This window comes from Podarcis bocagei, assembly GCF_964188305.1.
Source record: "Podarcis bocagei genome assembly, chromosome: W".
In the NCBI taxonomy this organism is placed as follows: Eukaryota; Metazoa; Chordata; class Lepidosauria; order Squamata; family Lacertidae; genus Podarcis; species Podarcis bocagei.
Genome location: NC_138131.1, coordinates 74,221,279 through 74,277,433, shown reverse-complemented (window position 1 = coordinate 74,277,433; position 56,155 = coordinate 74,221,279). Strand labels below are relative to the sequence as shown.

Genomic DNA, 56,155 nt, shown 5'->3' with positions numbered 1-56,155 from the left:
TATGAATTCATGAGGATCCGTCCCACGGATCCATGTTTTTATGGTACTGCAGCGTGGCAAAGTGTTGGATCCACGTTTTTTATAGTCCAGTTTGTAGGCGTGCCTTCTAGGTGTGATTTGACACTGCATTTGTTGGAATTATTTTTTAAAAAGTGGAGGATCCATGAGGATCCGTATAGATCCGCCTTTTATGCAGACCCTTTTTTTATCTTATAGTTTGGAAATGTACATCCAGTTATTTCCCCTTTAAATTTTTTGGGGGGCCCCAAAAGAGTGGGACCCTAAACTATAGCTTGTTTAGCTTATACGTAAATCCGGCACTGTTCACAGCACAGGCCTGGCTAACTTGGTGGTGAGAGCTGCGAATAGGTCGTTTCCCCTCGCATTAGACCACTGTTTTGTGGGGAACGGGGCATCTCCACAAGACTAGTCGCGAGGTATGTTTGAAAAGCGCGCCTTTCTCGCCTTTCCGGAGCGCGCTGCATCCACAGAGGATCTCTCTTATGGAAAATCGGGTTCCAGCAAAACGCTGCAGGGTGGCTTTGCACAGAATAAATATTCGTAGTCGGACTACAACTCCCATCAGCCTCAGCCAGCATAGTCTGGCATGATGGGATTTGTAGAACAGTTTGGGGAGGGGGCACTTCGTTGGCTACATCTGATTTACCTTGTTTGATTATATCTTTTGGGAACAATTGCATAACTGAGTTGGCAATCCCAGCACACCTGACTTTTCAATGTCTTTGTTGCTTATTCTTCTGAAACTTTTTTGCTTCATGTAATTCTGTTGAGACCATTTTAAATTAAATGAGCTTTCTACAGAACACGGTATTTCTACTTTTAAAAAGGTGCCACCTGCCTCTTTGCTGTGGTACTGTATAAAAATATTGTAACTATGTTGGTATCCATACCACACATTAATGTATCTACAGTTACCATCCTAAAGTTTCTGGGGTTTTTTAAAAACGAAAATGTTTCTGAAGGAAATGTACTTGTTAGTAAACCAATCACATGAGGTGGAAACATGGAACAAAATAGTTGCAAAGCCAGACTATTATTCCAGTTGTGTATGCAGATGAAGCTGTTTCACAAAAAGCAGGCTGTCTCATTGTAAGTACAACTGTTTGTGTGAAAGTGTAGTTGCTGATTTGTACAGCTCCTCTATTATGTACCGTATTTTTCGCACCATAGGGCGCACCGGACCATAGGGCGCACCCAGTTTTTAGGGGGGGAATTCAAGAAAAAAAATCTTTTTTTCCCCCCGCAGCCCCAAAGAGCAGCGTACAGGCTGCACACAACCTCTCCCTGCCCGAGGGGTTGCGTGCAGCTATGGATCAAGCCAAGGCAGCGAGCGGGATGGATCCCGCTTGCTGTTTTGGCTTCCCCTAGCCCCGTGCAGCCTCTCCCTCCCGGGAGAGGCTGCGTGGGGCTAAAGAATCCATAGCCCCGTGCAGCCTCTCCTTGGCAGAGGGGTTGCGCGCAGCTATGGAGGAAGCCAAGGCAGCGAGCGGGATGGATCCCGCTCGCTGTTTTGGCTTCCCCTTTAGCCCTGTGCAGCCTCTCCTTGGCGGAGGGGCTGCACAGCGCTTTCCTGGCTTTACTGGGAGGCGGGGGGATTCCCCCACCTCCCGCAAAACCGGCAGAAGCCGCGCGCCTTTTAAAAGGGCTGCACGGCTTCTCCTGGCTTTCCTGGGATGCGGGGGGATTCCCCCACCTCCCGCAAAACCGGCAGAAGCCGCGCGCCTTTTAAAAGGGCTGCACGGCTTCTCCTGGCTTTCCTGGGAGGCGGGGGGATTCCCCCGCCTCCCGCAAAACCAGGCTCCCCCCCCGCCAGCCTTCTAGCCAAGTTGGGGGGCAGCGGGAAGGGCGCGCTGCGCCCCTGCCGCTGTCTCCCGAGTTTGCGGGGCTGGCGACGGGGAGGAGCAGGCTTCTCCCCCCGCCAGCCTTCTAGCCAAGTTGGGGGACAGCGGCAAAGGCGCGCTGCGCCTCTCCCGCTGTCCCCCGAGTTTGCGGGGCTGGCGACGGGGAGGAGCAGGCTTCTCCCCCCGCCAGCCTTCTAGACAAGTCGGGGGACAGCGGCAAAGGCGCGCTGCGCCCCTGCCGCTGTCTCCCGAGTTTGCGGGGCTGGCGACGGGGAGGAGCAGGCTTCTCCCCCCGCCAGCCTTCTAGACAAGTCGGGGGACAGCGGCAAAGGCGCGCTGCGCCTCTCCCGCTGTCCCCCGAGTTTGCGGGGCTGGCGACGGGGAGGAGCAGGCTCCCCCCCCGCCAGCCTTCTAACCAAGTCGGGGGACAGCGGGAAGGGCGCGCTGCGCCTCTCCCGCTGTCCCCCGAGTTTGCGGGGCTGGCGACGGGGAGGAGCAGGCTCCCCCCCGCCAGCCTTCTAACCAAGTCGGGGGACAGCGGGAAGGGCGCGCTGCGCCTCTCCCTCTGTCCCCCGAGCTTGTGGGGCTGGCGGTGGGGCTCTCCTGAAGCCTGGAGAGCGAGAGGGGTCGGTGCGCACCGACCCCTCTCGCTCTCCAGGCTTCAGCGAAAGCCTGCATTCGCACCATAGGACGCACACACATTTCCCCTTCATTTTTGGAGGGGGAAAAGTGCGTCCTATAGTGCGAAAAATACGGTATACAGATTGTAAACGTTATTGCTTTGACAGTACTGTATGGGGTAGACAGTAAAATAGATGCATTTATATATCTGTATAGTACAGTACCTGGAAATCAATTAGTGATTCACATGAGGAGGAGACATGTGGTTTCAGTGTCCTATGGATTCAAGTTAAACTGCTCATGTACATGACAGACTTTCACTGACAAATTATTGGAATTGATTAAGAGGACTAGAATAACTTTATATGTAGAATGATTAAGAGCATTGTTAGTGGATTATTGCATACATACTACAAATAGGCCAGTTGCTATGCAGAAGAATAAATTTAATCTCATCAGAAATTACAATATTAAAAAACTGTTGGGGGGCAATTCCAGTCTCCCAGGACATTGTAAATGATAACAAACTGGCCATCCTGTAATAAGGATACTTTATTCAGACTTGCAATGTGAAACTATATATCAAGAGTTTCCTTTTTTCACTTGTGGGCTGAAGTAAGGCAAATATGTTTTTTAATTAATTTAAATGAAGTTGCTAAGATGGTATACAATTTGTGTTAGAAATTCGGATATATATTTTTGGCAAGACAGCTCTAAAGTTTTATTTTTCAAACAATGGGCTGTGATCAGTTAAACATCTGGATAGTTCAAATGACAACCTGGAGCTTTGAGAACTTGAAGAAGAAAAGTCCACATGTGTATTGGCTTATTCCAACTTCTTTTTATTAATGGTAACTGCTCCTGCTCAGGCTGCAGTCTGAGAAGCATTTTGTTTCCAGAAATTCATTCCCAATTGTGTAGATAAAATATAACCAATAGAATTCTACAGGATGGAGTGTTACTGTATGAAAACAGTCTAGATCCAAGGATCCCCAGACATGCACTTCCAGATGGTGGAAATGCCTAGTGCCTGGTTAATTTTGAGCACTGTATACAATTCATAATAAAAAACGGTAGAACATCCATCATTAAACTACCAATATAACACCTCTTATAACTCAGCAACAGTAGGAGCAGTTGACCTCCAAATGCCAAGCAGAGTAAATGACATAAAGACACCAGCAAAGAGGACCAACGTATTTCTAGTGGAAGGCAATTCTGTAATCGGGGAGCCATAACACAGAAGCCATAACATGAGTCCTTTCCAGAAGCAGGATGTTGGAAACCACAGAATGGGATGGTGCTGTTGTTCTCAAGTCCATTTTGTGGGTTTCCCACAGGCATCTGGGTGGCCACTGTGATAACAGGATGCTAGATTAGGTTGTCAATAGGCCTGAAGGCCTGATCCAGCAGGCTCTTCTTACCGTCTTGTTGTTTGCGTCTTGGTTTTAAATAGAACTATAAGAAGGACCTTTCTGTCAGATCTCAAAGCACAGGCTGGCATATAATGGGGAAAGGTGCTCTTTTAAGTATCCAGGCCATGCAGGACAATACACTAAAGTGAGCACCTTAAATTGGGCAAACACGTAACCAGCACAACTGTTTCAAGAGTGCTGTCACAATATTGTATCCAGTTTTGATACTGAATAGTGAGGTGGGAGCATTTTTGCACCAATTGGAACTTCTGAACTAGCTTCAAGGGCAGCTCTATGTAAACATATTGTAGTACTAAATGAAATGTTAACAAAACATACAAGTTAATTGGCATACAAATGCCAGGATATCTATTATTCACAACTGATTCTGTGAACTATCATTGTTATTTATGTAATTTTCACTGTCTCTATTTTCCCTGCATTCTTTCTGGCCACATTATTCCCATCCACCCCAACAGCACCCATGTGTGCAATATTTTGACAGTTGAGGATCTCACTCTGTGCATCTGATGAAGTGCACTGTATTCCATGAAAGCTAATGCCATAATACATTCATTAATTTTAAAGATGTCTTGTTCAAATTACTTGTACGTCTATGACTTTGATCATGTTACTGAGAAATGACTTGAATTTTTTTTAGCAGCTAGTGTTAATGAGCAGCAAAACAGTATACGTGTACAAATAGTACACTTGTATGTGTCTCCTGTATTATATAATGTAATTTGCATTATATGTTGTAGCTATAGACCTGATAAGAGGCTTTTACATAGTTTCATGATAATCTGGGTTTAAGAAAAGTGTAAGAAAATTGTAATTCTCTTGGTGTATTGTCTTAATAGAAAGGTGCTCATCATATATTCTAATTAGGTAAAGTTTTATTGAGTTCTCAATGTTCAATCCTTACAGGTAGGAATTACAGATGAGAAAATGCCACTTTTTGGGAAAATTGTTGTCATTAAAAAGAATGGGAGTGATGGAACTCATTTTCCGCTGACTAAAAACTCTTGTTTGTTTGGAAGGTAAGACTTATTTATTGGAAGGTATTTTGAATGTTGGAATTTAATTGTCTGAACTGTTCTTTTCACAAAGGGAAACAGTAAAATCTTTGCTACAGGAAACTCCCATTTACATGGAGGTTACGTTCCAAGGCACCACATATTTAAGTGAAATTACATATATTGGGGCACCATTGAAAAAGCCTGCAACCACCTGTTAAACTTCTAGAAACGCTTGAAAAAAAGCCAGAAATCCACCCAGCTCCACAATCACTCTCCAAATCTACTTTCTTAAACTCTCAACTCTCCATAGGCGTAAAAGGCTCCTGGGACTGCACTTGCAAAGGCTAGACTCCATTTTTGCTGTTTTCACTCTTTTAGGGCCGTATTTGCTCCTTTTTGTGCCCCTTTTGGGGATTTGCGCGTACCTGCTTGCACTTTAAAACAGCAAAACTTAAGATGTCAATTAAATTGTCAATATGCCTAAGCACTGCATCAATGTGCACATTTTAGGTTTGCACACTGGTGTAAATTTGACCTTTTTGAGAGCTAGTAGATAGGAATTTGTCTTTACTTTTGGGTTTAAATTTAATTTTTCTTCACAGTTTTGAAACTCTCAAGTGAAGCTATAATATTTTTGTGGGCAAAAATTGTTAATAGCATGCTTTCAGTGGGTCAAATGAAAGGAGCAACATTCACTTGCTATTGGAGATATAAGCATCTTTGCTGTTCTCGAATTAATGTCTCGGGATTGTCTGCTTCAAGTTCACCATACATAAAAGTCAATAGAGAGAGCTCTTTTTCAACTTTAGAGAAATTTTTGAATTGTACAACCTGCTCTGAAAGGTTGAACTTTACTAACTCCAATAGTTATTCAACCTTTCTGTTTTACATAAGCAAGTGATATCGGCAACATCTGTGTTTATCATTTCATATCTTTGGAGGGTTTTATTGGATGCAGGTGTTGCTCTGGTTTAGAGTATCTTTTCTCCAAGTATCTACGTGAATAGGTACCAGTGGCCAAGTGCATATTTAATGAAGGCAGGGGAAAGTTTATGGCAGAGGTAGCCAACCTATAGCCTGTGAGCCATATATAGTTCCCCAGGAAGTTTTTTGTGTCCTCCCTTTGCAACCTTCCAATTTGTCCATTAAAAAAATACTATTTCTTCATCGACCAGTTCTACAGGTCCCCTGTTCTGATCCATAAAATGTATTCTTTCCTATGTATATATTTATATTTTACAGAATTTAATAAATAATAATAGATTATCAAAAAAGGCTTTTAAATAGTATTGATAGAATATAAAAGCTTTTTGAAGGCAGCTTGCGAACTGCAATTCTAGCCATGGACACATTTACACTTTGGGCATGCTTGCTTTGGCATGCAGATATCATGGTTCACCCTGGACCAGTGTGGCTCTAGACCCTGAATTGATTAGCCATCTCTGGTTTATGGCATGCCAACAGTAAACATTAGTGTTTTTTTCCAGTTAAAACAAGTTCAGTTTTCATAATACTACATAGTTTGTCTTTATAATTTTTCTAATATTTGAATAGTAGCATTATGGCATTTTTTATATTAAAAACCCCTTTATCTCTGTGTAATATACAAATGTTAATCTGAAAACTGCATGATTATATTTAAAGGAAAAGAGAGTGTGACATCAGAATTCAGCTGCCTCAGGTTTCCAAAGAACATTGTAAAATCGAAGTCAATGAAAATAAGGAGGTATGCATTCTTATTTTTATTTTTTTGTATTGATTTGTTGTGTGTCTCTTGGACCTTTCTTAATTGACTGAGCTGAATATTTTTAAATCTATTTTTAGGCAACTTTGTTTAACTTAAGTCCTGCAAACCCAACAGAACTCAATGGAAATATTTTTCAGCAGCCTACGTACTTAAAGCATGGAGATGTATTCACTATTATTGATCGTTCTTTCAGGTAGGTAACAATGCTATACACAGCTATGGATCTACTTAAATAAAATTACTCTTGTCACGTTGCCTAGGTTGGGTCAAGTCACTGGAATTTTTAATGAGTTTATTTTATGTTCAGGCAACTCCTTTGTGCAGGGGTTGCATTTTGAGTCATATTGTGTGTAAGCCCATTCCATCCCCTTCTGGGTCAGAAAATGGCATGCATGGAAGGCCACACATCAATTGGACGCATGCAAAATGGTCACCACCTGTATTTCACAACTTTTATATACTGCTTGATTGTAGTAAAGCCTCTAAGCAGTTATAAAAAAGAATACGTTAAAATTATCAGTACAAGACAGTTAAAAACAGGTATTTAAAAGCATTAAAAAGATAATTAAAATCAGTAAACAAAGGGAGATTAAAATGCATTGCATCATTCAACTTGTCTGCGTAGGCTAGCCTAAACATGTTTTAAGCAGGCATTGAAAATATTACAGTCAATACTCCTATCTGATATTAGTAGGTAGAGAGTTACAAAGTATAGGTGCTGCAACACCAAAAAATTGTGGTTTTGTAACTGCGGAATGAGTGTTATGTACGTTGTGCTGTGTCAGTTCTGCCGATAGAAGTGGTTGATGGGGAGTATATGGGGTAAAGTGATGCCACAGGTAAAGTGGTCCAAAACTGTTATGGGTTTGTATACTAATAGTGACACCATGAACTTAGCCTGGTAACAAACTGGCAGCCAGTGTAGATATCTGAGCAGAGGTGTTATATGTTGATAGGATCCCAATCATTTCAGCAACTGTATTGCAGCATTCTGCATTAACTGCAGTTTCTGGGTCAGTAAAAGTGAAACTTACTTACAGTGCATTGCAGTAATCCAGCTTTGAAATCATTAATCCATGAACTACTGAGGTTACCTGGGCTTCCATTGACAAAGCTGGATCCAAAAGCACCCCCAAATTGCATACCAGCTAATTCAGCTGAAGTGTGACCCCATCCATGGCACGTAATTGATCAGTTTATTGCACATGGGATCCAGACACCTATAGTGCCTCCACCTTGGCAGGATTCAACCTCAGCTTACTTTCCCTCATCTGTCCCACCACTGTGTCCGGGCACAGGTCCAGGCTCCATGTGGCTTCTGGTGGCTTTGTATAGATTTTAAATAGCACTGGGGGATACAATTGTACCCAGGGGTACTCCATAACATAACTGTCAGAGATTCATAAAGCACTCTTCTGGTGCTGTTCTCAGGACTGCAGTAATGGAAGCCCAGTAACACAGTGATACCAGTGTCCATTCCACTGAGTCATTTCAGGAGGATACTACGGGAAATGGTATTGAAAGCTGCACAAGAGTCAAGAAGCAAGAGCAATGTCACAGTCCCCTTGTCCTGCTCTCTGTAAAGGTCAGGTCTCAGGCAGCCAAAACTGACTCTGTCTCATAGCCAAGCCTGATCCCAGAACTCATCTCCTTTATTCACCTCCCTGACTACTCAATTTGTTGCTACTTACACTTCTTGTTTGGCTCTATGACTGTTAAGGCTGGTGCTTTCTTTGCATTATCCAGCCCAAAGAGTTTTCAACAACTGGTATGCAGCCAGGGTATTTAGCTCATCAGTGGGATAAACAAATCAATATTAAGCCTACCTAATACCTTTAAACAGGTTTGAATATCCACCTTCATTACTTCCACGGAAGAGGAGTTCCAGGTCTCAAGAGAATGAAACATTACAGGTAACTCCATGAATACAAGGAAATGCACCTTTGCATTTTGCTGGACTGAATGAAATATGTAGCTATAGGTTTCCATATTCCCAATCTCCTTAAGTGGGTTTTTTACCTGCAGATGTAGGGTCTCCCTTTTTTATGTGTGGATGGCAACTGTATTCACAGAAACGTTTTAATGTCAGCACTCTTCTCTCCAAAGTAATATATTACTGAGAATGTATGCTTTTAATAGATGTTTTGGAAGCATTCTTTTAACAGCACATTTTCATATCATATTTTTTTAATGATTATGCAAGAACAACTGTATTCAAAGATGATAGATTATTTTCAAGATAGCTGTTACTCCTAGTTTAGGGGGTGAAGATAAATAAACAGCTGAAGCTTTTTCTTAAGAATAAATGGAACTAGGCTAGAGGTGGTGGGTTCTAGTGAAATCTACTCAGTTAAATTATTCGATACCATATAAATATTTACTTCAAAAATAAACCAATTACCGTATTTTTCGCCCCATAAGACGCACTTTTTCCCCTCCAAAAATGAAGGGGAAATGTGCCTGCGTCTTATGGGGCGAATGCAGGCTTTCGCTGAAGCCTGGAGAGCGAGGGGGGTCGGTGCGCACCGACCCCTCTCGCTCTCCAGGCTTCAGGAAGCTCTGCGCAACCCTCGGGAGACCGGCTCAGCTCTGCCCGGGAGCCGGGGGCGAAGCTCCGCCCCGCTCCCGGTGGCTGTGCAGAGCTGCCTGCGGTCCTGGGACCAGCGCAGCTCTGCGCTGCCATCCGGAGCGGGGCGCTAAGTTCCGCCCCGCTCCCGGTGGCCGGGCAGAGCTGCCTGCGGTCCTGGGACCAGCACAGCTCTGCCCGGCCACCGGGAGCCGGGGGAGAAGCTCCGCCCCGCTCCCGGTGGCCGTGCAGAGCTGCCTGCAGTCCTGGGACCAGCGCAGCTCTGCGCCGCCATCCCGAGCGGCACACTGCAGGCAGGTCTGCACCGGCACCCGGAGCGGGGCGCCAAGTCCTGCCCCGCTCGGGATGGCGGCACACAGCTGCCTGCCGTCCCGGAACTGCAGGCAGGTCTGCACCGGCATCCGGAGCGGGGCGCCAAGTCCCGCCCCGCTCGGGATGGCGGCACACAGCTGCCTGCCGTCCCGGGACTGCAGGCAGGTCTGCACCGGCATCCGGAGCGGGGCGCCAAGTCCCGCCCCGCTCGGGATGGCGGCACACAGCTGCCTGCCGTCCCGGGACTGCAGGCAGGTCTGCACCGGCATCCGGAGCGGGGCGCCAAGTCCCGCCCCGCTCGGGATGGCGGCACACAGCTGCCTGCCGTCCCGGGACTGCAGGCAGGTCTGCACCGGCATCCGGAGCGGGGCGCCAAGTCCCGCCCCGCTCGGGATGGCGGCACAGAGCTGCCTCCCGTCCCGGGACTGCAGGCAGGTCTGCGCCGCCATCCCGAGCGGGGCGCTAAGTCCTGCCCCGCTCGGGATGGCGGCGCAGAGCTGCCTGCCCTCCCGGGACTGGTGCACTTCTCCCCATCGCCAGCCCCACAAGCTCGGGGGACAACGGGGAGGCAGAGCGTGCCTTCCCACTGTTCCCCGACCTGGTTCTTCCAGCCCCGCACCTGGGGGGGGGAAATAAAATTTTTTTTCTTTATTTCCCCCCCAAAAAACTAGGTGTGTCTTATGGGCCGGAGCGTCTTATGGGGCGCAAAATACGGTAATACTTTCCATAGGCACAATTTTGTGAACTTCTAAAACAAATAAAACATTCATTGATCTGATACATTGTGTACAAATTTACAGGTTCTTCATATTCTGCAGGAAGAACAGGAGGAGTTGTTGCACTGTCGGAATTCAGAATCTAAAAGTCCTCAGATTTCTGGTTGGTAGTTATTTTAGCTTATTTACCACTGTTAGGCCTTGAATGGTAAGAAAATGTAAAGCTACATAAACAGATACGTAGTAGTTGAAATCAAAGCATTTACTGGGATTCTGCTGTAGGAGGGAACAGATGAAGCAAGATTTGGTGAATTAGTTTCTCCTGTAGGGATGAATGTGATCCTTGATATGGGTTGTCTCCACCCATCTCTCCAGTAACAGGAAGCAAAATATTTTAGAGAATACACCTTGTGGGCTGAGAAAACCCCTTCCAGTTCTATTTCCTGCCAGTTCCACTGCAGGTTGTATTGTCAGCTGATCCAGGCATGGCAAAAGAGAAGAAGCGGGAACTGATATTCAGACAGCCACTTTTTTTGTTTGCTCTGGATTATGATTAGAGTTCACAAGTAGATAAATCTTAATTTTATATTACAGATTATGCTGATGTTTGTCAGTGTACACACACACACACACAGAGAGAGAGAGAGAGAGAGAGAGAGAGAGAGAGAGAGAGAGAGTCTATTGCATACACGGATAAGTTTTAAGAATCCATTCACTATGGGCATGCTATTCTCAGTATCGGTTGCAAAGTAGCTTCATATGAGTGCATTTGTGAATGTCTGAGCTGTATGTTGAGGACTTTTATGTTAAATCTTATTTTATATGTAGAAGCAGGTGTTGTTGATTTTACTTAATTCCTCAAAAATATATTTGCCCTATGATCAGAACCTTAACTGACTGTAGAATTTGGTAACACTGTTTCATCTAACTTAAGCATTATACCAAAAATAGAAATACTTTTAAAGAACACATTGTTTAAAAATGTATTCTTTTAAAAATCTCTTCTTAGAAAAGAAACTTGACTGGGAAAATCGGAATACTAATGAAAGTGACAAGACAAAAATTCAAGAATTTATTACTGGACAGTATGGCACACCCCAATCTACATACAAAACCTTCAGTTCAGAAAGGAAAAACGAAATGTCTCCCTTTAGCGAACTTTATGAATTAGTGAAGCACGAACCTGATACAAAAATAGCAGAGAAAGATGTTAGCAATGAAACATTTCTGCAGTCAAAAGAAGAACACTTAGCCAGAAAAGATGGTAATGATACCTTGGAAGAAGCTGCATCTCAGATACCACGCAGGATATCTGAAACTGGTCAAACTAAGAAGACTGAAGGTGTAATTTGGAATGAATTTGAACATTCTCGTTATATTAAAAGTCAAGAAATAAACAGTGTGATATCAAATCCAAGATCTCTTGAAAGGAACAGATCCAAAAGATCATCTTTGGGTCTTCAAGGTTATGCTGCAGAACGGAAGCAAGAAAGTGAAGGCACCAATCAGTTAAATTTCAAGAAAGCAGAAGAGAATGAACTAGATGGAACTGAAGGAATTAAAAATGCAAGTAATGATACAGATTTAACAGCAAGTAGACAAAGTGCAAAGTATTTCCATGAATCATGTTCCATAGTATCATTGGAACCTGCAGATAGAGCAGGGCGCCCTGAAAAGTCAGAAGAAGAGCCAACAAAGACAGCTGGTGTGGAAATCAAAGCTAACTTAACAGATACTTGCAGATCATTTGTAAGCATTTTGTCCATACCAAAGTCTAATAAGGAGAGTTTTCAAACTTATTCTAGTCCACGTAAGTTTTTTAAAATAAAAGGCAAGAATGAAGTGCTGGCCATAGAACCAATGCATACTCTGAAAGCAACAAATGAGATTGGTATGAACAACACACAAAAAGATAGAAACTCTGGAATCATTGCCTATTCATTTCGCTGTCGTAACAGTAAAAGCCCCCGGAGGAGCATTAAGCAAAATGAAGACTTTTTAAATGGGCGTTTTTCTACAGAGCAGATGCATATCAATTCAGAGGAGTCATTAGAAGTTCCTGTAGATACTTCTGGAACAGGTTGCATGTGCACACCTAACCAGCCACCTGAAAAAGAGGGAAACTGGCTCCAGGAGGAGGAGGAGGATGATAAAATAAAAGAACCAACAATGAAGGCCCACAACCAGAGTTTTGATAATAAACACTATATACCAGGTCATGAAAATAATGTACCAGTGCCAGCAGAGGGTGAGACTGCTTCAGAACTGAATGTGACAAGCGCATTTATTATAAAAAGAAAGTCAGGTAAATACTTGCAGTACAAGCCTAAGACTATCATTTTGAGATTGTTTCAGAAATTTGTCATGACTTTTTCTTGAACTTGTAATTTTGCTCTCTTTATGTAGTTTTATTCAAAGTCTGTTGGTTATTCTATTTATAAAACTTGTATGAATACCAAAGGAATTTGGTTACTACGATTAAGAGAAGTACAGTGCACTAAAAATAACCCCAACAGATTTTTCTCAATTTTTATCTCTTACTAGTTCTGTTTTTAAAATCTTACTTTAACAGAAAGTATCCTTACTATTTTGATACTGAAGTGTCATCATACACTCATTTTCTGACTATCAGTCTTGTATTTAGGTCCAAGAGACCTCTTTAAGGGCATACTGGGGGGGGGGGATGATTTACTTCAAAGTGACTATGGTTTTGGTTTTTTTTGTTTTTTGGGGGGGGGGTTTAAAAAAACACAACTTTATTTGTGGCGCTGTTGCAGAGGTCTCTGTCTTTACAAAAAAAGGGATACAGGAGGGTTTGCCCGTTTTCGAAACCCGAGTGGTAAACTCCCACCCGTCAATTACACCTTGGGAGCCTCTTCTGGTTTCTTGGCTCCTGACGGAGTGATTTGGGCATGCGCCTCAAAGGTGACAGGGATCTGGATTTCAGCAGACTGAATGGCCGGCTTGGGCAAAGGAGCCTCTATCGTCAACATGCCATCGGGGGAAAGGGAGGAGCGGACTGCAGCAGGGTCGATACCAGGGGGCAGCGTGTATTTTCTTGTGAAACATCTGGAGATGAACCCATGATCGTCCTGCCTTTCTTCATGCTTGCCTCTGTAGGCCTTTAAATATGACCTGAACCAAATTCTGCCTCTCATCCCTGCTACTGAATGGGTGAAGTTTCAGACTTGGCATAAGCCAGCTTCCCTTTTTTAAAAAAGATGGGGGGAGGGACGACATATGTTTAAAAAGAACAGATATTTAATGCTTAATATGGATGAATTGGTTAGAGTGTGGTGCTGATAATGCCAAGGTTGCAGGTTTAATCTCTGGATGGGACAGCTGCATATTCCTGCATTTCAGGGGGAGTTGCACTAGATGATTCTTCATGATCATTTACAGTTCTATGATTCTATGAATATCTGTAGGGAAATCACTGGTCACCCCAACCATCAGCATGCCTCTTGCCCTTCGGTCGGCGCCAGAAGGGAGGGAGCCTTCTAGGCTGGATGGCATGAACAGCTGTAACTTTTTTTTTTTTTTAAGAGTTTTTAAAATATTTTATTAAGGATTTTCTTGTTTTACAGAAGTGTAGTGCCTCGTATATATTTTTTCCCCATGTAACATTTTTACAAATCCGTTTCATTTGTTGAGGCATTAGGGGGAGAAGAAAATAAAAATAAAAATAAAAATAAAAAAAGGAGAGAAAAAGAAAGGGGGGTGGAGAGAGGGAAGATGGATAAGGGTGGGATTGGGTGGCGGTGTTTCTATTATGTTTAATGTATGTAGAGTTTGGTGTCAGCGTGCTTTTGTTGTTCACTTGTGTTCCTTTGGTGGTGAGAGAGGTTGGGGTTGGCCTAGGGTGTGATTGTTTGCTTGTGATTGGCTGTGGTGATCTTGGTTTTCGTGTGTGAGTGAGGTGGGTGGGTGTTTTGGATCAGGTTAGCCATATTGATTTGTATGCTGTTGGTGGATTATTGTCATTGTCCTGTTGGGCTGTGTGTGTGATAAAGGGGAGCCATACCGGGGTGAAGGCATCTTCTTCTGTTTGTCCCCGTGTCAGTTTCAGTTTATTAGTTAATTTTTCTAGTAGGGCTGTTTCCCATACTATTTGGTACCATTGGTCCATGCTTACTCCTGACAGGTCTCTCCAGTGTCTGGTTATGGTGTTTCTGGCTGCTGAGAGCAGGTGGGTTATGAGTTCTTTGTGGTGTAAATGGGCATTGTTGTCTTGGAAGATGTTTAGTAGGGCCAATTCTGGGGTGGTGTCTATTACTTGCTTAGTTATTTTACAAATTTCTTGTATGGCTGTTGTCCAGAACAGTTGGATTTTGGGACACTCCCACCACATGTGGAAGTATGTGCCTGTGGAGGTGCACCCTCTCCAGCATTTTGGTGAGGTTCCTGGGTGTATTAGCGCTAGTTTCCTTGGTGTTAGGTACCACCTGTAGGTGAGTTTCAAAGTGACTATGGTTTTAAAAATAGGCTTCTGTTGGTATCACCAAGAGTTTAACAAAAACTATTCGGAATATGTGACCTGACAGTGTTAAGAAAAGAGAAAGCAAAACAGAAACAGAAACAAATGCCTAAGTTTCTGTTAGGGATCTTCTACTGGAGCGCAGTAGAAGGAGTTTCAGTATAACCCTATAGAACATTACAAATATGAAATCAGTATTGCAGATTTTAACTATGAGTATGTTAAGTCTTCTGTCAGGACAAAACAAACCTGGAGCAGAAATAACCCCCTAGACCAGGGGGCAGCAAATTTTTTCAGCAGGGGGCTGGTCCACTGTCCTTCAGACCTTGTGGGCGACCGGACTATATGGGGGGGGGGGGGTGAACGAATTCCTATTCCCCACAAATAACCCAGAGATGTATTTTAAATAAAAGCACACATTCTACTCATGTAAAAACATGCTGATTCCCAGACCATCCACGGGCTGGATTGAGAAGGCAATCCACGGGCTGGATCTGTCCCCTGGGCCTTAGTTTGCCTATCCATGCCCTAGACTAAAAGTTAATCAGGGGGGTCCAAAAGACCTGCAATCTTTTGTGACAGGTTTTTGTATGCACAGAAAAAAATCTCCAGTGCTCTTGAATTGGTGCAAATACATAAAAGATGAAATTTTAGTTATCACTCCAGAAAACAATGAATTAACAATAAATAATATTCAAATTATACTGACACTCAGTATGTAGTAACCAATTCACAGAAGAAAAAAATCTTTTTCATCACTTAACTATCTTCTTGGTCATTATATCAGTTTCTGTGATGTTCCTTATTTTAGCCAACTACAAGTTTGAATAGGATACCTCATTCTCCATTTGGTTCCAATAATAATATTTGTTTATTATTATTGTTTATTAGCAAGTTCCATGTCAGCTTTCACACTTTAAAAGTATTTCATATAACCTAAAGCATCGTCATTGCAGGTAAACGTACAAAATACCTCAATATCAAGGCAATTTGAAAACTTATATTTTTACGTGTTTTTGGACAAATCCAATAGATTTCATTAATTAGTCTATCCCTGCTATCAAGTAATCCTGCTTATTTAACATAGTAAACAAAAATCAACAATAGCCTACCTGTCAGGGAACTGCCATCAGAGCATCAGGTGGTGGAGGGACTCAGGCAGGATGAAAGAGACTCAACTGCTGAAGCAGGGACCAGCAGGGGGAGGAGTGGGTCTCTGAGGGAATGCGAGCAGGAGGGAGGGCTCAGGGAGGCTTCCAGCGAGAACAGTGGGGAGGTATCGGAGTCTCCCATAGGGAGACCCATACCTCGCAGGAAACTGTCACGCCGTGAGTCCAGGAGACGCGTTTCCGTTAAGGAACTTCTTTGCTGGAAACGCTTCCGCAGGCAGCCACTGTCGGACTCTACTAGTGACTAGAGCAGACATGTCTGAGGAGCTCCGTCACACACGGAGGTTTGTGGGGCCGCACAAACTCTGAGGGAGCGCGTTTTCACGCACAAGCAGCTAATCAAACCCTCATAGCAGTCCGACAGTCTTTGTACGCTGCCTGTGCAAGAGAAGGCATCATGAGCGAACCAACCGGAACCGGAGGAGCAGGGGCTGGAGCTGGTCCAAGCTTGGAAGATAGATACCGAGCGTTGGAGGTTCAACTGGCCCTGCAGACGGCGAGGCTGGAGGAGAGAAGGGCTCAGGATGCAGACAAGAAGGGGAGAGCCACTCAATTCCCCAGAAAGGTACCAGGATTGGTGCAGAAATTTGGGGGGGACCCCAAGGACTACCATGCTTTTAGGACAGAGATGCAATATGCCCTTAATGTGCAGTTCGATGAGTTCCCTGATGAGGAATCGCGAGTTGCTTTTGTAATTGGGCATCTTGAGAAAGGGGCTAGAGACTGGGTTCGACCCCTAATGGCAACGCACAATGACATACTAAAGGACACAATGAAGTTCTTTCGTGCAATGGATATCATGTTTTCCAGCGATATTGAGGAAGGGGTGGTGCGCAGACAGCTAATGGCTTGTAAGCAGGGGAGTCGATCTGTCCGTGAATATTGGACTGAGTTTACCATGCTGATTCACAGACTGAGTTGGGATTTATCGGCGGCACCCGTTCAAATGCTATTTGAAGAAGGTCTTTCTTCGGGGGTGAAAGACGAGCTGGCACGGAGCCCCAGGGCGGAGTCTATGGATCAGCTGACCAAATCTGCGCTGACCATAGGAGCGCGGCAGGAGGCAAGAGCCTTGGAGAGGCGGGAAGGGAGAGGGGAACGTTGGAAGGAGTTCCGCATTCCAGACATTCCTGAGCCAGCTTTCCCGCCGGCAGAGCCGATGGAAATCGGAACAGCGCGCGCGCGCGCATTTTCAAAAACCAGCGAGGGAGCTAAGAAGGAGGGAAAGGGCCCCCGGAAATGCTATCTCTGCCAACAGCCAGGCCACTTTGCCAGAGTCTGCCCCCAGAGGAAGGAATGGCAAGGGATGGTGGGAGCTGTTGAGGGGGGAGAAGAAGGGGGAGCGGAGCAGGTAAAAGCCAACGCCTGGTTGCCACAATTGGGGCACTGCAGCCAGGCCAAAGAGCAGTGAAAGTGCCCGTGCCAGAAGCTCCTCGACCTGCTCTAGTGATTGAAGTGTCGCTAGAGCTGCAGAATGGGCACCCCCTAAAAATAAAGGCGCTATTGGACTCAGGCAGCTCCTGCAATTTTATGAGCAAGGAGTTTGCTGCTGAACACCAGATACAGACCATCCCTTTAAGCAACCCCCTGCAGGTGACCACGATTGATGGCAGGGAGTTGTTGGGAGGAGGAGTCCGCTTGCAGACTGTCCCAATGATAATGAGGGTGGCAAGGCACACAGAACTGATAGCGTTTAATGTGGCCACCCTGGGGGGCGCTCCCATTATTTTGGGAATGAGCTGGCTAGCTCTACATGATCCGCTGGTTGGCTGGCATCAAAGAGTGGTGTCCTTTGGTTCAGCACATTGCCTAGAACACTGCAAAGGGGAGAAGGGTTCAGTAGGGGCCCAAGCCACCCTAGCAGGGACTGAAGTAATGGGGAAGGTGAAGGTACCACCACAGTATGCAGATCTCAGCGACGTGTTCAGTGAGAAGGAAGCTGACCAACTACCACCTCATAGACCCTTTGATTGTCAGATCAATTTACTCCCTGGAGCACAGCTTCCCGTGGGCAAGTTGTATGCCATGTCAGACAGGGAAATGCAGGAGTTGCGAGGGTTCATTGACAAGAACCTGAAGAGAGGCTTCATCAGAGAGTCCAAAGCAGCAGGGGGGAGCCCAGTGTTCTTTGTGGACAAAAAAAATGCGGACAAGCCGAGACTTGTATGTGATTTTAGGCGGCTGAATGCAGTGACTGAACCGGTGGCGTTCCCTATGCCCAGAATTGATGATATTTTGACCATGGTGAGGAAGGGAAAGATTTTCACAAAGCTGGATCTAAGGGGGGCGTACAACCTGATACGCATAAGGAAAGGGGATGAATGGAAAACCACCATGTTTACCCCTTTGGGGGCGTTTGAATACCTCGTTATGCCATTTGGATTACAAGCAGGCTCCGCGTGTTTTCAATCTTTTATGAACCACGTGCTGGGCCCTTTGCTCTACAAGAATTGCGTTGCCTTTCTAGATGATGTGTTGGTGTATTCTGAGAATGAGGAGCAACATGTGAGAGACGTCAGAGAAGTGTTGAGCAGACTGCAAGCCAACAGGCTGTGGGTCAAACTGGAGAAGTGTCGGTTCCATACCAAGGAGGTGGAATTCCTGGGGTACCGCCTGTCAGACAAGGGATTGGCCATGGATCCCGGCAAGGTACAGGCAGTGCTGGAATGGAAAACACCCAAAACCAAGAAGGATGTGCAGAGGTTCCTAGGGTTTGGAAACTTTTATCGTAAGTTCATCCGCAACTTCGCCCATCTGACGGCGCCCATCACTGACTGTCTCAGCAGTAAGAAGAAGTTTGTATGGACGGCGGAGGCGGAGCGAGCGTTTGAGGAACTGAAAAGGGCCTTCGCCTCTGAAGAACAACTTCTGCATGTGGATTTACGAAAGAAGCTAAGGGTTGAAACAGACGCATCTGACAGAGCCATAGGGGCGGTGCTTCTTCTGCAGCCGGGGAAGGAGGAGTCGGAGTGGCGTCCGTGTGCCTTCTTCTCGCGGAAGCTGAACAAATCCGAGAGGAACTACACGGTGTACGACCGAGAACTGCTTGCTATTCATGAGGCGTTCCGGAGATGGAGGCATCTGCTAGTTGGTGCACAACATAAAGTGCAAGTGTGCACGGACCATAAAAATCTAGAGTACTGGAGAACGGCGCGAGTGCTCAACCAAAGGCAGTTGAGATGGGCCCAAGAGTTCTCCAAATTTAACTTTGAGATTTGTTATGTGCCAGGCCCAGAGAATGTTAGGGCGGACGCTCTCTCACGCAAACCTGAATATTTGGAGGGGGAGGGAGCACCCGAAGAAACCCATATCATTCCAGAGGACCGCTGGGTGTGTGGGGCGACTTTGGTGGGGCAAAGGGAATTGGTAGAGGGTACGGTGCAGGATGCATACGCCCAGGGGAAACTCAGGGATCTCAGAGGGGAGGAAGACAAACCCGGTGGTTTTGAGGAGAGAAATGGGGCATTGTATTATAAGGGAGCGTTATATATACCTGAAGGGGAATTGAGGGAGAAAGTACTCAAGCAGCTGCACGATAGCCCCACAGCAGGGCACTTTGGGCAACACAAAACCATGTGGCTGGTTACCAGGGAATTTTGGTGGCCCAAGGTCAGGGAAGATGTGCGGGAGTATGTGAGAGGGTGTGAACAATGCCAAAGAGCCAAGGGGGAGAGGCAGGCGCCGGCTGGTTTATTAGAACCACTGCCCACACCTGAGAGACCGTGGGAAGCAGTGGCAATAGATTTCATGACTGATCTGCCAAGGTCTAGAGGGAAAACAGCCATCATGGTTGTAGTAGACCTGTTAACTAAGATGGCCCACTTCATAGCCTGCTCACATGCGGTTACAGCAGAAGAAACCGCCAAATTGTTTGTAGAGAATGTGTTTAGGTTGCATGGCGCCCCCTTGAGGGTGGTTTCAGACCGAGGGAAACAATTTACTTCCAGGTTCTGGAGGAAGCTCATGAGCTTACTGCATGTAGAGGTTAATTTCTCGACGGCCCGTCATCCTGAAACCAACGGGCAGGCGGAAAGAGCAAATGGGGTTCTCCAACAATATTTGAGGTGTTATGTTAATGACAGAGAGAATGATTGGGTGGAGAAGCTGGCGTTGGCAGAATTTGCCTACAACAATGCAGAGAACGTGTCCACGGGGATGAGCCCCTTTTTGGCTAATCACGGGTGCCATCCCAGAGCCTTCCCAGGGGGGGAGGGGGAGAACTGGAGCGTTCCAGCTGCAGAGCAGTTCGTGGAAGAAATGGAAGCGATCCATCGCCAGCTCCAACTCAACTTAAACAGGGCTAAGGAGGAATATAAGAGGCAAGCAGACAAAAACAGAAGGGAAGGTGAAAGCATCAGGGTGGGGGACCAGGTGTGGCTGTCAACCCAAGGGTTGCCATTCAAAGGAGGTTGTAAGAAATTAAGACCCAAAAGGCTGGGTCCGTTTGAAGTCATACAGCAGGTCAATCCAGTGGCTTTCAGGCTCCGGTTACCGAACCACATGAAGCTGCACCCAGTTTTTCACAGGTCGTTGCTGTCACCGTATAGAGGAGACAGTGAGGGGAGGGTCACTAGGGGACCAGCAATGGAGGAGAAGGAACACAGCTACCATGTAGCGGAGATCCTCGATTCCAGGTGGAAGGGAGATCAAGTAGAGTATTTGGTAATGTGGGAAGGGGAACCGGAGTCGGAAAACACCTGGGTTAGGGCAGAGGATGTCAATGACGAGGTTTTAATAGAGACTTTTCATCAGAGGTTCCCACGTAAACCTCAGCCTGTAGCGAGGTTCCGAAGGGAATACTTTGCCACCACCGACGAGGAAGAGGAGTTGGAGGGGTTCCCAGATTCTGAAGAGGAGGAGGATTCAGCTGGCCAGGACGACGATCGATGGAGAGAATTGTTCGAGACGTCAGAAGATGAGGAAGATTCGTTTCGGGGTTTTAGCCCTTCACCTCCCAGGGGGGAGGAATTGGGAGGGGGTGAGGGGGGCCCTGGAGGGGAAGTGGATGTCAGGGAACTGCCATCAGAGCATCAGGTGGTGGAGGGACTCAGGCAGGATGAAAGAGACTCAACTGCTGAAGCAGGGACCAGCAGGGGGAGGAGTGGGTCTCTGAGGGAATGCGAGCAGGAGGGAGGGCTCAGGGAGGCTTCCAGCGAGAACAGTGGGGAGGTATCGGAGTCTCCCATAGGGAGACCCATACCTCGCAGGAAACTGTCACGCCGTGAGTCCAGGAGACGCGTTTCCGTTAAGGAACTTCTTTGCTGGAAACGCTTCCGCAGGCAGCCACTGTCGGACTCTACTAGTGACTAGAGCAGACATGTCTGAGGAGCTCCGTCACACACGGAGGTTTGTGGGGCCGCACAAACTCTGAGGGAGCGCGTTTTCACGCACAAGCAGCTAATCAAACCCTCACACTACCTTTACATTCTGAAACCACCAAACCTCTTGCTGATCATGAGGTCAGCAGTGCTACGGGGTGAGCTCCCATTGCTCTATCTCAGCTCCTGCCAACCTAGCAGTTCAAAAGCATACAAGTGCGAGTAGTTAAATAGGTACCACTGCAGTGGGAAGGTAAATGGCATTTACATGCTCTCTGGCTTCCGTCATGGTGTACCATTGCACCAGAAGTGGTTTAGCCATGCTGGCCACATGACCTGGAAAAGTTGTCTGCAGACAAATGCTGGCCCCCTCGGCATGAAAGCGGAGGTGAGCGACGTACTCCATAGTTGAAGCCAACTGGACTTAACTGTCCAGGGGTCCTTTACTTTTACCTTTTACTCCCTTTGTGATTGGAGCTAAATATTTATGTTGGAATTCAGAATAACTTTCTTCTGTCTTTCTTTTAGATAAATTACCTAAAATGAATCAACCTTCTGATTAGCTTTGTAACTTGGTATATTGAATTTGGTATGTTTTGCTCTTTTGTAGAAGTTAAGAAATCACCTAAAAAGCGGAAGGACGAAGAACCTGACATATTAATTCAGCCTCTTGGAAAGAGAAAGAGGGTGTCCTTTGGTGGGCACTTGAGTCCTGAACTGTTTGATAAATGCTTACCTCCAAACTCACCACTTAAAAGAGGTGCAACTCCAGCACGACTGAGCTTGCCATTTGGAAACTCGCCTCGAGCGGTTTTGAAATTTAGACAATCTCGAATCAAGGTAAATAATTTTCTGTACTGAAATGCCTCAAAAGCACCCAGATCAAGTCTTCTGTTTCTCATTCTTCGTGTGTGTGTGTGTGTGTTTCTAACAATCCTGTACATGCATACTTAGATATAAGTCCCATTGGGTGAAATCCAACATTGTGTAAGAAAACTCCTTCCCCTGTTGCTCTGTATGCCCCCCCCCCCCCCGCACCAAATCTCCAGAGGGTCCAAAGACTTTGAAGCAGGATTGGTGGACACATGAGAGCTGGGGTGCAGGGAAGAAGGCCCCCTTGAGAGTAAATTTGTTCTAATGCCACAATATAATTGGATATTATCCATTCCTTCCAATGGGGCTTACAAGTAAGTAGGTATTGGATCCCTGCCTAAAAATTTTTAATTCAGAAGTTGTCAGGGTAAATGAAGTGTCCTTGAGACAGGTTTATGATCTTGAATGCAGGGAAATATTATTTCCAGCGTGGGTTGAGCAAGTTCCAGTTGCTTGACCATTTGCTTCAGAGGTCTTGTTCCCTGACAAATGCTAGCAAGGGAAGACTTGTTTCCACCATGGGATGAGTGGGGTCTAGCCCCACTCCCTTGTTTTCACCTGCTGTACAATAACTCTTGAGAACTGGCATTTTTATTAAAAGTTGGATTATGAGTAAAAATAAATAAAATTGCAGCAAGGGACAACATGACTCCATCGTGGGTTGGAGCAAGTAGTTTGATGTTACTGTTCTGTATTGTGGTTTTTCTATTTAGTAGTTGTAGTGATTGTATTTCATTTTATCATGTTGTGTGCTGTCCTGTGCTTCGTTTGAGGAAGGCCTCTCAAAGATAAGTGTTTTATCTTATTTAAAAGAAATGAGCAGAAAAGATGTCTACTTGAATGAATGCAGTGCATTCTCACTGAATAAAAGTTCTTAATTTTGGCTTGACAGTGCCCTTTAAAAAAGGAGGAGGAAAGCTCTCATTTAAGGAGAAGGGCTAGGACAGGTTTGAGGAACCTCTGGCTTGCAGGCCAATCTTGGCTTGACAGGCTTCCCCATTGGCCCACAAGTGAGGGAGGCAGTTGGCCAAACCAGCTTAAGTCCCTTCCGAAGCACCCAACAATCAGCTGGTTGTTGGGAGCCTTTGAAGCAGTGCACAAAGCAGGAACCCAGTGGCTGATGCAAAGCGAAGATGTTCCTACTTGGTTCAGGTGTCATGTCCCTCCTTTCATTTCAGCAACTGGATTTACAAAGAAACAACTATTGAAATGATGTGGAAAAACACGTCGCTTTTAACAGTGCCTTGCTGCCTGCTAGTGCTTTGAAGTCTTAAATTTGGGGTTTCAGAGCACCAAATCCCTTGACATCATTTGTGATTTCAGCAGGAGGATGGCCCCGCACACTTGTAAAATTTGGCCTGCTAGACTGGCCTGTGGATCCAAAAAGGTTCCTTTTCTCTGGGCTAGGACATGATGTGTGTCTGTGTGGTTTCTTCCTAGGCCTCTTCATGTGTCTGGCCTTCCAGATTTTGGTGGATTATAGCTCTCATCATCATTAACCATTGGCTCTACTCACTGGAGCTGATATGAGTTAGGCCAGAAGTCGCCAAACTTTGAACCAGTGAGCCCATCTTAAATTTGGAGAAAGTGCTGTTCTTGCTAATCACAAAATGGCTGCCGCGGGTTAGCTTTTTATTATAAAATGGCTGCTAAGTCTAAAAGTATGGAAAAAGAGACATAATTATAGAATGATGCAGACATGCCACCCCATTAGTGAAGACATGAGCACATGCACCAACCACTACTGCATTCTCTCCCAGGAAGAAGCTCTTTATACTTTAATCCTGGCATCCAGTGACATGTGGACATGTTCATAGGTGTAGCTGGCTAAGTGCAAACAAACTGAGCAAGAAGAGCAAGCTATTTCTTATGTATTGTGGATTTTTGATGAGATACTTACTGAGGTATTTCATGGGTGCCAAAGGGGGGTCCTGCTACCTGCAGGACACCAAAAGGTTTCTTATCCCTATTTACCCAAGAAAGAAAGGTTAATTGAAAAGGAGCACTTAACAGTTTGTGTGTCAAAGTATGTAGCTCTAACTTCACATGCTTTTCTGTAGATAATAGGGGCACGGTTGCCAATGTAGATGTCCAAAATAATTTGTCTTAACAAACCAGCTTGTGCAGATGTTATAGTAAGGAGATGCACTTGAATGAAGTACCAGTTACAACTACTTAGTTCCTGGGCAACTACTGAAATCTGTAAGTGGATATTTATACTTCAAATTGCTATCCTGTACTTCCTCTAAGGATCTCAGGACAACATAGAGAACATTTTATCTATTCAACCACTGCAGTATGATACGGTTGTAAACCTAAGTGGTACACTAGATTCCCAAATTCAGGTCTCCTCAGTTTAAGTTCTGCTTATGTGCTATGCCACATTTGATATCTCATTAGAAGTTCTTTGTATTAACTTTTTAAAAAATCCCTCTTCTTTCTCTACAGAGTTTCCCTGAAGGGGTTCAGCATGAGAATAGTTCATCTAAGAATGCTGCCTCACCCTCAGCACGCAGGTCTCCAGTTGCCTCGCCCACAGCACGCAGGTCTCCGGTTGCCTCACCCGCAGCACGCAAGTCTTTGGTTGCCTCGCCCACAGCACGCAAATCTTCGGTTGCCTCTCCCGCAGCACGCCGGTCTTCAATTGCCTCGCCCGCAGCACGCCGGTCTCCGGTTGCCTCGCCCGCAGCACGCAGGTCTCCAGTTGCCTCACCTCCAGCACGCAGGTCACCGGTTGCCTCGCCTCCAGCACGCAGGTCTCCGGTTGCTTCGCCCCCAGCCACTTTTTCTTTTGATGCACCCCAAAGAAGAGGTCGCTTTTCAGTTTCTCATGTTACCAGCCCACCTTCAGAAGAACAGGATGCTCTTTCCAGTCAGATGAACGGAGATGAAGAAGAGTTCACTGAAGTAAAGACATCTGAACCTACTGTTCAAGAATGCAAAGCTGCTCGTTCAACAAAGAGGAGCAAAAATGCTACTCCAAGAAGTTCTTTGTGTAGGAGAAGTGGAGTAATGGGTGTAATTCACTCTAAAAGGCAAAGTGGGGCTTCCAAAGCCAACTTGATAGGTTTGTCATTATTGCTTTGTTAGTGTCTTTTGATGTTCCACAAAACAATCAGATACAGCATATAGTATTCTAAAAGACTGCAGGGTTTACCAGCCTTTTTGGATCAGTGGGCACAGTTTGAATTTTGATAGAGTGAGGGTGCCCATCACAAAATAGCTACTATGAGAGATGTGTGGCCTAACACCAAATGGCTACAATAAGGAGTATGGTCTAACACAGAATTAGAGAGAGAGCCACCCTCAAATCTTATGCTAACCATGGGAAGTCATTTAGGTCCTACTAATCCTGATTGTGGAGATAACACCAATGCTGTAACGGGACATTACTCAGTACCAGGACAAATATACAAGGTGGTCACACCACACTCAATTTCATTTCACAGAAATTGCTCAAACTTGGGCCCCCAGCTGTTGTTGGCACACAACTCCCATAATCCCTAGCTAGCAAGACCAGTGGTCAGGGATGATGGGACCAAGTTTGAGAAACACTGGCTTAGAAGATACATGCACATTTTGTCCCCTATTTGTGGGAGGGCTAGACAGTTGTGGGTTTTTTAATTAAAAAAATAAAGCTTGGAATTGGCACATGTCCAGAGGTACTAATGAAAGCCTTCATGGGCATCAGGCTGACAACCCTGGCTTAAAAATGCATTAGAACAAATGAATCTACAAATCTAGAAAATGTTGGTTTTATTAAAAATGTGTTTTAAGCATAGAAATAACTAGCAATCTTGAACAATTATCATTCCAGTTGCAAAGTCTTGGGCAGATATAGTGAAACAGGGTGTTCCAAAATCTCAAGTAAGCAGTGCTGCAAAATGTGGTCTTAAAAGATCAGCCAAGAAGAGGTCAGCCAAGAAGAACTCAACAAAACCATCAAAGGTAATTCTCTAGCAGTGATCAAAACTAATACCCTGCATTTAGTAAATATATTGAAGCATTCCATTTTCCAGTCATTAAATGCCAGAGTCTGGAATTCTTTGAAACCAGGGATGGGAAGGGCCTTTAGCTTTTTGATAGATGGTCTGTATCCATGAAGTACCAGTTTCAGTCCCTGGCACTTCTAGACAACTTGAGATCTATTCCACCAAGTCAGAATAGACATCACTGGGATGGATGGACCAATAGTTCTGCTTTGTATAAGGCAGCTTCAAATGTCCTCCACCTTGCCCCCCCCCCCCAATAATTGCATGGAATTCCAGAGCAAATGTGCAGATCAGATTCTTTCCCCCTACTCTGAGTTTGGAGATGTGTTCTCTTGGTGTGCATGCCTTTTGGATAATGAAACCAGCCTGAATTACCACATTGGAGTATATATGAGTAATATAAAGCACAGCAGTTTGTAAAGTAGGTTAAAACTAGGCTTGGGAAAATTATGGATAAGTTGATGTTGCTAATGTTAATGAGTATGCATCATATTTTCTTTTGAGAGAGGATATGGTAAAATGAATGGAGATGAATTCTAGGTGCATGATGAGAGCAAGTAGAAAGGCAGCCAATGTCTGGTAGATGGAGCAAGACCATGTTTTGTCCACAAACCAAAGTGGCTTGCCCACACACTGGGCCACAAGCAAAAAGAAATAATGTTTTAAGAGCTGTGTTTGCTACTTAAAAGCTTGTAGGTTAAGTAAAACAGGCTGAATGATCTGTAAGAACAATGGCTTCTAGCCAACATTGTCTGCGCACATGCAAAGCAGATCTCCGCTTGAGAAACAGGACTACATCTTACTGTTTGTTGTCAAACAATTACCAAGTACCCAGTATCCTGAAAGTAAATGGGTAGACACTTCTAAAGCATTTCCAACGTAATATTAGCTTTTTGCAATGAGAGAAAGAGCCAGAAGATACATATGTGGAGAGGAAATGTAGCCACAAGTGAAAAGTTTTCAAGTGCCTTTCACACAGCTTTCCTCTTGTATTATAATAATTCAAACTATGAATTACTATTTGATTACTTTAGGAATAAAGAGAGTTTTCTATATTCAAACTACTACAATTACAATTAAGTCCTTTAGAATTCATGCTGCTTAATGTAATGTAGTTAGTTAACAGCATGTAATGAACCAGGAAGGTTCAGTTCAAACTTTAGTTCAGCCACGAAATCATTGGATCAGCCATACTCTGTCAAGCATCTAATCTGTAATATGGGTGTAATACTCTTGTAGCCTTACAGGATGTTAAGCAGTTTGAATACCATTCTGTACTATTATTCTCTTATTATCAAACACCTCTATATTAAATACATACATAAATGGACTTTATCAAATAAGATATGCAAAATTGGATTTCCCATGCTATTCTTGCAGTCTTTTCTCAGTACTACTTAAGTAAAAGGATGGAAATGACTTAGAATTGGCAAAAGCCACCCTAAGCAACAGTGCAACAATGCACTGAGAATTTTTAGTATGTTGTTGGGGAGGCAAGATGTGACTGGCCAGATGTGAGCTCTATGTTTGTAGTTTCTGCTGCTGCCAAGCAGCAAAATGTTTCAAGAAGGAAAAATGGATGAAAGCTCTGTCTGCTTTTTTTTGCTTGGATTTATTGTGCATGCTGGACTTGACATTCAGAATTGTATCCAACTTTGAAGTAAATGGTAATTGAGCTGCGAGCACCAGGACTTACATGCACTCTGAGCCTCAGTGATCAGACTCAAAGGTTTAATTGTATATTTTGTTTTCAGAACAATGTTTCCATGCTAAAAACGCCAATAAGAAAAGTCCAGGGTCACTTTACTACAGGATATGCAAATTCCCCTGCTCCAATTGTGATTGGAAAAGCTCATACCAGTATTGTGAATGCTGCTGTACAAGTCCCTAAAGTGATGATCAACTATCCTTTGAAGAAACATGATGACTTAAATGAAAGTTTTACAGGTAAATTGTTAGTGTTTTGGTGAAATGATTTTTTTTTCTTGTACAGTACCAAATATTTTGCAAGCCTATAAGGAGTTCACTTGCATCCCATGGAAAATGGTTGGATTGGTCATATAAAGAACTTGGTTGGTTTTACTGTCTGAAACAAACACATGCTGTTCTAACAAAATCAAACCTAGTTTGTACAAAGTAGCATTCTGTTTAAGTCAGTGACGGGCCAGAAAGACCTATGTTTAAATCTCTGCTCATCCATGAATCTTACTTGGTGCCCTTCAACTAGTCAATATATCTCAACGTATCTATGTTTTTGCAAGGATAAAGCTGTAGTAATGGAGAAAGTGCATGTATGTCACAAAGTTCCAAGTATATTTCGTAAAAAACCATTGGCTGCTAGTGCCATCTTAAGATATATTTATCCTATCACATGAGGAAGTTCACATCCTAAGATGGCACTTGCTATAAGACTTTCTTATGGCTTTGATCCACAGAACTGTGAATGGAAGGATAAAATAGATTGGTGCTGTTTTGTTAACTTTTTAAGAAGACCTGCTGGAGCTAACCCAAAGGCTTTCTGGGCCAACATACTGTTTCCCGGAGTAGCCAACCGGATCACTATGGGAAGCCCACAAGCAGGGCAGGATGGCAATAGCCTTCTTGTTTCACTGCAGCATGCTACTCTGATATGCTCCCAGTCCTCTAAAAGTGTAAGGTTAGGACTGGACTAACCCTAGGTGATATTGAACCCAGCAAGACGCTCAGAGCTGTAGGAATGCACAACCTGCAAGGAGCAGGGGGAGCAGTCTGAGAGAATAATCTTGCAAAGCCCTTTTGGGCCTTTGCTAAGATCAAAGCTCCCAATTGAGTATCCTTGGGCACATCCAGATTACCCTAGTTCTAGCTCTGGTTCATTCTGCTCCCAGGCATGAGGAAGTGACAACAGATTAGGAGTTAGTTGCTTTTCCTCACACAGCACATCTGTTAGTCAGAAACAGTCACCGCATGATCAAAATAAGCTTTCCGCTTGCATTTAACTATTTTTATATGCAAATCTGGGCAGATTTAATAGCTAGCATTTTTTAAATTGTATGTAAAACCTATAGTGTGTGTTTGTCTGTAGTACAGCATTAGGTGTACAGTAAAACTTTAAGAAATAAAAGCTGCTCAGTCTTATCAATCCCTAATTGCCAGAAAATTATATTGCGAACATGCATACAGGAAAGTGATGAATATAAGGCACTAAGTGGTTTTTAACATTGGCAACTTACCCATTCTTGACTATAGTAAGATTTTTATCCATGCCAATTTACCAACTCTCAGTTTTGCCAACAGATGGCACTGTGATATTATTTTAAAGGTAGGTCAATATCTAAACCAAGTGTAATACAGTAGTGATACCATCATATAATGGTCCAAAAATACGCAGTCATTTCATCATACTAATACTGGTTTTAAATGCCCCCGAATGAAAGTTGCTCTTTTGCTAAAATCCCTATTTACCTGTTTAATCTGGAAGCATGTGAATTTAGTAATTTCTCAAACTCATATTAGTCTTAATTATGAACTAGTCTTTTAATTCCGCCCTCTCCCACCCCACAATGATGGGTTTTTAAATTTAGATTAGATTTGCTTAATTCTGTTTTGCTATTCTCAGCAACGGGGAAAATGGGTATGCTGGGTACTGAAGGTCCATTTCTAGTTAGAAATCATTCGAACTAGCTAGTGAGATCTTGTAGTGAACTCAGTGCTTGTAGTGTAGCAGCATATATGCAGAGCCCTAATAAGGCCCTTTCCCCAAGTGTTTCAAAATATATAATACTGGGGGTTTGAATTGAGCACAGGTGTCCCGCTGCCCTACTCTTCATGCTGAGCCAGTCAGAGAACCCCCTCCCAGCAGAAAGCCACAAATAGGGTGTTCCAAGGGGTAGGGCTGAGATAGCCCAGAACTGATGGATCCCAAGCCAGTCTTGCAGCTTTCATTGGCTAGCACTGGGCCCAATCAAGACTTGATGCAGGGATCAGGTCCGAACCTTCCCTCTTCATTATATTTTTAAATTTTCTATACTTCAATATAGAGAAGAAAAGAGGTGTAGTTCCTCTGTTCCTGCCTGATTTTTGTTGACAGTTGCTGCGTTTTTTTACGGAAGCACAGCTTGCCAGAGTGAAAGAATCTTACTTCTTGGAGACTGGGAAGGAAATCAGGATTTTACATGGAAGCATAGGTGCTCGCTTCCCTATTGCAAGAATGTATGTGGGTTTATTGAACCATGCAATATAGATTTATAGAATACTAGTATAATTTAAAGTTGAAAATGTCTTCATGGCATCTTTCTTTCTTTGCCTACTAATCGGTAAAGGTAAAGCGACCCCTGACCATTAGTATCTGTTCATTTCTGCTTCCCTGGAGAAAATGAGTCCTTATTGAAAGGGTTTATGCTCTGCTTCCAAGGCATGTGCTCCAGCAACATTGGTAGGGCTTCTTGTGTTCCTGCTGCCATCTTTCAGCATGGGTACCTTCTCTTGCATTTGGTAAAGGGGCCCCTGACCATTAGGTCCAGTCGTGACCGACTCTGGGGTTGCAGCGCTCATCTCGCTTTATTGGCAGAGGGAACCGGCGTACAGCTTCCGGGTCATGTAGCCAGCATGACTAAGACGCTTCTGGCATGGAAACGCCATTTACCTTCCCGCCACAGCAGTACCTATTTATCTACTTGCACTTTGATGTGCTTTTGAACTGCTAGGTTGGCAGGAGCAGGGACCGAGCAATGGGAGCTCACCCCGTCACGGGGATTCAAACCACCAACCTTCTGATCGGCAAGTCCTAGGCTCTGTGGTTTAACCCACAGCGCCACCCGTGTCCCCATCTGTAAAGGTAGCATGTAATAAATCATTAGCGGGAAGAGGAATTGATACATCATCAACAGCTATCACAGTTTGTTCAGACTAATGGGTGATAAACTACCATGTGGCTGTAAACTGCCATGAACATTAATGTTTGAAAATCTTGTGTGATGTTGTAGTCTGGGATTGCACTGTATATAAGACTGTTCTTCTGGGGAGCAGTCAAGCAAAGAGAATGAATTCTTAATAGTTATGTTTTCCCTTGCTCCCAATTGCAAACAAACTACAGTGGTACCCCGCAAGACGAATGCCTCGCAAGACGGAAAACCCGCAAGACGAAAGGGTTTTCTGTTTTGGAGGCGCTTCGCAAGACGAATTTCCCTATGGGCTTGCATCGCAAGACGAAAGCCCATAGGGAAATGCTGGCGGTCGGGAGCAAAGACTTTCGCCCACAGCCGGCCTTCAGAAGAGGACCTCTTCTGAAGGCCGGCGGGGGGCAAAAGTCTTTGCTCCCCCCCGCCTGCCTTCCCCCCGCCTGCCCCGGGCGATCTTAAAATGCTGGCGGGCGGGAGCGAAGCGTTCGCTGCCGACCCCCAGCATTTTAAAATCTCCAAGGGACAGCAGAGAAGTCTCTGTCCCGGGGAGATTTTAAAATGCTGGGGGTTGGGAGCGAAGCGTTTGCTGCCGACCCCCAGCATTTTAAAATCTCCCCGTGTCCCGGGGAGGTTTTAAAATGCTGGGGGTCGGGAGCGAAGCGCTGCCGAGCCCCAGCATTTTAAAATCTCCCCGTGTCCCGGGAAGATTTTAAAATGCTGGGGGTCGGCAGCGCTTCGCTCCCGACCCCCAGCATTTTAAAACGCTGTTCCGAAGGGGGGGGCGGGAACACCTGCCCCAGCCGCCCCACTTCGGAACGCTGTTCCGAAGCGGGGAGGGGGGGCGGGGACACCTGCCCCAGCCGCCCCACTTCGGAACGCTGTTCCAAAGCGGGGAGGGGGGCGGGGACACCTGCCCCAGCCGCCCCACTTCGGAACGCTGTTCCGAAGCGGGGAGGGGGGGCGGGGACACCTGCCCCAGCCGCCCCACTTCGGAACGCTGTTGCGGGGCGGGGGGCGGGAACACCTTCTGAAGGCGGGCAGGGGGCGAAAGTCTTTGTCCCCCCTGCCTGCCTTCCCAGGGGCTTTTAAATCGCCCCGGACAGCGGAGAAGTCCTCCGCTGTCCGGGGCGATTTTAAAATGCCGCCCGCCAGCATTTTAAGATCGCCCCAGACAGCGGAGAAGTCCTCCGCTGTCCCAGGGTTTTTTAAAATGCTGGGGGTGGGAAGAAAAGCCCTTGTACCCCCCCCCCAGCCTTCAGAAGAGGTCCGGGGACAGACTGTCCCCGGACCTGGTCTGAAGGCGGTTTCCCTAGGAACGCATTAATTGATTTTCAATGCATTCCTATGGGAAACCGTGCATCGCAAGACGAAAAAACCGCAAGACGAAGAGACTTGCGGAACGAATTAATTAGGTCCAGTTATAGAGATTAATTTTTTTAATGTGTGGGCATCGAAATCTGTTGTCATTGTACCGCTTTATGTGCACCTTATGTCCTAAAGCACACAATGGCAATAGGAAAGCGACTGATTGAAAATGGGATCCTTATTTTACTGGTGTTCCAATTTGATGCTTGCAGTATATCTGAATGGGACACAGCTGGTGCTGTGGTCTAAACCACTAAGACTTGGGCTTGCCGATCAAAAGGTTGGCGGTTCGAATCCCCGCGACGGGGTGAGCTCCCGTTTCTCCATCCCAGTTCCTGCCAACCTAGCAGTTCGGAAGCACGTCAAAGTGCAAGTAGATAAACAGGCGGGAAGGTAAACGGCGTTTCTGTGCGCTGCTCTGGTTTCGCCAGAAGCGACTTAGTCATGCTGGCTACATTACCCGGAAAAACTGTCTGTGGACAAACGTCAGCTCCCTCTGCCAGTAAAGCAAAATGAGCGCCCCAACCCCAGAGTCGTTTGCGACTAGACTTAACTGTCAGGGGTCCTTTACCTTCACCTTTTTTAGAATATCTGAAAGGGTAATGGATGAAGCTGACTTGCATGATTTTTACACATTGATTCTTGAGTGTATAGATAATGCACATTAGGTTGTAAGTGTGGGAGCTCTGTGCAAAGGGTTCTTTTGAACAAACAAGCCAGGGCTCATCTAACGGCACACATTGGATTTGAATTCCAGCATAGGACTACAAGAACCCATCACTAAGTAATGTTTAGGTGAAATCGTGAGCCCATTCTAAATGTAACTTAGTATTTCTAAGGCTATGTGTGGCTAAGAAGTGCTTAACTTGGTTGCATTTTATTCATCTTGAAGCATTCTTCATAATTACAACAAAACTTGAATAATTTTATTTATGAGATTCTGGAATATGAAGGTTTGGGAAAGCACTGTAAAGTGGCATAATCTGCAAATAGTGGTGTATTGTTAAAGTTAAGAATGATTAATAGCACAAGATATAAATATCACGTGGCAAAATATAAAAGCAAATTTATGAAGCAATGTAGTATTCCTCTGGGACTTCTTGGCTAATAAGTGTGTTTACTACTCTTCACAATCACCATATCCTGAGAAATAACATTGAATGTGCTTTTCTTTTTTAAGAGTCCATGAGAAATGACTGTGAAAATAAAGAAGCAAAACTGGAATCATCACCTAAACGAATATCTCCTTTGCCAAAACCAAAGGACAACAGTAAAAATATTTCAGAATTAAAAGACAAGTTGGGACATGTTGCATGTAACACATTTAGTGAATTAAAATCAGAAGCAGTGATAGAACCTGTTGAAATAAAGTGTGTTTCAGAAAGCCATCAGCTAAAGGGAATGGACTCTGAAAACGGACACAAAATTGATTTTGTGAAAAAAACAGTTGCAAATTCTGGGGCAGTAGATATAGAAATCATTGGACCATTGCCTTCAGCTAGAAGAACTAGAAGAGGGGAAGCTGATGAATCCAGATCCGTAAAAGAACATGATGCAAAAAATACACAGAGGCATACAAGCAGCACCCAGAGAGCAGAATCAGTCAATTGTGTGCAGGCTAATGAAAACTTTGACCAGAACATCACTGAAATAAATCTAAAGCAAGAATCTGAAAGCAACACATCTGCAGTTGAAAGTGAGGGGGGAAAGGCAGCTCAACAAACTAAGGCAAGTTTAGAATTAGAAGAAAATGCAGAAATACAAGACAAAATAAAAAACCAAAAATTTGAAACTTCAGGAGTGGAAAGCGCTGAAAATGTCATACTTAAAAGAAATAGAAGAGGAAAGGCTGCTTCAATACAAGCAGAATTGTTTACAACAAACACAGATGTTAATGAGGCTAAAAAGGAAAGTCTAAGACACACAACACCTAAAACACAGGTTTTGGAAAAGACTGCAACAGATGTTAAAGAAAATAATGTTAGGAGAAGGAAAGGGATGAAAGTTCATCTTCTGTGTGATAATTCTGTATCACTTGGGGAAAAACATATGCTTGGAGATAAGGATGGTGCTTATGAAGAACAAAAGAGTACTTCCATTGCGTCACAGCCAGGCATGCAGGAAATTCAAAATGAAGAGAATCCTGATGAAGCGCAAAAGGTGCCATTGGAAAGTGTGCAAACTCCTGAGGAGCATAGTCCACCAAGAAGGCAGACAGTAGCACCCAGGAGAGGAAGAATCAAGCGAGCCATTTCCCAGGAAACAACTACAGAATGTGACAGTAAACAGACAGTTGATACAGAAGACCAAAATATGCTTGTCACTGTAAAAGAGAATCGACCAAAAAGGGGCAGGGGAAGAAGAGCTGTTCCTGAATGCCAGATATCACCTCTTTTGGAAAACGTTGCTCTTACAAAAGAGAGTCCAACAGTGGACAGCTTTAGTTCTACCCAAGGAAAATGTTCTTTGCAAGAAACTCAGACTAAAGAGAATCTTGATGAAATGCCTAAGATGCCCTTGGAAAGTGAGCAACCTCTTTTAGAGCACAGTCCACCAAAAAGACAGAAGATAGCAAAAGGAAACCCACCGAGGAGAGGTAGAAGCAAACAAACCATCTCTCCTGAAACACTCACTGAATGTGACAGTAAACAAGCAGCTGATACAGAAGACCAAAATATGCCTGTCACTGTAAAAGAGAATCAGCCAAAAAGGGGCAGGGGGAGAAGAGCTGCTCCTGTATGTTCAGTGACATTGCCTCTGGAAGACATTCCACTTACATATGAGGGCCCAACAGCAAACAGCATTAGTTCTGCCCCAGGAAAGTGTTCTTTAGATGAAGTTCAAAAAGAAGAGAAACCTAATGAAACTGAGGAGGTGCCTTTGGAAGGTTTGCAGACTCCTGCAAAGTATTGTCCAGCAAGGAAGCAAAAAGTAGCAAAGAGAATGCTGCCCAAGAGAGGGAAAACCAAGCAAGACATTTCTCAGGAAACATCCATAGAATGTGAAAGTAAACAGACAGCTGATAGAAAAGACCAAGCCATGGTTGTCACCATAAAAGATAATCAGCTGGAAAGGGGCAGAAGAAACCCACTCAGGAGAGGTAGAAACAAACAAACCATTTCTCCTGAAATACTCACTGAATGCGACAGTAAACAGGCAGGTGATACAGAAGACCAAAATATGCTTGTCACTGTAAAAGAGAATCAGCCAAAAAGGGGCAGGGGGAGAAGAGCTGCTCCTCCTGTATGTTCAGTGACATTGCCTCTGGAAGACATTCCACTTACATATGAGGGCCCAACAGCAAACAGCATTAGTTCTGCCCCAGGAAAGTGTTCTTTAGATGAAGTTCAAAAAGAAGAGAAACCTAATGAAACTGAGGAGGTGCCTTTGGAAGGTTTGCAGACTCCTGCAAAGTATTGTCCAGCAAGGAAGCAAAAAGTAGCAAAGAGAATGCTGCCCAAGAGAGGGAAAACCAAGCAAGACATTTCTCAGGAAACATCCATAGAATGTGAAAGTAAACAGACAGCTGATAGAAAAGACCAAGCCATGGTTGTCACCATAAAAGATAATCAGCTGGAAAGGGGCAGAAGAAACCCACTCAGGAGAGGTAGAAACAAACAAACCATTTCTCCTGAAATACTCACTGAATGCGACAGTAAACAGGCAGGTGATACAGAAGACCAAAATATGCTTGTCACTGTAAAAGAGAATCAGCCAAAAAGGGGCAGGGGGAGAAGAGCTGCTCCTCCTGTATGTTCAGTGACATTGCCTCTGGAAGACATTCCACTTACATATGAGGGCCCAACAGCAAACAGCATTAGTTCTGCCCCAGGAAAGTGTTCTTTAGATGAAGTTCAAAAAGAAGAGAAACCTAATGAAACTGAGGAGGTGCCTTTGGAAGGTTTGCAGACTCCTGCAAAGTATTGTCCAGCAAGGAAGCAAAAAGTAGCAAAGAGAATGCTGCCCAAGAGAGGGAAAACCAAGCAAGACATTTCTCAGGAAACATCCATAGAATGTGAAAGTAAACAGACAGCTGATAGAAAAGACCAAGCCATGGTTGTCACCATAAAAGATAATCAGCTGGAAAGGGGCAGAAGAAACCCACTCAGGAGAGGTAGAAACAAACAAACCATTTCTCCTGAAATACTCACTGAATGTGACAGTAAACAGGCAGGTGATACAGAAGACCAAAATATGCTTGTCACTGTAAAAGAGAATCAACCAAAAAGGGGCAGGGGAAGAAGAGCTGTTCCTGAATGCCAGGTAACAGCTCTTTCTCCCCTCAAAAATAACATTTTACCATTGCCATCCTCAACCAAAAGCAAAGGTGCTGTGGAACAGCCAAGTGAGGCTTTGGAAATTGCAACTGTTGCAAGTGAGAATCTGCCACGTAGAGGCAGAAGAAGAAAAGCAGATGAGGCAATTGCAGCAAGCTCAGTTTCTGCAAGTAAAAAGCCCATATTGCTTGATACTGGGAATCAAGAAGACATGCCAGAAGTTTTAAAAGGTGTGACAATAGATAATGTTTCCAAAAGAGGTAGAAGAAAGCAATCGGTTCCTTCTGAAATCTCAACAGAAAGTAATGGCCAACCAGTAAGTGACAACAGAAAGGTCTCTTTTGTAAAAGATAAGAAGATGTCTTTGGAAAGTAGTTCAGTTTTCCAAAACCAATCAAAGGGGAAGAGAGTAAAAAGAACTCCATCACGGGTACACCCTTCTCTCAAAGTAAGCATCACTCTAACATCACCACCTCCAGACAAAGGTGAAACTGCCAGTGAAAATGATGCAACTGGAAAAGGGAAACTTGAAAAATGTGGCAGAAGAAACAAAATTAAAATAGTGACACCTTTCATGTCTGTCAGAAGAAAGCACAACCTTCCTGAAAAGGAAGATTTTCAGGAAAAACAAAATGTAGATGTTGGAAAGCTAGCTATAGCCAATGAGAAAATAAGCAGAAGAGGTAGAAGAGTTGATGCACTTGTAGCACCTATTTCTGCTTCTCTCAGAACCAACCGTAGATTGAATGCAGGGGGTGATGATGCTCCTAAAGATCGACAGATGATTCTGAAGAACAAATCAAAATCTAAAGCAGGTATGTCCATGGTTTTTTCCTCCTTATTTCAGAGTTCTTAATGTTTAAGATTCTAAGCTTTCGATTCAAAATTAATGGAAAACCTTAAAGCTTTGGTGAAAAGTTACAGTAGCACACCTGAAATTTAGATACCATCAATTTCATTTCAAAATTTCTTTGTTGAAGATGCCATTGGCAATGTAAATCAGGGTGAGCAGACTTTACTAAAACTCTGAGGTCTAACAATGAGAACCAGATGTAAATGACATACAGATGAATTAAAGGAAAGTATGCCTCTGAACACATCCAGAGCTTTGGAATTAGGTTTCTGTACCAGAATTAAAGGGAGCAGACAGGCCTTTCATAACCCAAAGTCCACTTCTAGTTATATACCTTCATCTCAGCAGCCTTAGGTGGAAAGGGCTAGGAAGGGTGTTGCTATCACTAAACAAGTGGGAATAAAACTTTGTTGTTAGTTTGCTGCAAATCACCTAGAGATAAAACTCGAAAAACCATCCCATTATTGAAGTATATAGTAGGAGTGTGACTGATCTTCAGAAAGGTTCCAGTTTATAGTATATAGTGAGATGGCCACCGGATTCACATATTTCTTACGGAGAATTGAACTTCTGGATTCATAAGTGGGATATCTGGAAAAACTGGTGTTCTCCCTCTTCCCATAACTTGCTTAGCTGTTATTTAAAAATAGACTTTAAAGTTTATTGGTTTTTCCTGTTTATGAAACCTATTATTACTATTATTATAAATAACTACTATTATTAGTAAGAGTTCCCTAATGTCCTGAATGCTGTCGTTTATTTTGTATGGGTGGGGGAAAGAACTGTAGCCTAGGGAAAGCAAATAAACAGGAGACCTCTAATGCAGATATGTTTACAGAGTAACTTATATAAAGTCATTAATATTTAATAAACATTAACCATGTTAGGTGAGATCCAAAGGGCTATGCACAAAACTTGCATGTAGATCTTAGTACTTCAGAATTCCTCTTATGAGAAGCTACTCCTGGAAGTGGGATGAGATGAAGAACCCACAGTCAGGAGCGGTTTCAGAAATTTTTGTGCACAAGCCTTCGGGAATCTTTGAATCCACCATCATTAGTATTATTATTATTAAAATTAATATACTGCCCTATACCCAGAGGTCTCAGGGCAGTTCACAGAACAAAATAAGAATATAAAACCACAAAATATATTACCAAAATAAAAACTAACTCACCCCCACAAAAAAAAAAACACATTTTAAAAGGACATAGGATGTCATTCTTCATAGTTCTATAAACCATTTGTCCACTGAGGAGACAGAATAATTTTCTGCCTGCAGTAGCTGCCTGTTTGGCTTCCCTTTCTAACCACATTACCAAGGTGGATTGTTTTGAATCAGCAATTCAAAAAGCATGTTGAAAGCAAATTTTCTATTTATCATGTATTTCAGGTGCGCGGGAAATTTTCTAAACTCCCATCAGCCCCAGCAAGCCAATGGCCTGGGATGATGCAGAATTCAGTTCAGCAGCATCTGGAAGGCTAAATGTTCTCCACACCTGATATATTTCCTAAGCAATAATGCCAAATCTATTGCTCTGCTTTCCTTTGAACCACATCAGTGAAGCAGGACCACACTTGTCTAAGCTTGTTTCCTGAGGAGGTCACTTCAGTGCTGCTAATGCAACGATTTGACTTCACCCTTGGAAGGTGCCCTTCATTGTCTCTTGAGACAGATGGACGCCAACAATAACAGCAGCATATACTTTCACATTTCCCATTAAAGGGAATACCTTTAAAATATTTCTAATTAGATAATACTGCTGTCTTGTGATCAGCAGCTACAAACAAAACTGAAATGTCCATAACTGATAGGTTGAAGCAAAGTCTGCTTGTTACTACACAATATAGAACATTTAATTTTTATGAGTTGAAATAAAATGCCTTCTTTGGCAGCTTGAATGTCAATATATCTGAGGAATCATCTTGCTGTACTTAGAAAAGTCTCCTTTGATTCAAAGGTATCTAGCATTGATTTGGTTTAGAGATGAACTGTGGGGCTAACATGCTTACAGATTTTTAAAATAAGTAATGCTTAGAATTTACTACTTACTATTTTTTAAAGTTATCTGCTATGGTCTGAAATAGCTTTCAATAGGACAATATTAAATTTCCTCCATGTGAACTTTTTGGAAGCAGTGATCCTGAGGTGGGTTTGAGGGATCCTGCACCTTGCAGCCAATTTCCTTAACTGTGGCCTTATGTGAGAGATAGGACTCCAAACATCTACCACAGGGTTTCCCTTAGTTATAATGTCAAGTCAGTTTGGAAAGAGTGAATAACTGCCTGGAATGAACTGCTCTGAACAGAAGAAAGATATCTTGATAATTAGAATGATATATTTTTATCTAATCTTGCTACTAAAGAGAGAATATCAAAAAGTTTGGCCTCAAATCATCTTTCTTTTTTTTTTAACAACTAGAAAGCATTGAAAAGACACCATTAAAAAAAGAAAAAAAGAAAACAGTGAAAGAAGAACATTCCAAATCTACAGTTAAGCCTGCTGGAGAAACTGAAGGCAAGACAAGAGGGAGGAAAACAAAAAAAAAAGTTTTGTAATTTTTGGTACTGGGTTTGTGTAGTTTTTTTCCTTCAGAATAAATGGACATATATGGGTTGTAAAGTATGTTTTGCATTTAGAACCTTACTTTGTTTCTGTAACTTCAGTTCATCCTTCAACATTGATGCTTTCCCATCTGTATATACATTTTCATATATTTTACAGGGCTTTTTGTTTAACACTGTATTGTGTTAAGATAGTTTTAATTCAGGTGTTAATTGTTATCTGATGTTTACATTAAACCATACTGTCAGGGAACTGCCATCGGAGCATCAGGCGGTGGAGGGTCTCAGGGAGGAAGAAAGAGACTCAACAGCTGAGGCAGGAACCAGCAGGGGGAGGAGTGGATCTCTGAGGGAATGCGAGCAGGAGGGAGGGCTCAGAGACGCTTCCAGCGAGAACAGTGGGGAGGTATCTGAGTCTCCCATAGGGAGACCCACACCTCGCCGGAAACTGTCACGCCGTGAGTCCAGGAGACGCGTTTCCGTTAAGGAGCTTCTTTGCTGGAAACGCTTCCGCAGACAGCCACTGTCAGACTCTACGAGTGACTAAGAGCAGACATGTTTGTGGAGCTCTGTCACACACAGAGGTTTGTGGAGTCGCACAAACTCTGAGGGAGCACGATTTTATGCACAAGCAGCTAATCATCCCATTACAGCAGTCTGACAGTCTCTGTACGCTGCCTGTGCAGGAGAAAGCATCATGAGCGAACCAGCCGGAACCGGAGGAGCAGGAGTTGGCGCTGGTCCAAGCTTGGAAGAAAGGTACCGAGCGTTGGAAGTCCAACTTGCGCTGCAGACGGCGAGGCTTGAGGAGAGAAGGGCTCAGGATGCAGACAAGAAGGGGAGAGCCACTCAGTTCCCCAGAAAGGTACCAGGATTGGTGCAGAAGTTTGGGGGGGACCCCAAGGATTACCATGCCTTTAGGACAGAGATGCAATATGCCATTAATGTGCAGTTCGATGAGTTCCCTGATGAGGAATCGCGAGTTGCTTTCGTAATTGGGCATCTTGAGAAAGGGGCGCGGGACTGGGTTCGACCCCTAATGGCAACGCACAATGACGTCCTAAAGGACACGATGAAGTTCTTTAGAGCAATGGATATCATGTTTTCCAGCGATATTGAGGAAGGGGTGGTGCGCAGACAGCTAATGGCTTGCAAGCAGGGAAGCCGATCTGTCCGTGAGTACTGGACTGAGTTTACCATGCTGATTCACAGACTGGGTTGGGATTTATCGGCGGCACCCATTCAGATGCTATTTGAAGAAGGTCTTTCTTCGGCTGTGAAAGACGAGCTGTCCCGGAGCCCCAGGGCGGTGTCTATGGATCAGCTGACCAAATCTGCGCTGACCATAGGAGCGCGTCAGGAGGCAAGAGCCTTGGAGAGGCGGGAAGGGAGAGGGGAACGTTGGAAGGAGTTCCGCATTCCAGACATTCCTGAGCCAGCTTTCCCGCCGGCAGAGCCGATGGAAATCGGAACAGCGCGCGCGCGCGCATTTTCAAAACCCAGTGAGGGGGTTAAGAAGGAGGGAAAAGGCGCCCGGAAATGCTATCTCTGCCAACAGCCAGGCCACTTTGCCAGAGTCTGCCCCCAGAGGAAGGAATGGCAAGGGATGGTGGGAGCTGTTGAGGGAGGAGAGCAGGGAGAAACGGAGCAGGTAAAAGCCAACGCCTGGTTGCCACAGTCGGGGCACTGCAGCCAGGCCAAAGAGCAGTGAAAGTGCCCGTGCCAGAAGCTCCTCAACCTGCTCTAGTTATTGATGTGTCGCTAGAGCTGCAAAATGGACACCCCCTAAAAATAAAGGCGCTGTTGGACTCAGGCAGCTCCTGCAATTTTATGAGCAAGGAGTTTGCTGCTGAACACCAGATACAGACGATCCCTTTAAGCAACCCCCTGCAGGTGACCACGATCGATGGCAGGGAGTTGTTGGGAGGAGGAGTCAGCTTGCAGACCGTCCCAATGATAATGAGGGTGGCAAGGCACACAGAACTGATAGCGTTTAATGTGGCCACCTTGGGAGGCGCTCCCATTATTTTGGGAATGAGCTGGCTAGCGCTACATGATCCGCTGGTGGGCTGGCATCAAAGAGTGGTTTCCTTTGGTTCAGCACATTGCTTAGAACACTGCAAAGGGCAAAAGGGTTCAGCAGGGGCCCAAGCCACCCTAGCAGGGACTGAAGTAATGGAGAAGGTGAAGGTACCACCACAGTATGCAGATCTCAGCGACGTGTTCAGCGAGAAGGAAGCTGATCAACTACCCCCTCATAGGCCCTTTGATTGCCAGATCAATCTACTCCCTGGAGCACAGCTTCCTGTGGGCAAGTTGTATGCCATGTCAGACAGAGAAATGCAGGAGTTGCGAGAATTTATTGACAAGAACCTGAAGAGGGGCTTCATCAGAGAGTCCAAAGCAGCGGGGGGTAGCCCAGTGTTTTTTGTGGATAAAAAGCACACGGACAAGCCGAGACTTGTATGTGATTTTAGGAGGTTAAATGCAGTGACTGAACCAGTGACTTTCCCTATGCCCAGGATTGATGATATTTTGACCAGGGTGAGGAAGGGAAAGATTTTTACAAAGCTGGATCTAAGGGGGGCGTACAACCTGATACGTATAAGGAAAGGGGATGAATGGAAAACCACCATGTTTACCCCTTTGGGGGCATTTGAATATCTCGTTATGCCTTTTGGATTACAAGCAGGCTCAGCGTGCTTTCAATCTTTTATGAACCACGTACTGGGTCCTTTGCTCTACAAGAATTGCGTTGCCTTCCTAGATGATGTGTTGGTGTATTCGGAGAATGAGGAGCAACATGTGAGAGACGTCAGAGAAGTGTTGAGCAGGCTGCAAGCCAACAGGCTGTGGGTGAAACTGGAGAAGTGTCAGTTTCATACCAAGGAGGTGGAATTCCTGGGGTACCGCCTGTCAGACAAGGGATTGGCCATGGATCCCGGTAAGGTGCAGGCAGTGCTGGACTGGAAAACACCCAAAACCAAGAAGGATGTGCAGAGGTTCCTAGGGTTTGGAAACTTTTATCGTAAGTTCATCCGAAACTTCGCCCACCTGACGGCGCCCATTACGGACTGTCTCAGCAGTAAAAAGAAGTTTGTATGGACGGCGGAGGCGGAGCGAGCGTTTGAGGAACTGAAGAGGGCCTTCGCCTCGGAAGAACAACTTCTGCATGTGGACTTACAAAAGAAGCTGAGGGTCGAAACAGACGCATCTGACAGAGCCATAGGGGCGGTGCTTCTTCTGCAGTCGGGGAAGGAGGAGTCAGAGTGGCGACCGTGTGCCTTCTTTTCGCGAAAGCTGAACAAATCCGAGAGGAACTACACGGTGTACGACCGGGAACTTCTTGCTATTCATGAGGCTTTCCGGAAATGGAGGCACCTGCTAATTGGTGCACAACATAAGGTGCAAGTGTGCACGGACCATAAGAATCTAGAGTATTGGAGAACTGCGCGAGTGCTCAACCAACGGCAGTTGAGATGGGCCCAGGAGTTCTCCAAATTTAACTTTGAGATTTGTTACGTGCCAGGCCCAGAGAACGTTAGGGCGGACGCTCTCTCACGCAAACCTGAATATTTGGAGGGGGAGGGAGCACCCGAAGAGACCCATGTCATTCCAGAGGACCGCTGGGTGTGTGGGGCGGCATTGGTGGGGCAAAGGGAGTTGGTAGAGGGCACGGTGCATGATGAATACGCCCAGGACAAACTCCGGGGTCTCAGGAGGGAGGGAGACAAACCCGGGGGTTTTGAGGAGAGAAACGGGGCATTGTACTACAAGGGAGCGTTATATATACCCGAAGGGGAATTGAGGGAGAAGGTACTCAAGCAACTGCACGATAGCCCCACAGCAGGGCATTTTGGGCAACACAAAACCATGTGGCTGGTTACCAGGGAATTTTGGTGGCCCAAGGTCAGGGAAGATGTGCGGGAGTATGTGAGAGGGTGTGAACAATGCCAACGAGCCAAGGGGGAGAGGCGGGCACCGGCAGGTTTATTAGAACCACTACCCACACCTGAAAGACCGTGGGAAGCAGTGGCCATAGATTTTATGACTGATCTGCCAAGGTCTAGAGGGAAAACAGCCATCATGGTTGTGGTAGACCTGTTAACTAAAATGGCCCACTTTATAGCCTGCTCACATGCGGTCACAGCAGAAGAAACAGCCAAATTGTTTGTAGAAAATGTGTTTAGGTTGCATGGCGCCCCCTTGAGGGTGGTTTCAGACCGAGGGAAACAATTTACTTCCAGGTTCTGGAGGAAGCTCATGAGCTTACTGCATGTTGAGGTTAATTTCTCAACGGCCCGTCATCCAGAAACCAACGGGCAGGCGGAAAGAGCTAATGGTGTCCTCCAGCAATATTTGAGGTGTTATGTGAATGACAGAGAGAATGATTGGGTGGAGAAGCTGGCGTTGGCAGAATTTGCCTACAACAATGCAGAGAACGTGTCCACGGGGATGAGCCCCTTTTTGGCTAATCACGGGTGCCATCCCAGAGCCTTCCCAGGGGGGGAAGGGGAGAACTGGAGCGTTCCAGCTGCAGAACAGTTCGTTGAAGAAATGGAAGCGATCCATCGCCAGCTCCAACTCAACTTAAACAGGGCTAAGGAGGAATATAAGAGGCAGGCAGACAAAAACAGAAGGGAAGGTGAAAGCATCAGGGTGGGGGACCAGGTGTGGCTGTCAACCCAAGGGTTGCCATTCAAAGGGGGTTGTAAGAAGTTAAGACCCAAAAGGCTGGGACCATTTGAAGTCATGCAGCAGGTCAACCCAGTGGCTTTCAGACTCCGGTTACCGAACCACATGAAGCTGCACCCAGTTTTCCACAGGTCATTGCTGTCACCGTATAAAGGGGACAGTGAAGGGGGGGTCACTAGGGGACCAGCAATGGAGGAGAAGGAACACAGCTACCATGTAGCGGAGATCCTCGATTCCAGGTGGAAGGGAGATCAAGTTGAGTATTTGGTAATGTGGGAAGGGGAACCGGAGTCGGAAAACACCTGGGTTAGGGCAGAGGATGTCAATGACGAATTTTTAATAGAAACTTTTCATCAGAGGTTCCCACGCAAACCTCAGCCTGTAGCGAGGTTCCGAAGGAAATACTTTGCCACCACCGACGAGGAAGAGGAGTTGGAGGGGTTCACAGATTCCGAAGAGGAGGAGGATTCAGCGAGCCAGGACGGCGATCGATGGAGGGAATTGTTCGAGACGTCTGAAGATGAAGAAGATTCTTTTCGGGGTTTTAACCCTTCACCTCCCAGGGAAGAGGAAATGGGAGGGGGTGAGGGGGGCCCTGGAGGGGAGGTGGATGTCAGGGAACTGCCATCGGAGCATCAGGCGGTGGAGGGTCTCAGGGAGGAAGAAAGAGACTCAACAGCTGAGGCAGGAACCAGCAGGGGGAGGAGTGGATCTCTGAGGGAATGCGAGCAGGAGGGAGGGCTCAGAGACGCTTCCAGCGAGAACAGTGGGGAGGTATCTGAGTCTCCCATAGGGAGACCCACACCTCGCCGGAAACTGTCACGCCGTGAGTCCAGGAGACGCGTTTCCGTTAAGGAGCTTCTTTGCTGGAAACGCTTCCGCAGACAGCCACTGTCAGACTCTACGAGTGACTAAGAGCAGACATGTTTGTGGAGCTCTGTCACACACAGAGGTTTGTGGAGTCGCACAAACTCTGAGGGAGCACGATTTTACGCACAAGCAGCTAATCATCCCATTACACATACCTTGTCTTAAAATAGTATCCTTTTATATTGTTCCAATCCCTGGTGAATATAACTGCTAAAAAAGCATGTTAGACTATTCTCTGTACGCTGGCAACATTCAGTTAATGCTTTAGAAAGGATAAGGCAAGGATAGCTGCATTGTTATCCATAGCTTAGTATATGTACAATCCCTCTACCCAACTACCAGCTATGGCACTTTAACAACTCTAGGAGAACAACAATCCATATATAGTAGTGTTAAACAGAACTGATTATACTTGGCCCCTTTCTTTCCACATAACATAGTCATTAGGGCTTGCCAGGATGGGAAACAGACCCTTCTCTTTCCCAGGCCACATACCTTTGAATCATGATTGTCACTTTCTCTTCAGTTCCAGTCCTTCTCATGGTTGGTGGTATCAATTCAAAACTTAAATATTTAAGGTTAAGTGCCTGGTACCTATAGTTACAATATCCTAATTGGCAGGGCTAGGAAAGTTCTGCTTGAGCTGTTAACAGGATAACTTGAACAGTGCAGCTGGCATTAAATTGAACCAAACAGTAGTCTAGTACTGTAGAGGTCTTGTCCTTTTTCTTATTGCAGCATTCTAAGGACACCTTTCCTAAGCTCCCACCTCAGTTCAGTTGTCAGTACTGTATATGATTTCAGTTTTGTATAGATCTCATAGTAGCTGCTTTTCTCTCCTCCCCACCCAACATGAATTCTAAGCTGCCTGTGAATTGCCAAGCCAGCAATTGGAGGATAATAAAGTTTACAGAAGCTTATGTGTATGCTAGCCTTTTGAAATAGATTCAGTTTTAAGGAATAGCACTATTTACTGCTAATGCCTAGAATTCTTCATGTTTGATGAAAAATGTCTTATTTTGAAGGTTCCAGTGAGAGAGAGATTCTCCTAGTTGAGTGACATACCCTGCCCTCAACATCCCTGCATGAATACTACCCTTCTTGCTATCTTCAGCCCTTCTAGTTCCCTCTTGTTTTATTTCAGTTTTAAATACTACTGCTCCAAGAACAGAACTTCAACTCTCACTGGATGGCACAGAATTTGAGGGTGGACTTTCTTGGTTGGTGTAGGCGTGCTTGGTGATGGACCTTTGAAGATGCCAAGTCACAGGCCTAAGGTGTATTCACCTGACACTCATACATGATGCTGCCCACCTTGTTAATTCTTTTTTAAAATAATTTTATTTTCAAAAATAAGGGAGAGAAAAAAAGAAAGAATAAAGTTACATCAAAATGTCATACACATTCACATATCGAAATTACTGAATCTCCTGACTTCCATCCCATCCATGTATCCTCTTAATTCTGTTTTCATCTGCATATCAATACTTCTCCAAAAAAATTATCTTCCTAAATTATCTGTAGATTCTATTACATTACAAGTGTATTTAAAAACCTGCTAATGTTTTAACCTGTTTGCAGTGGCTTTGTATACACATTATAAACATTTCCCATTCTTTTAAAAATTTCTTTTCTTCGTGGTTCCTGAGCTTCCTAGTTAATTTTGCCATTTTGGCATACTACATCAACTTGATCTTGTAGCATACATGAACAGTTTCTTCTGATCTATCATTTCCCAGATTTTTAAAAATTACATTACATTTCCAGCACATGATAAAAGGTACCCTCTTTTTCTTTACATTTCCAGCATATATTGGTACTTGTTTTATACATTTTTGCTAGTTTTACTGGGGTTAAGTACCACCGATACATCATTTTCATATAGTTTTCTTTCAATGAAGAACATGCCGTGAATTTCAGATCAGTTTTCCGTAGCCTCTCCCAATCAGTCATTTGTATATTGTGTCCCACATCTTTCTCCCATTTTATCATCACTGATTTCACCTGTTCATCTTTAGTATCCCAACTGAAATTTGATCACTCCTTGAGGCTCTGGCATTAATATGGGGCCTGATTATGGCATGGGGAGCTCAGAATCAACTAATAGGAAAATGTGAATTTGCTGGTTTGTAATGGACCATAAAGGAAACGAAGTGGATCTGTACAAGACTGCAAATGTGTGGGCCTTCTGCTTCAGCTGGCTGGTAGTTAGAAAGAAAAAAGGCAGAGCTGAGAGTTGAATGATACAATCTGGAAGCTAGAAAAAAGATTCAGGCTGGGAAGCCAGTGCGAATTTGATGCTTGGTTTCTGTTTAATTCAAGGCTGTGGCTAGGGAAAAAGCCTGACCCCTTGGGATGTTAATGTGTGAATCAGTCTCTCACAGGCTCATGTTGTATATATGTGTAAATAAGCCATACATCCTAAAGTCTTCGTTGTGCCTCATTCCAAGGAAGCCAAACCCTGGGGAAGCACCTGGAAGCCCTAGAATCTTGCACTGCTCAGAGATTGGGGTGGCATGCAGCAGTGCCTTAATGCTACAAAAGAAAGCCACGAGCAATGGGAGATGCCTGGGGACTTGGTTGGAAAGGGCAAACACAAGATTCTGGCTACAGTTTGGTAAAGATGCACAATCAAGCAAAACTGCCGTAGTTTTTTCTTTAAAAGCTTGCATCCGGATAGCTGTGCCTGCTGACTGAAAAGTGCCCTAGCGCCTGCTGCCGCCTTTGCCTGATAAGATTGGCATTCTATTTCTAATCTTTTCAAAACTTGGCAGGGTTAATGCCTTGAGGGAGTATTAAAAACCCTGAAATCTTCATGTCCTTTGGACCAAGGACTCCTAAGTTACACAACCATGTCAGTTCAAAGGACAGATCATCAAACGATGAAAGGCAGACTCATTAACCCACCGAACTTTTGACCCAGGATTTCAAGTTCAGAGAAATTGAAAAGCCCCCACCCACCGCCCCATGCCATTGCCTCTCCAGTTCCTAGTATAAATTGTCTACTGCTTTGAGTAGAATTGTGAAGTTACAGGGTATCCCAACCTTTTATTTCCATGTATAACAGGGCCAGGTCTACCAGAAATAAAAAATCTGTTTACAAGCAAGCAGTTACAGCTTCTGGATGTGAAAAGGATAGCTAATTAACTTGCTTTCATGCTACACATGGATAGACTAACAAATCTGATGTCAGTGGATCTGGTCTGAGTATGTGGTAGGATTCTGTAGTATGAAATTAGAAAGGTGGGACTTATTGCTGCACTTCAGTGGAATCTGAAAATTCTGGTACCATATGTTACTGTGTTAATAGATTTCTTATCTTTTATCCCTTTCTGTATAGATAGATTTGTGCAAAGAAATGTCAGTGCCAAAGGAGAATTTATTTTTTCTTGTTTATTTCTATACTGTGCTTCATCAAAAGACCCAAGAGCAGGCTACAACAATGAAATAAATAAAAATATAACAGTACAACGCAATTAAATAAACATCACTCAATTGTCTACATATTACTGTACAGGCATTCAAAGAGAGGGGTTTTTATCGGGCACCTAAAAGAACTATGTTGTTGTGTTGGCATCAGCTGGACTTCAAGGGGGCATTCAATAACTCGGGTGCTATTTGCAAGAAAGTGAGTCACAAAGTCCCACATTTCACTGAGTGATGGAACTAATAGGGTTTCTCCAGCAAATCTCAAGTTGCAGGCAGTATGATATAGGAGGAGCCACACCTTCAAGTAATCTTTTATATTGTGACTTTATATTGGAGCAGATTGTTACTATTTATGTTTGATATTATTATTATTAATAATAATAATTATGTGTGTTGGAAGCTGCTCAGAGTAGCTGGGGCAACCCAGCCAGATGGGCGGGATATAAATTAAAAATATTACTAATTGGGCCCTATCTAAGATGCGAAGGGATTTAAACATTACTTTTGGGATAACTTTTAAACTCCACCCTTCGATGAGTTTAAGGCAGGGGGTCAGCAAACCTTTTCAGCAGGGGGCCGGTCCACTGTCCCTCAGACCTTGTGGTGGGCTGGACTATATTTTGGAAGAAAAAAAAATGAACGAATTTCTATGCGCCACAAATAACCCAGAGATGCATTTTAAATAAAAGCACATGTTCTACTCATGTAAAAACACGCTGATTCCCAGACTGTCCTCTGGCCGGCTTTAGAAGGCGATTGGGCCTTAGTTTGCCTACCCATGGTCAAGGTGTGATACATTGTTCTTCCCCTCCCTGTTTTATCCTTACAACAACCCTGTGAGGTAATTTGGCTGAGAGATGGTAATCCAGTGAGCTTCATGGCTGAGTGGTGATTGAACTTTGGACTCCCAGGTCCTAGGCCCTGATGTCGCTGAACTGGAGTCCAACAACATCTGGAGGGTCACCCTCTGGTTGACCTAGCTTCTTCCAAATGCACCTGAAGCTGCATGGCCACCACACCTGTGAGCACCTTAAAAACTTGAAGAGGCCGACTAGTATAGTATCCTACTCTTGCAGTGTGCAACCAGAAACCTATGGAAAGCCCACAAGCAGGATATGAGTGCAAGAGCACTTGTGCCAGCTGCAACTGCTGTTCCCAGATGTACTGCCTCCGATGCAGGAAGTAATACACCCCAAATTGGCCAATGGTATCACAACCCACTGCCTGGCCACACTTTTCTTCTTGAAGCTGGATTTTGTGCTGTGGAACTTCACATTCACAGTCAGCACCCAACAGCCTTGCTCTGGTGTTATTCTGCTTATGTCTTAGAGTCCAAAAGGAACTGGCCCTCCTCCCCAGCAGCAGCCTCTCTGCAGAACTCCCACCCCAAAGAAACCTACCCATCCTGTTCAGTTTTACTTGTTCTGTTAGGTCTGTTAGGTGATGCCAGCGGAAAGGTTTAGTAGACTAGGAGCCGGCATAGATTTTTATGTTTGGTGCTGGCTTGGTGTTGATTTGATGCTTCCATGCATAATTTAAATGGGTGTTGTTTTATACTGATATTAATGTTAGATGTCCCAAGGGAAGCAAGTGTGCCAATGTTTGGAGGGGCACATATCTTCTACCAAATGAATAAACCCATGCATTGTGGCCTCCCACTATGTCTGTCTCTGTGCCTGTGCCCTTTAAGAGTGCCCTGTGGTTGCCTGCTGCTGCCCACGGAGAACCTATGGCTGCGATCTTGTTTTGCACTGTCAGTTATCCCAAGGTGAAAGCAGAGGCATGCTGAAAAAAGGCTCTGAGTGTCCAGCTTAGGAATTTACCTCTTGATTAGGTAAACAAGTAGAGAATGAAATGAGTTAGGCATCTTTGTTTTACTATAAGATAACAGACTGTGTAAATAAGCTCCAGGCTTATGCATTATGCCCTCTGCATAATATATGACGTGTTTTTATTTCCATCTCTTTGTTGAAAATGCTTAGCAGTGTGGGTTCAAGACAAGGTTTAAGCCTTTCAAACATTTTACTAAATGGGTAGTGTCAAGAAAGTGAGTGTGTGCTTCTTATGTTAACAAGATGCAAACTTCTATTTACATTTTCAATCTAGCAGAGTCAGTGACTGCGCTTGATTGGAAATGTAAATAGAAGTGTCAGAGCTGCTTGAAGATCCTAGCTCACAGAGGATCACGCTAGCCAGCGATCATTAAGTAAAAGTCTTTATTGAATTACAGTTTCCATTCTCACGCTGCTGCGCGCAAACTCTACGTCTAGTAGCTAGATCGGCGAAGCTCCGTCTGAGTCTCCGCCCCGTGAGCACCAGCTTAATATCCTAGCCTTGCTCCACCTTTTCCGCCTGACTGTCCTCCTCTGGGTCCCTCTACCCCCCGGGGCCTCCTCCTTCCGGGATTCTTCTGACGCTGACCCGGACCCTCCTGCCTCCTTGCGCCGGGCTTTAGGACCTGGTTCCCTTTCGGGGCTGCTTACTGCGCCGCCTTCCTCTGCATTTGAACTTGGCGCGCGCGCCCAACCTTCCACCTTCCTCTTAACCGTTTCTTCGCTCCCCGATGGAGGTGTGGCCACTCCTGACTCATGCCCTCCCTCCTGTGGTGAGCTGCCAGCGCTTCCCCCCCTGGCTCCCTTCCTCTTCCCTGCTTCCTGGCGGTGACGCTGGTCCCGATTTCCAGCTGCTCCCCCCTGAGTCCCTTCTGGCTCTATCTTCCTGGGGTGCCCCCCTTGCCCTGGCCACTGGTGCTCCTTTCTGTGAATCCTCTGATTCACTGGAAAGACTAGGAGATCTCGGGTCGTCGTCATCACTCATCTTTTCTTCTGCCTCCTCCCCTTCGCTCTCTGTTTCCTCCCTTGCCCGTGCCTCTGCTCCTAAACCCCTGACATCCATCCCCCCCTCGAAGCCCCCCATTCCCCCCTCCCCTCCTTCCGGTGCTGGAGCTGGGGGCTGCTGTTGCAAAGGGACGAACGTCGGATATCGGTCGCTTCCCGTGGCGGGCCTCCATCTGAAGTCTTCCGGTTCTTCCTCCCTGCTCTCGTCGACGACGGTCACCTCCGCTTCCATCTCTGTGCCGCCGTGCTCGAAACCAGGGTCGTCCCCGAAAATGTCCATGTCCGTCTCTCCCTCACTTCCTCCTGGCGGCGTTGCTCGTCCTGAGCATTCCAGCCACTTTCTGCGGAACTGCTCCTCTGGCCTATCGTCCCACCAATACGAGGGTTCCGAGGCGGATCCCGAGGGTGACCCCTCCGGGGAACGGACGTCTCGTGTCGGTTCCTCGTCCGAGTCGAACCCCCGGAACGTGCTGGCCGAAAGCGTGGGCGTGAAAAGCCAGTCGTCGAAAAAGTCTGCTGGCATAGGTCTATGTGGGAAGAGGGCATGAAACTCGTCTTTGAGCAGAGGTTCGTCTAAGGCGTATCCCGGCACCCAGCTGTTCGCACTGGCCGGGGTGCCCTCCTTGGCGAGAAAGTATTCTACCCCCTCTTCCCCCCATCTGGAGTCCAAAATCTCCGTGACTTCGTTGATGCGCTCCTTCTGTGCCACTTCCGCGTGCCCTGTTCTGTCTCTGGCCGGACTCGGCGCCGTTCCGGGTTCCTGGAACCTGTGCGGTGCCTTGTAGGGAGTGAGCACCGATCTGTGGAATACTGGATGCATCCTGGAACCCTCCGGAAGTGCCAGTCTGAAAGCTACCGGCTTGACCTGCTCTTCGACTTGGTAGGGCCCCAGTTGCTTATGCCCTAGTTTCTTCTTGGCCAACGACCTGGCCGGCACTGCATGGGCTGCTAACCAAACCCAGTCTCCCACGTGGAGCTCTTCTCCAACCCTTCTGTGCTTGTCTGCTTGTACCTTGTATGCGTGCTTGGCCAGCTCCAGGTGGCGCCTCAGCTGATCGTGGACTTCCTGCAGCTCCGACGCGAACGCATCTGCTGTCTGCGGCTCCCCCTCCCCCATTCTTTCCAGTCCCGGGAAGGTTCTGGGGTGTCTCCCGTTGTTGGCGAAGAACGGCGTGACCCCCGTGGACACGTGCTTCGTGTTGTTGTAGGCGAATTCGGCAAGCGGCAGGTAATCCACCCACGTCGCAGGCTGTTGATTTGCATAACATCTCAGGTACTGCTGCATGATGGCATTGACCCGCTCCGCTTGCCCGTTGGTCTGCGGGTGTCTCGCCGACGCCAGGTTGATCTTGACGTTCAGGAAGCCCATCAGCTTCTGCCAGAAATTCGAGATGAACTGCCGCCCCCGGTCGGACAGAATAGACCGTGGCAGACCGTGAACCTTGAACACGTGGTCTATGAACAGTTTGGCGGTGTGCTCCGCCGTGGCCACCTTAGCACACGGAATGAAATGGGCCATCTTGGAAAACAGGTCCACCACCACCAGCACTGCCGTCTTGCCCCTTGAGCTGGGCAGATCCGTGACAAAGTCCAGGGCCACCCTTTCCCAAGGTTCGACCGGAGTTTGCAGCGGTTCCAACAGTCCGGCCGGCGGTTTGTGCACCGGTTTGGCCCTCTGGCAGGTGTCACACCTCGCCACGTAGTCTGCGACCTCCCCTCTCATTCCAGGCCACCAGAAATCCCTGGCTACTAATTCCACCGTCTTCTCCTTGCCAAAGTGCCCGGCCGTGGGCGCGTCGTGCAGCTGCTGCAGCACCTTGGCTCGAAGTTCGTCTCCCGGCACGTAGATGGCCCCTTTACGGATGAGCAATCCATCTCTTAGCTGGAAACCGTCGGCCGCTGCCTTGCCCCTTTGCACCTCTGCCATCTTTGCTCGTGCGAAGGAGTCCCCCTGCAACGCTCGTCGCACCGCCTCTAGGTCCACGGTCGCCGCGGCGCACGCCCACACTGTCGGTGCGAAGATGTGCATGGCGGCCGCTGGTGTTGCGTCCTCCAGATACTGTGGCTTACGGGAGAGAGCGTCTGCCATGATGTTGGTGTCCCCCGGGACATACTCTATTCGGAAGTCGAAGTTCGCAAAGAACTCAGCCCAACGTATCTGCCGCTGATTCAGGAACTGTGCCGTGCGCCAGTGCTCTAGATTCTTGTGGTCCGTGCAAACCTGCACCGTGTGCTTGGCGCCGATCAGAAAGTGCCTCCACGCCTTGAACGCTGCGTGAATGGCCAGCAACTCCCTGTCCCATATGGTGTAGTTCTGCTCGGACTTGCTGAGCTTCCTGGAGTAAAACGCTCCCGGTCGCCACACCCCCTGCGGGTCTTTCTGCAGCAGGACCGCCCCCACGGCTCTGTCCGAAGCGTCTGTCTCCACCCTCATCGGCTTGCTGGGGTTGACATGAAGCAGCTGCTCTTCCGACGCGAAGAGACGCTTGAGTGCCTGAAAGGACTGCTCCGCCTGCTCTGTCCAAATGAACTTCTTTTTCTTGGAGCTAAGCGTGTCAGTGATGGCCGCCGTCTGCATCGCGAAGCCCTTGATAAACTTGCGATAGAAGTTCGCAAAGCCGACAAACCGTTGGACCTCCTTCCGGTTGCGCGGGCTCTTCCAATCCAACACCGCTCGAACCTTGGCGCTGTCCATGGCGAGCCCCTTGTCAGACAGCTTGTAGCCCAGAAAATCCACCTCCGTCACGTCGAATTGGCACTTCTCCAGCTTGGCGTAGAGCCTATGTTGCTTTAGCCTGCTCAGCACTTCCTTGACGTGTTTGTCATGCTCCTGCTGCGACTCCGAAAAGATCAGGATGTCATCTAAGAAACAGACGCACGTCTTGTAGAGAAGTCCCGCCAACACGTGATGCATAAAAGCTTGAAAAACGTGGGAGCCATTTTGCAATCCAAAAGGCATAACTCTATATTCGTAGGTCCCCAGTGGCGTGAACATGGCTGTCTTCCACTCATCACCCTCCCGCATGCGAATGAGGTTGTACGCCCCCCGCAGGTCCAACTTGGTGAACACTCTGCCCTTCCGTACCTTTGCGAGGAGGTCGTCAATTCGGGGCATGGGGAAGTCCGATGGCCTAGTCACACTGTTCAAAATCCTGTAATCCACTACGAGTCTCTTTTGGGGCGTGTCCCGCTTCTTAACAAAGAATACGGGACTGCCCCCCACTGCCTTGGACTCCCGGATGAAGCCGCGCTGCAAATTATGATCAATGAACTCCTTGAGTTCTTGCAGTTCGTCCTCTGACATGGAATACAGTCTCCCTTTAGGCAGCGCCGCCCCCGGCAGCAGGTCAATTTTGCAGTCATATGGTCTGTGAGGGGGTAGCCTGTCTGCCTCCTTCTCGCAGAAAACTTCCAAAAATTCAGCGTACTTGTGGGGAATCGCTTGCAGCGTGCCGAGCAGCAGCTGTGACTCCTCTTCCTCTCCTTCCTGCCTGGGCACGATGCAGTGTTCAGCACAAAAGGAAGAGCCGAAGATCAACTGCCTCTGGTACCAAGCCATCGTTGGGCTGTGCTTGTCCAGCCAACTCATGCCCAATACAACGGGCGTGTCAGATAGTTGAGTGACGTTGAAGCTGATGATTTCTTTGTGATTCCCAAGTCGCATCACCATTGGTGGCGTCTGCTTCACCACTTGCCCCCCGAGCAGCTCCCTGCCATCCACCGTGACAACCTGCAGGGGCAGTGTGGCCGGCAGCAACTGCACAGCGTGCCTGTCGACAAAGTCCTGCCCTATAAAGTCCGCATTGCTGCCTGAGTCAATGGTGATTGGCACGTCTATGGTGATTCCATTGGGCAGCTGGAGAGATGCTGTGAGCCTCACTACTGGTTTGGGCGGGAGGGGGTTCACGGGCTGTAAAATCTCTGGGGACTGCGTCACTAACACGTCTGGCTGGGCCCCAGTGCCTCTTCCTCCAGCCAGACCGCGTCGTTTCCCTGCTGTTGTCCTCCTTGCTGCGTTGCTGCAGTCACCATTGCTGAGGCTGCAGTGAGCTTGTGGGGCCTCTGGGGACACTCTTTTGCCTTATGCCCTGTTTCCTCACAGACGTAACACTTCCTGTTCCCTCTAGGAGGCTTCGCTTTCACTGCTGCCGGTGCTAGGGCTCTGGTTGCTGACTGAGCCCTTGCACCTCCAACCTCCATAGGTTCGGCTCCTCCTCCTGGCGGAGGCGTGGATTGCGCCCGCGCTGCTTCTCTGGGAAGGAAGGAGGGGCCCCCG

General features: G+C 45.8%; 1 protein-coding gene across 1 annotated transcript; it reads left to right on the top strand.

Moving 5' to 3' along the window:
• Positions 1 to 401: 401 nt before the first annotated feature.
• Positions 402 to 28,989, top strand: LOC308578143 (proliferation marker protein Ki-67-like; the record flags this gene model as incomplete). Its single annotated transcript, XM_081178408.1, has 12 exons — positions 402 to 437; positions 4,826 to 4,938; positions 6,562 to 6,643; positions 6,742 to 6,857; positions 8,508 to 8,577; positions 10,364 to 10,442; positions 11,289 to 12,584; positions 21,854 to 22,083; positions 24,565 to 25,183; positions 25,934 to 26,064; positions 27,863 to 28,055; positions 28,976 to 28,989. The coding sequence occupies exons 2-12, from the start codon at positions 4,847 to 4,849 to the stop codon at positions 28,987 to 28,989; spliced, it is 2,922 nt and encodes a 973-aa protein (XP_081034534.1). The 5' UTR covers positions 402 to 437; positions 4,826 to 4,846.
• Between the last annotated feature and the right edge of the window lie 27,166 nt (positions 28,990 to 56,155).